The sequence below is a fragment of the Dermochelys coriacea genome, chromosome 2 (assembly GCF_009764565.3).
Source record: "Dermochelys coriacea isolate rDerCor1 chromosome 2, rDerCor1.pri.v4, whole genome shotgun sequence".
Lineage (NCBI taxonomy): Eukaryota > Metazoa > Chordata > Testudines > Dermochelyidae > Dermochelys > Dermochelys coriacea.
The window spans coordinates 135,544,737-135,616,825 of NC_050069.1; the positions used below are offsets into that span (position 1 = coordinate 135,544,737).

At 39.7% G+C, this 72,089-nt stretch overlaps 1 long non-coding RNA gene across 1 annotated transcript; it reads right to left on the reverse strand.

Moving 5' to 3' along the window:
* Positions 1–23,081: 23,081 nt before the first annotated feature.
* LOC122458506 lies at positions 23,082–45,375 on the reverse strand. Its single transcript, XR_006278547.1, has 3 exons — positions 45,144–45,375; positions 26,506–26,693; positions 23,082–23,463 (listed from the first exon to the last, which is right to left on the reverse strand). It is a non-coding gene; the product is annotated as an uncharacterized LOC122458506 (long non-coding RNA).
* Positions 45,376–72,089: the final 26,714 nt, after the last annotated feature.

A 72,089-nucleotide genomic window follows, 5' to 3' on the forward strand; every position in this document is an offset into this window, starting at 1 on the left:
GTTTCAGGAATGAGCCTTCACTCAGCTCTGGCACAGCTCAATACTCAAGTAGTTAGATATAGCTGCTTCTTACCACTGAACAAAAAAGGGGGAAATGAATGAAGGCGCCCTAAAACAGAAACAGTCAGTACACCAGGCTCATTAGGAATTGGGTAGAGCATAAGCAGTTTCCCAGCAGGGCAGACAAATGGTCAGACAAATAACTGTCTCCTAAACATGAGGGGGAAAGTCATTCTACAGGCACAAATCCTTTAGATCTAGCACCTTCCTTACTGATTACGGAGTAAAGGCCCAGCCAGCGCTGAGTTCAGTTTATTCAGTCAGTGGATCTGGAAAGGGTGCAGGAACTGACATGAAAATACTCATTCTAGATAAAGCATATACAGAGATGTGACAGAATACATCCCTGCATTCGCAGCCTACACACTAGTGTAATAATATTTGTACAAAAAAATGCCTTGTGAGGTATCATTTGAAAACTTAATTTGCTGGTCAGTACTGTCCTGATAAAATGTGTGGCAACATTGTATGTGAAATTATAAGAATTCCCTGTATGATGATGTTAACACATGTTCCAAATCCACAGCCCTATTGAAACAGAAGTCATGTCTGTCCTAAATAAAGGAATGAAGGAGTGCTTGCATTAATTTGCATTTAAGCGGTAAACAGAATCATGAAGCCCGAAAGGAATAAAAGAAATCTCAAACAGGTGAGGTAAAAAAACAGCACAGAATATCCTCCCTCATAGACTCTGTCTTCTGGGTCTCAACTGGAATTGTTTTTCAAGAGGGGGACTGAAACTATAAAAAGAGATACAAACACCTCCAGGGAACCTCTCTCTTTTCCTGCCCACCTCATTCTCTGCACCTGAGAACACAAAAGGAAACAGCCTTTGGACTCTGGGGGAGGAGTCATGATCTGAAATTTGATCAGTAATCTGCTGGAACATGTGGTGAGAAAGTTTGCATCACAACTAGTAAGTAGATACTAGTAACTGTTTTATCTTTATTTTTCTTGTAACCATTTCTGAGTTTTATGCCCCATTCCTTATATTCGCTTAAAATCTCTTTGTAATTAATACACGTGTTTTATCTAGTTCAGTGTCTTTAAAGTCAAGTGTCTGGGTAACTATTTAAGGTAATTAAATGGCATATTATTCCCTGAAAGGAATAACCAACTTAAATATATTTGTACTATCCAGGAGTGGGCTGAGCAGTACAGGACATACATTTCTGGGGGATAATCTGGGACTCGGGGTCTGTTGGGGTCACCCAACATGTAAACAAGGCTGAAAGCCAGGGTGTAGCTGGCAGGCTGCAGTTACACACAGACATTCATAATGTGGCTTGCATGCTGGAAGGCAGTTTGTGAGTGGCCCAGGTGGGAGCTACTACAGCAAGGCATGCAAATTACCCAAGGTTTCCAGGCAGAAGTGACACAGCCCCCCACCCCACTAGTTCGAATTGTATCCCTGGTATGTGTCACAATACTCCATAAAGGAACCAGAAAAATTCGGACAAGAAGGGCAGAAGGAGTACCACTGAGATGAGAGCTGGCTGGGAGCAGGTAGCAGGGATGGGGCTTGGATTGTAAGATCAGTCAAAATACACCAACCCTATTGGCTGGCAGTAGTTCAGAGAGGGTGACCTCTCTTAAGAAGCAGAGTTAGGAGTACAGGATCTGAAAGACCAAACCGCAGTCAGCCTTTCCATGGCAACAAATGTCCAAGGTGGCTGAGCTCAGATTGTTGCTCTGAGATCTCTTCACCCTGGGGTAACTCAAATATATATATAGGGAGACTCTCAGGCTCTCAAAATCCTCAGCTCTTCATAAGCTTATGGGAGGAATGCAGTCACCTATACTGCCTCCCCCAACAGGAGAGTAAGAGAGACACCTCATGCAGGGGTGTGCCATGCCTAGATGGTCAATTTACAGTAATCAGACTCCACAGTAAGGATGATGAACTGCCTCTGCTCTAATAATTAAAAAAAAGTGTGAATCAAGAACAGGGAGGACCATGCTTTCTCCCATAGTAGAGAGGTTGTCTTGCTTTTATTAATACACCATCTGCTATTCAGTATGTCACATGTAGGAATTAAAACATTTAAAATTATTTTGAGTTAGGGCACCAGAGATAGAGCATAAGCTAAAAATGCTATTCAGAAAAGGTCAGAAATGTCTCTCCCGTGGATTGGATAAAGCTGGGCACATGCACAAGCTAGGAGAGACTATTTCCTACAAATTTCTTGGGACGAGCGATTTGTTCCTGATACAGAGTGTTGGTGCCATTGGATAGGAGAGATAGATTTGATCTGTTCTCTTGAAATCATGCATAAAAGGCAGAGAAAGAGAGGGAGGGAGCTCCTAGCATTGCCTTCAAGGATCAGTCAGGCAAGGTCCTCATGCTTTGCTCTCCATCACACCCCTAGAGAGAAGCTAAGCTTCTCAGAAACATCCTCAAGAGCTAGGCAGAAGTGAGTGAACTCATAAGAGTCTCCTATCACATGCATGTCTCCTAAATATGAGAGGAAATGTTAGAGCTAAAGTATTTGTACTTTAGAATCACACCTTCCTTACTGATTATGGAATAATGGTTCAGCCAGCGTGGTTTAACTTATTTCCAAGTCAGTGGAGCTGGGTAAGTGCAGGGAGTGACATTAAAAGACTTATTCCAAGCAAAGCATCTAAATATTCCATAAAGAAACCAGAAGAATAGGGACTAAAAAGGCAGAATGAGCTCCATTGAAATGAGAGCTGGCTGGATGCAAGCAGCAGGGCGGAGATTGGACTACGATCAGATCGGTCAAAATACAGCAACCTGATTGGCCAGCTGAAGTTGAGAGAGGGTGGAGTCATCAATGGAGTGTCACTGTGCTGATGACCTCATCTCCCCAGTATGTTCTGTCAGGTCCCATCTCTGCCTCACAATATCAGAAAGACAGCTAACAGCCTGCTTCCCTACCTCTACCAGAGCTTTATCACTATTAGAGATGGGCCCAAACCAAAGAATTTGGATCCAGATCTGGGTCTCGGGCCTTCTCTCAAAGCTCTGATGTGCTGCGATGCAAGATTTGGTCTGTGCCTTTCTTTAATAGATAATATGGTGATAATGTTACAGCACACAAGAGACTCACACAAATACACCATTCTCCACCTGCATAGGTAAATCCAGTTTCTTGAATGCACTAAGATTAGGTTAGTACAAATGGCTGTCCTTGATGCTTGCTCTGTCTTTGAGTGTGAAGGAAAGAGAAGGCTTCAGGATTTTCTGAGATCACAACTGAGTGATGTGTGATCAGCATCGCAGATAGGGACAGAGCTGTAAATTTAAAATCCAGATTACAAACACTCTAGAATCTGAGTGCAAATGGATTCAGAGATTGGGTGGGATCAAGACTTGTACCACATTATTACAAGATTCCTTTCCAGTCTGTCTCTTTCCTTCTTGCTTTTTGCTTTGTGCACTTTTCCTTCTCTGATCTTCAAGTGGTTTTGCTAAAGAGTTTTTTAAAAAATTATGTTTATAATGGCTCAAATGGTCTTTTCTCACTCTGCTGAGTACAATTTTAGATAATGAATTCCCTTTAGGGAAACCAGAAACGTATGTGTGTGTGAGACAACTGGGATGTGGTTGGTGTGACCTAGTGGTTGGAGCAGGAGTTAGGAACTGTGAGATACTAGGAGATTAGTGTCTGAGACAGGCCAGAGGGCCAGCCAAGAGTCAGGCAGGATCAGCAGACCAGAGACAGGCAGTAGGAGCAGGTAGCACCAAGGAACCAATCCTTCACAGGTGAAATCCAATTACATGGGCAACTTCCTGTTCCTGTGCTTAATTTAAATAGAAGTGGGAAACCAATCAGGACCTGTCGATTTCCTCCAGTCAGATCCAAGGACAGAAGATTTATGACAGAGTTGAGCTTCTAGTTCTGACAATTCTTAAGCAGGTCACTGGTTGGTAGATTAGTATTTATTAGTGCCTCAGAACAAGGTGGACCAAGACTTGAGACCCACAGTCTCTGATCACATGTGAAAGGAAGAAAAAGGACTCAGCTGAGATATAACTGGTAGGGCACTGGACTAGCAACCCAAGACACCTGGGTCATATTCCCCTCCCGCACTGACCTGCTATCTCCAGAGACAAGTCCCTTTGCCTCTATTTCTCTCCATCATTTGTCATTTCTGTTTTGACTATTTAGATTTCGAGCTCTACAAGGAGACTGTCTCTTACTCTGTGTTTCTATAGTGCAGACACAAAATGGACCCCAAATTGGATTGGGGTCTCTAGGTACTCCTGTTATACAATTACCACCTAGAATTTGGATGGTGGATAGGTGGGAAAATAGCCCCATGTATTCTTTTGAGGAAGAAGTTTATAGGAAATGCATCAACTTAGTCAGTCATTGGCCATTCAAATGGAAGGTATCACCACGGTGTGACATCAGGGATGGTGCTATTTTTCCTCTCCTGCATGTCCATGGGACTCAGGATGGGAAAGGAAGAGGCTCTGGCACTATCAGTGTTATGCTTATAAGAAGCACAAAAAAAGTTATGCCTATAAGAAGCACCTGGAATCTTTTTCAAGGGGATAAGGCAATACGCTGTGTTTGAGAGTACAATTTAAGCATTAAAATCAGCATATGCTTCTGTATATACGCACACCAAAAGGTTCTGCAGCTGGATCTTATACTTACCAGTCCTTAGTGTTGCTCCGTCAGTTCCAGTGGCCAGCTGAAACTGTACATGAGGGAGGGGGAGGAGCTGGAGCTGGGTCTCTGTCGGATGCATCCGAAGCGCTGATGTTGATGAAGAATGAGCACTAAGTCCTATGACAATACACCCTTCTTTTATAGTAATATGTTCCCATAGAAGTCTATGGACCTTGCTGTGTCACACCGGAGCTCTTAATCACAAGGTCATCAAGGTTGCTCCCAATCAGTATTATTTTGGGTTGCTACTGGAAGTATCCACAGCTGTTTCTTATCTCGTCCCTCTGGCTCCACTCTTTATCTTGTCCTTGGGGCATATGCTTTGCTTTAGGATTGTCAGTCTGCCATCTGGGTGATTCTGATAATAAGGTTGGTGTCTCTCAACTTCTCCATGCCCCTCTCAACCATCTGGCCCATCAGTATTGGTGCCTCCTCTCTCTTCTCTGTTAGCATGCTGTACATTCTTCATTCACACACAAAACAGTAAATCATTTCAAAAGCAAGAATTACAGCCATAACGCTTCTATCCTTCTAAAAACAATCATTAACACATAAAGCAAAGAATAAAATGAAAACAATTTCTTCTTACTAATTCAAAGCTAACAAAATTAGCAACATGGTGTACAATTTACTTGAGACAAATCTCTCCCCATTAGGCTTTTGGCGTACATCAGCACTAAAGTACAGTAGAATGCTTTAGTTCCAATAACGAAGTTTCTTTTTCCCCACAGGTCCCAAAGACATAAATCATCCACAATTCATACAGAGAGTGAGATGGAGAGAGATAAAGAAAGAAAGATAGCCAGATAGTGCAAATTATCAGGGAAGCCCACAAAGCCCCATGTGGCAGGTCAGAGTTTCCTGGTACCCACATCTTGCAAAGAAGCAGAGACTGAGTGTCTTTTCTGATTCGGGGCAGATTGTGAACCCCTTATTCTCATGGCTGAGAAGTTACTCACACTGGTAAAATCACTGACTCCAGCAGGACTAGATGTGCAAAAAGAGCTCACCACAGTGAGTTATTTCTCGCAGGTTGGCCCTTTGTCCAGTGGGGAGGGACAGCACTTGGGCATACGTTCGTGCACATTTGCTGTGTTCTATAGAACTATTCTATAGTGTTCTATAGAAGCTATTATGTGCCACCTTTACTCAGGCTGAATACTGCCTTACTACAGAGCAGTTGCCATTGATATGAATGGTACTACTCTACTTGTGCTAAACGTGTGTTACAATCCCTCACTTCCACACCAGGGGAAGAAAACAAACTTCTCTCTCTGTAGCTGGGATAGGAACAGTCAAATGCTTATGCTTCAGGGCTTTGGCTGGTTGCCTGCACTGGGCTGGGAAGGAATTTTTTCCTCCCAGTTCAAAATTCGCCAAGTTATTTACCCAATAATCCTTTGTTTCTTGGAGAATCCAGTTTGAACTAGTATATACACAAACCTCTCTCCAGGAAGTGGTTTCTAAGAGTTAATAATAGAAGAAGTACATTAGCATCCCCCCATCCCTACTAAAGAAGGTACATATAATGCCACAACAACACATATACAGTTGCATTTTTTAGTACTTGTGGGATACATTGTACTAACATTAATCAATAAGATTTAACTTAATTCAGTAAAGTTTATCTTAGTTCTATAAAGTTGGTTCAGGATACAGCAGAATAGTCTGTCACAAGCACTACAAAGCTCTGGTTCTTTGCACCATAAACACATTACTAAATATAGTAACTGCTAAATAGCATGGACAAGCAACTTTTGGCCTGGAAAAAGACAAATTCTGCCATAAGTGACCTCACTGAATTGTTGACACCCACAGTTGCAGCATCTGTAGAAAGGGGTGACTGATACTTGCCCCCTCCCTTGGTAGATGCATTTCGACTGGTTTGAAAAAAAGCACTGTGAAATGCAGAGGCTTATCAATGCCAATTGTTAGAAGAGGTCAGACTCCCATACTTAGGGCAAGGAGTATTTTTATGGGGGTAAGTAGCACTGAAGTAGTGGGTAGGTGACCCTCTCTATTGTTTGGTCCACATAAGAAAATAAGAGCTGAATACTGCTACTAAATAAAGAAGATATGCCTTTATCTCAAATAATAGAGATCTGTTCTGTGGTACGGGCAGCCCTGGGTTGCAAACAATCATTTTGTTTGTTTTTCCCTTGTTTCATGAGAGGTCCAGAGGCACTGAAGATGTCAAGGCTGAAGCTACGGAGTCTGAACACTACTGCTGATCTATCTCCACTGTCGCCTTGTGGTTCCAAAAGGTGGTCTAATTTTCCATACTGCAAATTTTAAACTTCATCTTAGCAAGATGAGTCCAGTGAAATACATTTCATGTCTCTCCTATACACATGCATTGAAAAAGCATTAAAAGATTTCTGCAATTTTGAAAAGCATTCAATATTTATCGTGGAACTCCTTTTTCAGGTGCCTTCTCTCCCCCCCACCAACCACTTAGCACATTTCAGCTGTTAGCCTGACTGATGAATTTTCATACTGATCTGTCTTTTTTGGTTTCAGACTAGAAAGAATGCAAAATCCCATTTCAAATAGAAACTTAGCTACAACCATAACTATGGAGGGTCAACTGCCTCTCCTATCTAGAGCTTGCCATGGGAAAGACAAAGTCACACTGGAGTTATGATATGGCAAAATCTTATGTAGCTGTGGTACCACAATCTGTTGGCACTCTATGAAAGGTCTGATTCAAAGCATACCAAAATCAATGGAAGTCTTTAATTTTGAAAGAAAATTCAAAAGCCCTTTTTTGTACATTCCACTCTCTCTCTAATTAAATGGAATAAAAAGGCTGCATTAACATTAAATATCCGTGTTCTGATTTGGGCCAACAATAATTTCATTCTCAGTCTCTAGGAATAAATCCTAATAGTACACAAAAAGCAAACCAGGACCTTAACTAATGGCAAATAAAACATCAGAAGCATTTTTAATTTTTTAAAGTAACCTATTATATACATATATATATATATATTCAGTCAATTGGGATCTCAATGTGGTATAACCCAAAATCTGAGATTAAACTAACTCAGCAACCAATCGAATTGGTTTTAACATCCAATTTTCTTGGAAATTTTTCAACATGCTTATCTAAATCCAGGCAAAACCCAATCATTCTTACATATTCCCAAGAAAGTGTTTGAAAGCCATAGTTGCATTTACAATTTAATTTAAAAGTAAATATAATTCTCTTACAGCAAATTTATTTTTTCCAAAATGTTAATCTTTGAAACAATTGGACAGCAAAGATGACATCACATAGGTGCAAATAGAATTCTCCTCATTATTTCCAATTTAATCTAGCACAGGGTTGGATTATTAATGGCCTTAGGCTTTATCTTCATTGCTGAAAAGGTGCATTTTTAGCTCAGGATAACTAACAGATGTTAACTATGTCAAGATAAAAACTACAGCAAAGACAAGGCACTTCAGTTTTACCACAAGGTAAACTAGGTGAGGTGAATCCCAGTGCATTTACAGCATGGTGAATTTACCTCAGGGTACAACTAAATGTTGTCTTCTCTATGTTTTTACCTGAAGATAACTTGTGCATTAGTTACACCCTGGGAAAAAACATGCCTCTTTAAACCGTGAAGTCAAGGATTAAAACAGACTGGGAATTCTACCATTAACCATCACATTTAATTCTCTTTCTATTCTTACCTTCTTTTGGATTCAATTGGAACACAGATGCAAATTGCTCACTTTTACAATCAGGCTTTTTACAATTTTACAATTACAAAATTACAATTTTACAATTCTGTAAATGTCAGCTAAAAGTGCTAGTGCCATCATGATAGCATTGCCATGTGTGCTGTAGCACATTTCTTTGCAGGACATTATACCAGCAGAAATAGAAGCAAGTCTGCCCTTTATTCATAACAGGAAGAGGAGTATGTTATAGCTTTTGCCATCTACTTTATCATGTCATTGCAATATTTATTTATATTTATAAATAGATTTATATTTCTGCATTTAAAATGTGTAACTGCAAAAAGCTCTTCAGTAACTTATATATATGGAAGGATCGCTGAGGATAATCTGGAACCTCTGATTGCTACCACATGCTGCTCATCCATGTGGGCACTAATGACCCTGAATACATGAGAAGTGATGACAGGGTTCTGAGACTGAGGGTGAAGGAATTGGGATGCAGATAGTGTTCTGATCAGTCCTTCCAGTCAAGGATAGGGGCCTAGGCAGTAGATATGTCCTAGAGGTTAATGCATGGCTGTGCAAATGGTGTTGCCAGAAGGGCTCTGGCTTCCTCAACCACTGGATGCTGTTCCAAGAAGGACAGCTAAGCAGAGTTAGAGTCCACCTATCAAAGAAGGGGAAGACTAGTTTGGATACAGACTGGCTAACCTAATGATGCAGGCTTTAAACTATGTTGAATGGGGGCAGGAGATAAAAACCCATAGGAAGTCCAAAATGTGGAGACCTAGTTGCAGGGTTGGATTCTGGCAGAAAACACAGCAGGGGCAAAACAGATACAAGATGGAATATAGAGGGGAAATTAATGAAGATCTTAGATGTCTGTATACCAATGCAAGAAGTGTGGGGAATAATCAGGAAGAATTAGAAATACCAGTGAATAATTACAGTTACAACATAATAGGCATAACTGAGACTTGGTTGGATAATTCACATGACTGGAATATTGGTTTAGATGGATACAGCTTGTTCAAGGAGGATAGGCAGGGAAAAAAGGGAAGGTGGTGTTGCCTTGTATATCAAAAATCTATATACTTGCACTGAGGTTGAGCTAGAAGTGGGAGGCAGACCTGTTGAAAGTCTTTAGGTAAAGAATAAAATACAAGGGTGATGTCATGGTAGGGGTCTATTATAGACCAACTAATCAGGAAAAAGAGATGGATGGGGCTTAAAAAACAAAACAACAACAACAACAAAAAACACAAGATCAACCAAAGCACAGGGTTTGGTGGTAATGGGAGACTTCAACTACCCAGAAATCTGTTGGGAAAATAATTCAGCAGGGCACAAATTATCCAACATAATCCAAATATCTTGGAATGCATGGGAGACCATTTTTTTGTTGCAGAGGGTGGAGAAAGTGACTAGGGGAGAGGCTGTTCTAGATTTGATTTTGACAAACAGGGAGGAACTGGTGAGAACTTGAAGGTGGAAGTCATCTGGGATGAAAATGATTCTGAAATGATGAGTTCATGATTCTAAGGAATGGCGGGAGGGAAAAGAGAACAGAATAAAAAGACAACAGACTTTAAAAAAGCAGATTTTACCAAAAACTCAGAATACTGCAGGGTAAAATTCCATGAGAAGCAAATCTAAGGGAAGGAGGTGTTCAGGAGGGTAAGCAGTATTTTTTTTTAAGAGATAGTATTTAGGACACACAAACTGTCTCAATTTGTAGGAAAGATAGGAAGAACGGTAAGAGACCACTATGGTTTAACCAGGAGATGACCTAAAACTCAAAAGTCATACAAAAAGTGGAAACTAGATCAAATTATGAAGGATGAATATACAAAAAACTGAAGCACATATTTACTACAATTGCCATTTTTCAGTCCTCTTGGCTCTCTCCTGTCTTTCATGAGATTATTTTTAAAAACATTAATGGCTCAGAGATCACTTGAGCCAGTTCTTTAAGTATTCTAGGATGTATTTTTAGGCCCTGCTGACTTGAAGACATCTAACTTGTCCAAGTAATTTTAACTTGTTCATTCTATATTTTAGCTTCAGATCCTACCCCATTCATACTGATTTTCACTATGCTTGTTGTCCAATCACTGCTAACATTTTTGGTAAAAACTGAACAAAAAAAAAGTAAATTTAACACTTCATTGCTGCATTTTTTGTTATTGTCTTTCCCTCCTCATTGAGTAATGGGACTAAAATAAGCTGTCAGTTCTCCTCTTGCTTCTACTGTATTTGTAAAATATTTTCTTGTTACCATTTGTGTTCCTAGCTAGTTTAATACCCCCTCTTTGGTTATCTGCCTCTAGAGCCTCCAAACACTCTTCTCTTCTCCCAGGGAGTGACTGCAGACTTTCCAACTGCCCCCTCTGCTTCCGATTTCCTGTCATCTTACATCCAGCCCAGTTAGTTCCTCCTGAGCTGGGCTCCGTCACTGAATCTGGGGGTTGCTTAGCCACCTGATTCCTCTCACCTAGGGTCCATCAAGTTAATTAGACCCCTTCTCAATCTACATTAACCCTTTCACTGGCCAATGTGGGATGAACACCCCAGCACAATACTGTAGCATGCTCCCTGCTGTGCTGCTGGCCAGTTCTGCATGTTGGTGTAGAAGGGGGCATTGGGAGCATGGCACTGCTAGAAAGGAGCATGTCTTGTGCTTTCCCGAAGTAAGAGACAAATGGAAGGGAGAGATCCCATGCATCCCTACCCTCCTTCTCCCCTATACTATAGCCAGACAGAGTCTGGCCTTTAAAATTAAAAATGGTGAAAGTTACTGGTCATTTGCCAGATTTATAATTTCAGTGATGCCAATGCTTATATTAACATTTCTTAAAGCTCCCAGCTCCTGGAGTCTGAAGACCACATAAGCATCTCAGCTTTCAGTTAAAATAATGTTACTGGCCTTCACGGTTAGAGAAAGGCTTGACAATGTAGTTTAAGTGGCCCTACAAAAAAACGATGGCCAGGAAAAAATAATCTCACATCATCATCATTTTACTATTATGATTTCTAAACCAAACCCAGAGTTTTCTGGGACCTAACTTCTGATTTTTTGGGTTGGCAATGCTGCAATTCTAAGCGTCCCAGGCTGCCAGGAGGAGAACAACCAGGCCTTGAATTATTTCCCTGCCTTTCATTCTGCTGCTGAAGAGAGAGAGAGAGAGAGAGAGAGAGAGAGAGCATGTTTCCTAAGTTGTTTCTTCCCTGCTGGTCCTGATGACAAGAGAACAGTCTATGTATTATAGAATTTCAATGTGATGTAGAGTACAACTGGTCAAAATTTTTCATTCAGATTGTTATTTTGGACAAAGTGTTTCATCAAATTGAAAATGTACATAGGAAATGTCAAAAGTTGTTTGGTTTTTAAAAACCCTACACTGAAAAATTTCACCAGGAAGGTGAATTGTTTTCAATAAAGTTCAAAGAGTTAGCTGGATTTTTTTCAGTTTTGGATGGCTGAAATCAAAAACATTTTCATAAACTGCTGAAAATAAAATTTGTTTCTGTTTTTGTCAGTGGAAAGAAAACCATTTCTCGACTAATTCTAGTTCTCAGGCAGGTGCCTGCTTTGCTCTTGTTTAATTGGATTTGCTGTGTGCTGATACTTAAACAAACCAGTTACACCAAAAATGAATTGCAGTGGACCCATTGTAAGCAATAGCCACCATCGGTTACCTCAGGTAGAGCTCTGAAAGACAGGGTGCCTCATGGAGCACACTCCCAGGCCTACAATGGAGCATGCATGCTCCCCTGTCCCTTGGCTTGGTAAAGCCTATTTCCAGTAACACTCCCAGTTAGCAGTTCAGGAAGCAGTGGATCCATGCTTCCACCTCTTATTCCTCCTCTTTGGCTAATTTGCATCCTCTGAGGTGCCAGTTTCCATGCTCTCCTTAGTATAAGGATTGTCATTATACCCAAACCTTGTGCAGAAGGAGTGGGAGAAACAAGGGAATGGAGAATTTTTACTGACAGAGCCCTATCCCCATTCCTTGCCCCAGTGCTAGCGCCAAGCACAATCTGGCCCAATGCATGAATTATACAATTTTCAATGATTATTTTCATTAACTACATAGAAAAGGAAAATCTGAGTATACAAGCTATTCAATGCATCAAGAAATCTCACTAATTATATTTTTTGAGGGAAATGGGTGGTGAAATTACTTTAGTATTGATACTTTCCCAGATGCATTGTGACAGCAGATTTACAGTACTCTAGGCTGACGTGCCTATGTTTTAGTTCATAAAAGCCTGTGATCTCATATCACTGAATGCCTAGTTTTTGGGAACCAAAAACCATGGACCCTCTGAGAGAGAAATAGTGCAAATCCACATTAGGGTCACATAAGCCTTCCTCATTCTCTTGGATTGTATTCAGAAAGACAGGGATAACATTGTGGCACGGAAGCTTCTGTCTAAAGCAGGGAGTATGTTCTGGAGCCACATTGTCCCACTTGAAGCTCCCATATGCCTATTGCTAGGGACCTATCAAATTCAGGACCATGAAAAAACACATCACAAACCATGAAATCTGATTTCCCCAATGAAATCTGGCTATTGTTGGGAAAGGGCAGAGCTGGGGGTGCCCCAGCCAGGGGCTGCTACCTTGTGCTGGGCTCCAGCTGCTAATCCTGGCCCAGGCTGGGGAGAGATGGGACTTCCTCTTTACCTGCAGGTGCTGCTCCCAGAGCCATATCAGACTAACATCCAGGAACCTCCAATGGCTGCAGGAAGCTCTGTGACTGCTAGATGTGAGCCCAGCTCTGAAGACAGCATAGAAGTGAGGGTGAGTGTCAGCCAGGGGAGGCTGTGGCTCAAACTGTCAGCCCACTTGCATGGAGAGGCTGCAGCTCGAGCTGCCCCCTGCCCAGTGCGGAGAGGCTGTGGCTCCAGCCGTCAGCCCTTGACCAGGGTGGGAGACTGCCAGGAAAACCTGGACATATGGCCGCCCACCCCCATACCCTGCAACCCTCACTTTTGTGCTTCTGCTGGTGATGGTGCTGACTTTAAATCTGGGTGACCAGCCAGCAGCCACTGCTCTCCAGCTGCACAGCTCTGAAGGCAGTGCCCCTGCTGGCAACTGTGCAGAAGTAAGGGTTGCAATCCCACAACACCCCTTACAATAGCCTTGCAACCCACCCCAGGGATCCACATGGTTACAGCACTGAAATTTCGTATGTAAATATCTGAAACCATCAATCTGACTATTTTTAAAATCCCACAACCGTGATATTGATCAAAATGGACCTTAAATTTGGCAGGGCCCTACCCATTGCACATCCGACTCAATGAATTTAAGAGGAAGACAGAGCATGGACCATGAACCCACAATGCTGTACATGTGACCAACTCTGGGTTAGGACAGTTGTTTCCAAACTGTAATTTAAGAGATATCAGTGGTCTGCAAAGTTGATCACATGGTTGTGCCTCTCCTCCTCTTTCCAGCTAATGCATCCCATTAAAAGAAGCTAAAATAGGATAAGAGGTCCTACTGTGACATGTAATAGTGCTGGGTAGTAATTGGTGTAGTTCCCACAGATCTTTTATTTGATCAACACCAGGAGAGGAAATATCCACTTTTTTTTTTGAAATATCGTAGAATACAACTTAAGGATGCCTGGAGTGGACTGCAATGCCCAAAGTCACACAGATATAATTCCCATTGTCTAACTAGCACCATAGATTATGATGAACGTGATAAACCCAACAGAAGAAAAAAAATGTTTCTCAAGTGGAGGGTATAGCAGAGGCATTAATGATACTGTATAATATATTACAGTTTTCCCTTCTATAGCATCTTCCATACAAACCATCATATTATACAGTTAATGTCAATCATAAACTAGATTAAAAGCAACAATGTGAAGGTTTTAAAGGTCATATATATAGAAAGCTATTGACACAGTGGCCAGGGAGGAGATCTCCAGTCATATAAAAACCCAGCACAAATGAAAAAGTGACTTACTAACCCCTCAAGATTCATGGAGAAAGGTCAGAGAGGAGAACAACACTGGAAGAATCAAATGGTGGTTTGGAAGTAGGGGGATTACAGATCAGAGAGGGAATATGGAGAGATACCATGGAGTGTTTTGAAAAACACATGCAAAGTCAAACTAAACCCAGAGCTGGATAGGAAACCAATGAGGTGACTGAGCATGGATCTGATATAGCGTCTTGTTTACTTTATAATGGAAATTATGAAATGTCAGATGATTCATCTGCCTTGAGACCAGCAGCTAGGGAATGGTACATTTTGTTTCATTAATAATATGTTCATAAATCTAAAATTTCTTCAAGTGCTCTTACTGACTCCATCTTGATTCTATTAGCCACTTGTTTATATTTATTTCTCATGAATCCTGAGAGGCCTGCAAAGATATTGTCAGTGTAGAAAGGTCAAACGCCTTCTTGCTTCAGAAGAGACGTAGGCATTATTGATGAGGTGGATTGTATGAGTACAATAAAATTATTCAAAGGCAACACTTTAAAGTATGTGATGAATCATTATATTAACTCTTATATTCACTGAGTACCAATATCCTCATTTGAGATTAATTAATTTGCTATTAAGTGGATTCCATTATAATATTGTACTATATGTCCAGGGACTGTCAGTTGAAAATGTGTTGGGAAATATAAGAGGTCACCAGAGCTGAGCAAAATTTGGTTTTGTGGAAGAGAAATTCTGAAAATTTCAATTCAGAAATATGAAAAAAAAAGTCTGAAATCTGTTTGGCAACATGTGAATACACATGCCCAAAGAGTGAGGGCAAGGGCTTGGAGTAAGGGCATGTGGCACACGGATGAGCAGAAGAAATGTGCATAGCTATATGGGGAGCATCCAGAAAAATACTGAAAAGGCCAGGAAAGCAGTTTATTCTGACCATCCGAAGTTGTTGGGCTAAAGGAGTAATGATGAGAGCTTTATATGTTTTGGAAAAGCCAGATAAAAACATATTGGAAACGTACTGGGGAAGCCAGTGAAGTGGCTAGGGAAGATTGTGGGATTGCAGCATCACAGAGAGTAAAGGGTATTGGCTATGGATATGTTTGGGGCCAAGCATTCAAGATAATTTCAGTTTCGGAATTTGAGTTCAGTGTTTGCCTAGAGTGCTTCTGCTGCTTTTCTCCCTTTGCACTCCCAAGGTCAGGGACAAAGACACAAGTCTCACTGCAGCTGTGAAAACAGGTATGAAGAGATGGCAAGAATGTATCCTTTTCCTCTCCTTGGGGAGGTAGAGCTGGCCAGACTTTCTTCAGCAGTGGAAGTAAACCAGTCACTGTTCTACCAGCATTTCCTTCCCAACCACTAGAACACCAGCCAGTGCAATCAGCATTAGACACTGATGTCTGCTTAGGGTCTGGAGACCCTATGAGGATCCTTTTCTGCTTATATACAAGTTCATGGACTGTTTGACATACATATGTTAATACATAATAAGCAGATATTACATGTATGTATCCACATTCCTGATTCTGCAGTTTTGTCTGCTTCACTGCCATAAGAACAGCCATACTGGGTTAGACCAATGGTCCATCTAGCCCAGTATCCTGTCTTCCGACAGTGGCCAATGCCAGGTGCTTCAGAGATAATAAACAGAACAGGCAATCAAGTGATCCATTCCCTGTAGTCCACTTCCAGCATCTGGCAATCAGAGGCATAGCCAGAGCATAGAGTTGCATCCCTGACCATCTTGATTCATAGCCTCTGGTGGACCTATCCTCCCTGAAATTATTTAATTCTTCTGTGAACCCCATTATAGTTTTGGCCTTCACAACATTCCCTGTCAATGAGTTCCACAGGTTGACTCTGCATTGTGTGAACAAGTATTTCCTTTTGTTTGTTTTAAACCTGCTGCCTATTAATTTCATTGGGTGACCCTTGGTTCTTGTGTTAGGTGAAGGGGTAAACAATATTTCCTTATTCACTTTCTCCACACCATTCATGATTTTATAGACCTCTATTATATCCCCTCTTAGTCATCTCTTTTCTAAGCTAAAAAGTCCCAGTCTTTTAAATCTTTCCTAAGATGAAGCTGTTGCATACCCTTAATCATTTTTGTTGCCTTTCTCCATACCTTTTTCCATTTGTAATATATCAAAGATATAAAGATAAAAACCTGAGGTATTTTTAGTCTTCTCTGCATTTTCCTGTCTCTGCTTTTTGCAATACACCTTAAGAGGTTACCTCTGCCTGTGCCCCTCTGACTGAAGCCTTGAGTGGGGAGTCAGACGCCAGGAACCCAGGAGATCCTTCAGCACCTTTCTTTGGAGGCCTCATCTCTTTGGGATTGACTGTGTGAAATTACCCAAACCAGGTAATTACCCAAATCATTCGTCAAACCAAGATGTATTTAGAATAGAGAACAAATGGTAAGATACAGTTTGCCCAACATACCTCATCTGAATACTTTGCTAAGCGTAGTGAGGTTGGCTTCCCTTAATCTACATACAGAGAAAAGAAAGTCTTGCATCTCTAGAAATCAATCCCTCTGACCACTTCCTGGTCAACCTGATGACAGTACAGAGAGGTTAAGAGAAGGTCTCCCATATTATTTGCCTGTCCTGCTAACCAAGTCCTAGAGTTCATCATCATATCAGGTTGAGGTTATGTTAACATTTCCAAAAAGTAGTGTTTAATCAAGAATACTAACTGAAGGAAATGCATATTTTTTCCAGACCAACATAAGGACCACTGTTACCTCACTACCTATGGGAAATCCCCCACCTTCCTGTCTCCAAATCCAAAATATCAGAGACCCCTTTGATCTCCGCTTCCTCAGACACCTCACACCAGTCAAGCTGATTGATTTTTGAGTGTATATCCATTGTTCTTGGCTATAAGAGTTAGATCATGTTCTCGTGCTGCATGTATCCAGTTTCTAGCTTGACTGGTTGAAGGTAGCATGACTTTACCTCTTTTTAAATTCATATCAACTTTTCCTTGTCATGAAATATAAATTTGGCAAACCTAAGACCCTCTTTTACAGCAGTTATAGATGTGTGGAGCTCTATTGCAATCTGCACACGTAGATCTGACTGCAAAGTCAGGACATAAGTTTGTAGAGGAAAAAGATTCTCCCATGTTGACTCCAACTCCACACTTTTCCTGTAGAATCTAGTGTGTGATTCTATGAGAAAAAACATTAAACTGGTGTAAACATGAAAATAAAATCCCTTTCTGTGTCATAGTGGCAGATTCTTCAGGGCTTGTCTATACTACTAAAGTCGATGTAACTGACATTGCTCAAGGGTGTGAATCCCCCCCCAAAATGACATAAGTTACATCAATTTAAGCAATGTCCACACTGTGGTATGTCAATGGGAGATGCACTCCAGCTGACATAGCTTCCGCCTCTCATTGAGGTGGAGTAATCACATTGATGGGAGAGCACTTCTTGGTCGACATAGGTCTTCACCAGATGTGCTATGTCAGTGCAGCTGCATCAATATTTGATCATTTTTTGCAAAAGGATGTTAGCAATAAAATCCCAATGCAAACAGTTATCTGTAGAACACTACAAAACAAATCACATTAGATGCTTTCTTCTCCATTATATTTTGTTAATAATTTGTTATTTGAATGCATTTGAACATGTATTAAGAATTCTTCAGCAGAGTTATGTTTGATTTAGGCAGGTGTTTTGAAATATAAGTACTGAATCCCTAATGTTAACACATTTTATTATTCTCATAATAAAGACACCTTGGCAATTAGATCTATTCTGTAAGGATTATGTGTGGTTTTTTTTTGTTTGTTTGTTTGTTTGCTTTGGTTTTTTTTATAAAGTTATAAACATTTTTGCTTCTAAAAAATTGGACTAATATTCTGGAAAGCTTAGCAACTTTTCTCAGAATGTTTTTTTCCCTATATTATTGACACAAGTTCTCAAACTTCATACAGTTTCCCACATTTTACTAGAGATAATTTCATAGACCACTTATCATCCCATTCACAGTCACAAAACCTTTACATAGTCATAGCTTAAATGGAAAAGTAATATTATGAAAATATTCTATATGTTGTGCAGATGTCTTTTAATACCACTGAGCAGCTAGAAATAAGACAGTTTCCAGGAAGCAACCAGCATCCTGTGGATCAGTAGAAAGTTTCCTGGGGACCATGAACAGAGAGAAAAGGCAATAAGTAAATGCTCATCTTCAAATCAGCCTCAAACAAAAGTCAGTGATAACTGAAGGTGGTTTTAAAGTATAGATAAACCAGAGTGAGGGATGAAGAGAGTCACAAGCAATTTCAGGGACCCTGAAGCCTGCAGTTATCTAGGGTCCCTGAAGTCATTGCTGAAAGAAAAGGGGTAGGAGATGAGTGACAGTCAGAAGAAGAGGGAGGAAGAGTAGGGGTCTGGATTTGTATTTATGGTGGGGAGGGGAAAAGGGTATTTATGAGCATTTGACATAGATTGCTCATAAATAGAAAGGAAGCAATAGCAATTGGTGCTGTGAAGGGGATGAAGAGGCTATTCATGACTTCCCTCTTTCACCCAAATTGTTCTGGGACACCATCAGAACTGGCCCCGAAGCAGCAAATGGAAGTAGCAGTTGCTAGTCATCCCACAGGTACTGCACTGAGAGACTAGTGTTTCCTCACTATTGAGCCTCAAACGTGTGTTTTAAAAGTTATTTGGCAAAAACTAAGCATTAGGATTTTGACCAAAACTGACTCCTTGTTATGCAGAAAGTGAACAGGACATCGTGAATGTTGTCTACAAATAACATCAAAAACTATTCACGGAGTATGCTCAACACAACTTACTTCATATCAAAACATTCACTAATCTAAAAGTAAATGTTTTCATTCTCATTAAGATTTAAAGAAGTCTGTCAAACTCCTGTAGCATATTGCACGTGGTTTCTAACTGATGTACCCTTGCCCTGCGTTTATATGCAGAGGATCTGGCCAGTATTCTGCAATCATTTCATAGCTATCTGCAACTGTTCAGGAATCAGCATGTCAGATATTTGTAACAGAAATGGGATGAGACCCAAGTCCTGCACATGTCTGCAACCATATCATATATGAACTAATTCTATTAGATTCCAGTCTAAGCAGGTATGGGCTTAATTAGTCCTTGAATAAACACTTATGATAATATTTAGGTGCTAGAGGAAAATTATGTTGATTCAGCTGAAGACACTTTCCCCCTGCATCAGTACTAAACAAAGGATTCAGAATAGTATAATGGAGCACTGTTGAAGGTGTTGTTTTATATCAGAATTAAAACTGGCCACTTATAGTCATTAAAGGTTATTGTCATTCAGAAGTTTAGTATGCTTATAAAATTTGCAGGTGCCACCAAGCTGGGAAGGGATGCAAGTACTTTGGAGGACAGGATTAGAATTCAGAATGACCTTGAAAACTAGAGATTTGGTCAGAAATCTACAAGATAAAATTCAATAGAGACAAGTGCAAAGTATTACACTTAGGAAAGAAAAATCAAAATGTGTAACTACACAAAGGAGAGTAAATGGCTGGGCATTAGTACTGATTAGAAGAATCTGGGGTTATAGAGAATCATGAATTGAATATAAGCCAATAGTGTGATGCAGCTGCAAAAAAAAAGGCTATTACCATTCTGGGGTGTATCAACAGGAGTGTTAGATATAAAAGATGGGAGATAGTTGTTCCACTCTACTTCACACTTTGAGGCCTCAGCAGGAATATGGTCTCCAGTTTGGGTGCCATACTTTAGGAAAGATGTGGACAAATTAGAGTCCAGAGAAGAGCAACAAAAATGATAAAACGTTTAGAAAACTTGACCTAGGAGGATGGGTTTAAAAAAAAAAACAAAAAAACTGGCATGTTTAGTTTTGAGAAGAGAAGACTGAGTGGGAACCTGATAACAGTGTTCAATTATGATAAGTGTCCTCTTTCTCTAAAGAGGACAGAGATAAATTATTCTCAAAGTCCACTGAAGGTACCGCAAGAAATAATGGGCTTAACCTGCAGCAAGAGAGATTTAGGTTAGATATTAGGAAAAATCTAACTATAAGTGTTATTAAGATCTGGAATAGGCTTCCAAGGGAGATTATGGCAATCTCATAGGCCGTTTTTAAGAACAGGTTGACAAACACCTGTCAAGGATAGTCTAGGTGTACTCTGAGCTGTTTCAGTGTTGGGGGCTGTACTTGAGGACCTCTCAAAGTCCCTTTCAGCTCTGGATTTCTATGATTTGGTGTGTGAATTATTTGTCAAAGTCATGTACCCTAAAGGGAATAGAGGCAAAAGGAGATTCAGGAACATTACAAATACATGGAGGGGAGGGGGAAATATTTTTAAAAATATTTGCTCCTGTAGGAACTGAAATAGCAAAGGTTAAAAAAAATTGCCATAGGAAATTCTATATATAGTTTCCAGTTAAAGAAAAGAAAAAACAAACCACAACAAGAAAAGGAGTACTTGTGGCACCTTAGAGACTAACAAATTTATTAGAGCATAAGCTTTTGTGAGCTACAGCTCACTTCATCCGATGAAGTGAGCTGTAGCTCACAAAAGCTTATGCTCTAATAAATTTGTTAGTCTCTAAGGTGCCACAAGTACTCCTTTTCTTTTTGCGAATACAGACTAACACGGCTGCTACTCTCAAACCACAACAGTTACAGCAAATCTTTCCAGGCTAATAAAATCTTCAGACTTGTGCTGTCTCTGCCAGACTCTCAGGCTAGCCTCAGTCCATCCAGGCTGGAACACACTTCTGCCTAAGATAGGCTTCTAGGCTAACTTCAGTCACAGGGTAGACTAAGGGCTTGTCTACAGAGGGACACTGAGGAAAATTAATCTGAATTAACCACAGGTGTGAAGTAAAAGTGGATTAGTTAAACTACATTAAATCCCTGTGTGGGCACTCACATTCAGAATTAAAGAGGCCATAATTCAATTTAAGCTTATTCACTCTCCAAAGTAGGAGCAGGCCTCTGTCTAAGCTAAACTCTGACATTGACTGAATCTTTAAGGAGTGGAGCAGACTTATAGTGCCTTAGCTCCTTTCTCAGTACACTTTACCAAACCTTCCTTTCCACCAAACTCAAAATAGAGTCTCCCAACTAACAGCAAACACTACAGACTCCTACAGCTCCAGGAGAACTTTACCAGTACAGCTCCCTCAAGGTAAACCTATTGAGCTTGGAGGAAAGGAAACACCAGTTCTTCAGAGCACACATTGAAGCATGGTTACTACCTCCCCATTTCTCTTGGACCAAAATGAAACTAATACCAATGACCCATTTAACTTAAACCAACCAATCCCTGGTTGTCCACTCCCAGTCACAGACCACCCCATTACAGACACATGGCAATTTTTCTAAGAATCATGATGTTATTCCTGGTTTCCTTCTAGTCAAATCACAGTAACATTCTCCCTATTTTAATTCCCCGCCATTTCAACTGAATACAGTACTTTTCATCATCTTCTTTTGTTACATTATCTATATGTGATAAAACACTGTATTACACCATGTCAGTCCATGCTAGTGTCCCATGGCTAGGGAATGCCTCATCTATTTGGGGACAGTCCCTTAAATTTAACCAGTTACTGTACACCACCAAATGTAAAAGGATACAGTATTACTATACAGCTCATGAGGACTTATACCAGAGGAACCCAGTTAGTCGTTACTGTATTGTACTTGATATAAGTCAACAGTTTAAAAAATGAGAACACATTTCATATTTTAATAATTATTCACTGTTTTCTCTCTCTTCCTTTTGTATTTGACTGTTTATGCTACTCACATAGTACTGTTGACTGGGTATTTATTTGGGGTCATTAGCAGAGATCAAACAACAGAAGTGATTTACTGAATGGCAGTAAATTTATTATAAAATCCCCACAGAGTAAGATGTAGAATGAGCTCCTGGTGAAAACAGCATTTTAATTGGTCTTCTAGGGAATCATTTTAAAACAGATTATTGCATATTGACAGAAATCAACAACAGAAGAATAAGAGTATTAAAACCTCATTATGTAATTATATACTTTGTTGCTAATGACAGTAGTTTAATTTCTGGTTAAAGCAGCAGTTATTGCATGTGGTTAAGCTAAATAATGTTATTTGGCACTCTATATCGACATTAAATGGAAAAGCTAGAATATGCAAGCCCTGACTAGCATTATGTATGGATATTTTAAAGTCATCTGACATATCACAGCTTTGACTAGAGAAGTAAACATATGACATACAGCAGTATAAATACATTCTTCCTGGCACATGCAATATTTTAAGCCATAACAATAAGCCGTTTCATCTGGGGGCGAGAGAAGATATTTTGCATTCTTAAATATTGTACATCAAATAACTCATAGGAAAATGTCCATAGAGTTGAAAAGATTTACTACAATTACAGTATAAAATTAGGGCTGAAGGGACACAAATTATTGGTCCCAATACTGTTCACACACAATAGGGAAGAATAATTCCCTCCACTGCAGGAATTACTGGATCAAATTCTATAGCCTGTGTTGTACAGGAGGTCAGACTAAATGATCATAGCGGTCCCTTCTGGCCCCAAAAAAAAGTAGTAATCAATGAATGCTTTGGGTAAAATACCAAACATCCCTTAGGGTCTAGTTCTACAACTTTCATTTCATTTCAATTTATGCTTAGTAACACTTACTCAAACAATGAGTCTCATTGAATTAAATAAGGTTACTCATGTAAGGGTAACTCTGTGCAAAATAATGCAACTAGTTTAATATTGACTGTGTTCCTGTCCGCCAAAGCAAATATGTATTTTCAGCAGTACCACAGTCTGGCAAAAGTATAATATCCATAAGTGTATAAGCCAGAAGTATTGATAGAGGGGTAATTCCAAAGAACACTGCTCAGAAGAAGAAAGGCCCTCATTTCAATGAAATCATAAAAGACAGATAACATCCAGATTGAAATACAAGTGCTTCTGATATCAGCCTTCATGATGACACAGGTTAATTCAATTTATTAATCCTCCTGTATGTATTACATAGGCAATCCATATCCATAATGTTCTCTGATGTCACTCCATCCATTTCAATTGAGCAGCACCTGGGATGAATCTGTCCCACAATGTCTAAGAAATAAAATGTGATATATATCAAAGTGTATTTTATATTATTTTAATGGTTTTGTTTATTATTGTAATTAAAAGAGTCTGAATTTAGGTTCAGATTTTGCTCAAAATTCTACATTCTTCTAACTAGTTCAAAATACAAATGTCCAAGGATAATCTCTGAATTTACTACTAAAGTAGAAAGCAGAGTCAGACATTTAAATCTTACCTTCAGACACACAGGGCTCATTTTTCAATGTTCTCCTGAGGCATTTAACTGTACAATGCATAGGAGTTATTGAGCTATTATATATGCCCAACACCTTTTTACATATAGGGATAATAGTCAAGACCTTTCTTTATGCAAAAATTGTATAGGTAATTATGGTGGCAGGGATTAATTAAGAGGTCTAAACCTACTCTATTGTCTTATCTTTACTAGGAAAAAGATGTGCTTTTAAAACTAATTGACACATGTAAAAACCCTAGTGTAGTCTGAGTAATTTGTATTTTAACATGTATTAGCTGGGTATGGGTCAACCCTGACCCCTACCCAGATCATATGTATTAATATACAGATTGCTCAGATTACACTAGGGTTTTAATATTTTAGCATATTAGTTAACATTTTTTTTTAAAAAAAACAGACCTTTTTTTCTAATGTGGACACCACCTCTAAGGGTTAAATTATGTAAAAAAGCATACGAGTTGTTTTTACCATGTGGAAGAATAATTTTTGTGGAAACTGATAACTTTAATAATTTTTCTAATTAAATATATACACCATACTGGAGAAATAATAAATAATGAACAGTAGTAAGCAATGTAATACAAAAAATAAGTATTTCTAGAGCACCATTCATCTACTGTTCACAATGCACTTTACAAAAGTGTTATTACAGCTGGCCAAAAATGTAATTGTTTTGGGTGAGAAATATTTTTTAGCTATATTTGAAAGCTTGGAACTTTTCAAAAAAAAATTCTCATTAATACTTTTGAAATTTTGCAAATTATTTTCTACATTTTTAACCAGCTTTATTTTAGAGATGGGAAAACTGAGGCACAAAATGGCTAAGTGTCTTGCCCAAGTTAACGCAGTGAGTCAATAGAAAAAGGCATGGAAAACACCACGTCTCCCAGTCACTAGACCAGTAGTGGGCAACCTGCGGCGGACAACCTGCAGCGCATCAGGGTAATCCACTGGCGGGCCGCCAGACAGTTTGTTTACATTTGCACTGCCACCCACAGCTCCCATTGGCCAGGAACAGTGAACAAACTGTCTGGAAGCCCACCAGCGGATTACCCTAATGGCTGCGTGTGGCCCTCAGGTTACCCACCATGCACTAGGCCATGCTTATCAATAGCTAAAAGGAAAATAATGTATCTTATGAATTGATTTAAAACAAATTTGACTTATGCAAGAAAAATTAGGACCCTGACATAATTTGGCCCTTTTACTTTTAAGCAGAGCACTGCATCAGATCAAAACAAATGAAAAATTCTACTGTTGCTGACTTTGAATCATGCTGGCCAAATGTGAAGAATGTCTGACCTTTGTGCATGAGATCTGTCTGCCTAAGTACAATGCGTAAGATACTCTAGTATCAGTGATATTAACTAATTGAAAAGAGAGACACAGGAACTGTGCTGGATATACTACTTGATTGTGTATAGGATCAAAACAAACAGTAAAATAAGCCACTTTGTAATACCTCACTGATCATCATGCAGAGGGTAGCCAAGAGCCATTTAAAAGCCTTTGTTATACAACACCCTCAACAAATCTAATAGTCATTAATGTACTATTTAGTCTGCCTGTTAGCAAAGCAATCTAATGAAACTGTGCTGCTAACCCATCTCATGTGCACTTTAATGGTGACTGGAGATAATTATATTTGGCTCTCTCTCTAATATGTACACAGGTGTAGTCAGAACAAAACTAGCAATATCACATTGGGATTGTTTCCTCTCAAATTAAATTAGCACTAAACTCTTCAGAATAAAAGTAACATCTCGGTGGCAGGTGCAGTTCAGCTATAAAGATTATATACTATAGCAGATGCAGGTAGTGTCTGCTGTAGGAAGGATGAATGTCAACCTCAATTCCAATACCACTTTTTCATCTACTTGTACATTTCTCATACAAATTCCTTTTGGCTGATATTTGCTATGCTTGGTCTTGGCCCAAAGGCATGAAGAGGATGAGCAAAATCTGATGGGATGCCTTATGAGTTATTTGAATATGAGGGCTGGGAGGAGGAGATACACTTTGTAATTTCAAACCTGGCTTGTTTACGTACGTCATCAATACTTAAAAGTAAACCCCTCTTATAAGCCTAATAGGCAGTCTAGCGGGCCAAAGAGCTGTTTAAAAATATTTCCTTATATAGGACAAGTGGAGCAAAGCCCTTGTGCTAAATGTTTAAGGTGTTAGTGGCTTAACCCAGTAGGCTTTACATGGCCCACTCTGGAAAAAAGTAGAGAATTGTTCATTTTTCCATACACTGAAATTGCTGAAATCTCAGCTCCTGAAAGCATTTCAGAGGCTGTGGGAGCTTTTTGGCTTGTCAGGAGATGAACAACTTTCACAGATAATTTTGTGGGCTGGTGAACCAGTCGTTCACTAAATATCAATGCACTTCTCCAGTCTTTTGAGGCAGCAATATAAGTCTGGGTTCTTGTTTCACCAGGAGGATACAAAGCACTTGAGACACTTATTTAGTGTCAGGACTGCTGACCTGAGGAGAAATGCAGAACGAGACCCATTCCATACTGAATTGCTTGTGTTTTGTGATATAGTGTGTGTTAAAGGTCTTGAAGGAACACCAAAGTCATTGAAGTATATTTTCATGCTTAACTTTGGCTTAAACCTATTGCCTGTTATAACACGTTTAGGTGATATGCATATCTTTAATTGCAGAATGATGCCCATGATAAATTACACAAATTATACCCTTTTGACTGCCTCAGCTGTGCTGTGCCCACTAATCACCTTCCCAGGACTTTAATATTAAAACCTCCAAGTAGCTTCAAACAGCCACCATTTTAGAAGCAAAAATTTACCATAGCAATATTTCTCTTCCCATCAAATATGGAACTTCTCTTTCCTCGCCAAAATAATTTCACTGGCCTGATGTGCCAGGAAGGGTGCAATTTTGAGTCCACTTATGAGTAATGTGACCATCCCAAATTCATGCCACTAAAACTTTCATAGAATGCCATCATATATGCCTTTTATATAGTGAGAGTTTCTGAAAAAAAGTTTGATTTAATTAGCCTTTTTCTAATTCAACTATTTAAAACTTCATGCCTTAGAAAGCCCAGGTGTTTTAATTTTTCACATAGACTCATAGATATTAAGGTCAGAAGGGACCATTATGATCATCTAGTCTGACCTCCTGCACAATGCATGCCACAGAATCTCACCCACTCACTCCTGCAATAAACCTCTCACCTATGTCTGAGCTATTGAAGTCCTCAAATCATGGTTTAAAGACTTCAAGGTGCAGAGAATCTTCCAGCAAGTGACCCGTGCCCCATGCTACAGAGGAAGGCAAAAAACCTCCAAGGCCTATTCCAATCTACCCTGGAAGAAAATTCCTTCTCGACCCCAAATATGGCGATCTGCTGAACCCTGAGCATGTGGGCAAGATTCATCAGCCAGATACACAGGAAAGAATTTTCTGTAGTAACTCTGATCCCACCCCATCTAACATCCCATCACAGGCCATTGGGCCTATTTACCATGAATAAATAAAGATCAATTAATTGCCAAAATCATGTCCTTATTGTGTACATTAATTTCCACTTCGTAACATTTTCAACATACATAATTTATTAAACTGTCTCAGTGAGGAAAGTTTCATTTATATGCAGTACAAGACAGCAGAGAAGCAAAATCCCTTACCAGATTCAAAGGTGTTTCAAAGAAATACAACTTGGGTTGAAAAAGAAAGGAAAATTTCAGAGCACATGAAAATGCTGAAAATCCACTCAAGTGTTTCCCAACTGGCCAAAAATATCTTTGTGAAGGTCAGACTCTTTGTAGACCCATGATAACCTTAGACTGATTTCCTCATCTGCCATTCCCTGAAAATATCCTGGAATCAAGGAGTTAAACAAAGAGAGCCTTTGAAGGTATGTTTATACTGCAATCATGGTATGTGCCTGCAGCTCGTGTAGACGTACCCAAGCCAACGTTAATCTAGCTAGCTCAGGTACTAGAATACTGAAGCCAGGGCAGTATGGGCTTCATCATGGGCTGTAAGAGCCTGCTCAGAATGCTGGGTCATTACATGTGGGGTTAGCCAATGCTGAAGCACATGCTGCTGCAGCTTCACACCTCTAGTACCCAAGTAAGCTAGGTTAAAGTTAGGTTGGATATATAAACACTAAAGCTGCAACACCCCACGATTGCATACCCTATGTTTGCAAGGGAGAGGGAGCAATGAGGAGGGCGTAGTGGTGGAAGAAGAAGCAGGTTGGGGAGAAGTCAGCACAGCACGTGGTGAGCCATTAAAAATGGCTTCCATGATTCTAAGGTTTGGTCATAGACTATAGAGGCAGATTCCCAGCTGGTGTAAATTGTTAGAGCTTCACTGAGGCTATGACAATGTAGCCATTGGAGCTAACAGAAAGCAATGTAACACTAACTCCCTGTAAGAGTGTCAAAATCACTCTTGCTGACCTCTCAAAGGTGCTGGTTAAATTTAACAAATCAGAGGATCACAATCTGTACTACATAACCTGTCTTAATCAACACAGCTCAATATATTCAGAAATGCTCTGTGAAAAAAAAGTTAATGAAGAAGGGTTTGCACACAATTGATATGAAATTTTCACGTGGACAGAAAAATTCCACTCAAAGCACTGCATGTCTGTAGAAGCTCTGTGAAATCTGAAATTATCAGATTTCACAAGAGTTTTTAATTTCGCTGCAGATTTCGTGATAGGTTGCATACAGCCAAGCATTATATTTGCTTTGGAAATAGGTTCAACTGCAGTTGCCCATGCTAGTGTGTGTGTACATTACATGCTGCTAATGCTTAAGAACAGGGAAATAGCTTTAGTTCTTTGTCTTCAAATTGAATTATACTTGTCTACTGAATTACAAAAACTTGAATGACAGCCAATGTTAAATTACACTGATGCAGTTACGACACTCATTTCTTCAAGAAAGAAAATATGAATGACAAGGAGAAGATTAGATGGGAATATACAACATGAAATAACTTCACATTTTCTTTCAGAGTTTCAGAACTTCAGGGAAATTGGCTTTTCTAATGCATCTAATTTCTCAGGTTAGACTGTATGCCAGAATTCATCCCAGTCCCCAATCCTGTGCAGCATGGTATTTGGGGTTATGTACTCCACAATGCATGTCACTGTTTTGAACAAAAACAAATGCCTTTTTCTGTGGTTTGAAAATACAAAAGTGCTGCTAAAAAAAAAAGAGAGAGAAAATTCAAAACCAAACAACTTACCAGTTAGGTAGAAAATTATCCAGATAAGGCTACATTTGGGATAATACTAAACAGAAGTAGAAAACATTGATAGGGAAAAAAGGAGTGTGTGTTTTGGTTTTATAGCAATGACAAGGCAACAGATTCAATAATAGCATGGTGGAACTGCAGCACATTATATGCACTATACCTTCTTTCTCTTTATGTACACATAGGCAGGGATCCTAGTTTTCCCATGATAAAAAACACAATTCTGATTAAAAAACAACAAAAAACATAAAAATCTACATTTTTCCACAATTGAAATGAAATGCTCAACTTTAGTTTCCTTAGCCATATATAGGTATCAGTTGAACACAATTTTTATTGTTTCCCCCCATACACACATTTATCTGATCCTCCATTATCCGGCTCACTGTACTAACTGAACCACCAGCCACCCAGAGTTGATAATGGCAGGGCTCGGGTAGTCAGCTGGGGCTCACCGTTCTAGCCCTGCAGGGCTGACTGCCCGAGCCCCTGCCCCACATCTTAAAATAAGGGATAGAAAACTTTTTGCCAGTTCTCCTGATTATTCCAATTTTTGATTATCCCTCTGTCCCCAGTCCCAACTGGATCAGATAAATGGGGTTCTACTGTCAATTTAAAGCACAGTCAAAAACCAACCACAAGAGGGGAAGGTTGTGCACACTGAATAAGTGATACTGATACTTTCGGTACAATTTAGTTGTTAATATGTTTTTATTTTTTTCCACAAAATGTAAATACTAAAGATTCTCTGTAAAAAACACAAAATCCACATTTTTCTATGTTTTTTCCTATGGCAAATGGATTTCTAGGATCCCTGCACATAAATAAGCACGTACTATACAAATAAGATGTTCCTGTTTGTGTCTCAGGCAGAAACATTATCCTCCATGCTGAAGCTTGTTATTTATTTGGTTCATTTTTTTGTTATTACAAACAACAACAACAACAAAAACCTACACACACACCAACAGAACTCTTTTGGTTAGTTATATTTAGCAGCTTGTTGACCCAAAGCATGCATAACAGTGATGAGAGATATTTCAGAAAAAGAATTTTAAACACGAAGTACTTCATTAATTGAAATGTAAATGACTTCTGAGAGTCAATTTTGGGATTTGTTCTGTTCTATTAATGCAACCCCCTTATTCAGCTTCTCAAAAAAAAGCCTCAAAGTGCCTGATTCAGCCCTTGCTAAAATCAATAAGAGAAGAAGGATGGCAAACTCCCTGGTTAGGGCATTAGCCTGGGACTTGAAAGACTCAGGGCAAGTCTACACTACCACTTATGTGGATATAACTTGCTTCACTCCGAAGAGTGAAAAAGCCACACACTCCTGAGCGACACAAGTTACAGCTAGTTAGCAGTGGTGTAGACAGCAGTTATGTTGGCAGCAGATGCTCTCCCAACAACACAACTGTTGCCTCTCATGGAGGTGAAGTAATTATACCGATAGCATACAGCATCTTCACCAGATGCGCTGCATTGGTGCAGCTGCACCAATGCAGTGCTTCTAGTGTTGACTAGCCCTCAGAGTCAATGCCACAGTCTTGTATGTGACATTGGGAAGTCATTCAAGCCCAGATCCACAAAGTGACTTAAGTGTGTAACTCCCACTTCAGGCACCAAAGTCTTAATGTAGGCACCACAGATTCTCAAACCCCTGCTGCACTACCACATAACTTTGGAAGTACCTAAAAATCCTAGACACCTAAATTTCAACCATTAAAGAAGCTGAGGCACCCAAGTTCTGCCTCTGGGCATGCGCACTGTTGGATTTTGTGCTACGTGTAAGCACAGATTTTAGATACACTGGGCATTTATGGGTACAAACCCCACATTTATAAGTACAAATGGTGCATTTGATGCACAGTTGGCCAAATGGCCCACACAACTGAGCCTATGAACATGTAAATAATGTGCAATTGTATACAGACATTTGATAAGCCAGATGCAGAGGTAAAAATGGTGATTTAAATTACAGTCAGTCTTCATTGGTGTGAATAGTGTAAGTTAGTATGCTGAGGGGTCACAAGGGTGAAGCTGGGAAAAGAAAAGCAACGAATAGGATGTCTCAAGAAATCCTAAGAGAACTGACACCTCCTAGTTTATCTTTCAACTTCTTGGCCTGTCCTGTAGGTTATTTTTCTTGCTACAGATTCATCTGCTATTCCTAATCATTTGAGGTCACAAACAATAGCAGTCAGAATGCCACATGCTTTTGGAGAAAAATCCCCTTGTATAAAAAAAAAATCAGTTATTTGTGTAAGAGCAGCAACAGAGTTCGCTATCAGTCACACATAGTACTTGTGTGGCTCTGTTCTGAATACAAATACTGAATGCATTTAATGGAGTTGAAAATCTTGCCATATACTTAAAAAAATCAGTACGTCCATTTCAGTAGATAATTCTGAAGCAGATACAACAAATACCTATGGATCAGATGCTTCCGGGTTTTTATATGGGTGTGTACTGGGGTGGAGGAAGAAGGAGAAAAGGGACTCAAGTAGCTTTATCCCTCCTAGGACTTGTCTATACTTATAACTCTACAGTGGCACAGCTGCAGCACTTCAGTGTAGATGCTACCTATGCCAGCAAGAAGAAGCTAGGCTTATTGAGAGTTTTCTACATCATGGGTAGATCAGCTTAACTATATTGTTCTGGGACATAGACTCTTCACACCCATGAGCAACATATCTGGGTCAACCAAGCTGTCTAGTGTAGACCAGGCCCTAGTGCATACTGCATAAGGGTCAGGCCAAACTTCAGTCCCTGTACTTGGTGGAGTGCAAGGACCTCTCCATCCATACTCTGAGGGCACACAGCACCCCAAAGGAGAGCAGGAAGAGTTAGGGAAGAGGCAAAGCAATGATTCAGCTGCACGAGGGGAGTAAACTTCACCCCAAAAACCGGCATAAGCAGCAAATATGCTCCCTCCTCCCAATAAAAAGCATCAAAGGGCTGCTTCCCAAAGCAGAAGTCGTCCTCCCAGTATAATTCCTGAAGCAATACAACTCTGCACAACCCCTTACTATGGACTTTGTCTTAACGACAGTGTTGTCCCTTTTCGAACCAAAAGGCTCAAAGTTTGGGGCCCTGAGGGATGTTCCAACTGGAAGTAGAAATTGGTAGAGTCTGATATTTTCTTTGATGCAATCTTGTTTATTTACAAGGACTGCAGAAAGTTCTTGGTCTCTAAACACACAAGGAACCAAGAATGAAAGGAGCAGTTTCTTAGTGTACAGCCCCCAAGCCTCATTAGCCAACACCACGTACAAAACCACCCTCTCTAGATTTTTCCAGGGTCACAGTGTTTACAGGCTCCTGCTTGGCTTTGGCACTCTCTCTCTCTCCCCACACACCCCTCTGCCCAAAACAATACTCAGCCAAAAGTGCCTTCCTTCCTACACACACGCACCCCTTTTGTCTTAGGTGTGGGGGGGTTATGCTTACAGTCATATTAATTGAAGGGTGGGTTCACACCTATCAATTGCAATAGGGCTTTAACTCAATCCATTACAAGGGTTCACCCAGCACATAATAGGCACAATATAGCCCACAGACAGAAGCTAGAAATTCTCTAGATGAAGGCAGGCTTTTTGAGGCTGACTCTACTTCAGTGAGCCAGGGAAAAGGTTTAAAAAGGTGCATGGCTATTGTGCATTTCCTGATTTGTCCCTTAGTACTGGTGATGAGGAAGAAGGCAAGATTGGGTCCTAAATTGCACTACTGATCACAGAAATGAAGGCATCAGCTATCTAGAATTCTAAAGATGTCATGCTTTTTCTGACATTACTGTAACAGCTCTGCTTCCCTTCAAAAGGAAGTAAACAAGTGATCTAGACATGCTGAGCAAAATTACAACGAAAAGCATGAGACCTCATGATCACAAGTTAAAAAAAAAAATCAAACTCTAAGCATCAGAGAATGCTGCTGAGATCATCCACCTCTGACATCAAGGGAGATTTCAGCAAGGTGAGATCTCTGTTGTGCAATCCTGAGTGGGGGTATTTAAAAGAGAATGAGAATCCAGCACAGAGACCTATAGGACAATAAAAAGAATCTACAGGAGCTCTCCACATTTCCTCTCCCCAGAGCGCGCAAAACTGTTCAGCTGTGAAGCTATTTGATTTACTTTGTGTGGGAGATCCCTTCCAGGCTGACCTTTGTGCTGATCAGAGGAGCCAAGAGCTAATTCCATGACCTTCCCCAGCTTTTCAAGCAGCAGCTATTTTTAGCTGGATTCAGCCCTGGTGTAACACCAGGATGTTCAAAGCTTATATTGATATGCCTCTTTAATTTATATAGCAGTGCTTTCTTTAAGAGTAGTGTTTTAAATGTAGGTATGAATGTGTCAAGCTTCACTTTGAATACCTGAGCATTTGTTGTTTTGCATCATAATCTCGATGTTAAACAGAGTTTTTAACTAAAAAAGGAAAAGGAGGACTTGTGGCACCTTAGAGACTAACAAATTTATTTGAGCATAAGCTTTCGTGAGCTACAGCTCACTTTAGTGGATGCATCTGATGAAGTGAGCTGTAGCTCACGAAAGCTTATGCTCAAATAAATGTGTTAGTCTCTAAGGTGCCATAAGTCCTCCTTTTCTTTTTGCAGATACAGACTAACACGGCTGGTACTCTGAAACCAGAGTTTTTAACTGTTACTTTAGATCAGTATTTTAAAACATAATAGTCAAACTGGCTTAGTCTTTGTAGTCTCTTTTGCTGGAGAAAATTATGCCAAACATGACTTAAAAATCTCCTTTAATAGTACACACATCAGTGAACTCCACATGCCAGTGTCTGATACCAAGCTAATCAAGATTAATGGATTCATTTACCAGGTGGTTACAATGTTAGTAAAATGCAAATGGTTGATCTCTGTTAATTGTTTAATATCAGATACAATTAATCTGGGGAGCTTTACATTTTCAGTTCATCTGAGAAGCTTGAAATAAAAATAATAATAATTAAAAAAACAAAAAAAAGCTGTAAGAGAAGTCTTTTCCCCCTCACAGGGCTCTCAGCAAATAGAGCACAAAACAAAGTAGCTGTTGTAAACAAGAAAAGGAAGAGAACGTTTGGATACTTTGTGACGATTTCATGGTATTAGATTGAGGGGTGGAGGGAAGAAGGAAAAAAGATCAAATATTCTTAACTGAGCACAAATTTATTTGAAGTCCTGAAAAGCAACTAACATCTGATGGGAAACAATGAACTCAAAACAGCAGGACACTGAGCCCTCTGGCCCTAGCTCCACAAAGCACCCATTACAAAGATTAGAGTTAAGCACATGCTTAAATGCTTTGCAGGATTAGGTCCAGAGTGCTCTGCACCTGGCAAGATTAAACCCTACATGAGTCAATAAACTTCTTTCAGTCCAGTGTAGTAACTGAAGCAGGTAGCTGCATGCCAGTTGGCTCCTGAAATTTAACATTTGTTTTAATATTTTATCTGGATACCCAGAGGAGGCCTTTCATATTTTGATAGTAAGTAGACCATAACTGATCCAAATCCTGCATCGCAGTACCCTATATCATTTACCATTAGTATCCAGAGCATACTCTTTGCGATATAATGCCCTCATTTCACATGTGCGACTTGACCAACTTGAATCGGGTTTCCTTCATGAACGGATGGCTGCAGAGTAGATAACTCCCAAACCAGTATAGACCCTTTTGTGTCTCTCACTAAAGAGAGTCAGACCAAAAGATAATTATCTGTGAACATTAATTTTCTCTTTTATATTCTCCTCTCGCATATACTGATGTTTAGTGCAAGAAAAGGAAAATTGAATACATGCCCTTTACTTTAGGCTGATGTATCAGATATTAGTTCCTTACTTTTGAGCATCATGTTTTTGCCTAAAAATTGAAAAATTAGCACAATCACAGAAATGGATAAAAGAATAAGATCAGACATATCATTTAAGGATTTCTGAACACAGGTATTATGGTATGTTGAAAAAAATGAAAACTGAATTGTATGAGCAGATTCCCTGATTAACAGGTAAATTTAGATAAATGAAAGGGTCATTTAAGCCATAATTATGGAGAGGCAGAGAAATATATGAACCAGTAAAGCAGAATATTAAGCATTAATACTAGAAATCTTATGATTTTTTATAGGTAGAAGATTGAGCCTTATAAAGATCAACAACAAACATGCATTTGTATAATCCCATATATTTGGATCTTTGTGAAAGAAGGATGCTCTTGTGGGTAAAGCAATGTGGGTTGAGTTCCTGGCTCTACTGCAGACTAATCATGCAAACTGGACCGGTCTTTTATCTCTCCCTGGCTCCAGCCTACATCTGTAAGGGTTAATAATACTTCCATATTCAGAAGTGTTGTGGAGATAAATGTCTGAATGTTTTTGAGGTATTCTGATACCATGGGGAAGGGGCCATGTAAATATTTAGACAAAGGTAGATATATGTTGCCTGTTTTTATGGCGAATACTTCACCCTATAATTTTTATAGCAAATACTCTTATTTCAAACTGCATCGTGCAGATAGTACACTAGAAAGAACTAACTATTTTAGCTAATAGGGCATTTAACGGCCTGGAAAAACTGGCATTACTGGGTGTAATGCTTTTTACAGTGAGTAGTCACATTGTGAAGCCTTGGGGACAGGCCAGTGGCACAAATATTGCTTGCCATTTTCTAGGAATGAATCCTCACTCAGCCTGGAGTGTATCAAATCCTGTTGGCTCAAGGGGATTCAATTTGGACATCTCTGTATCAGCAGTGATTCTTGAAAGATCTAAGTAGATTCTGCAGCCGAAAAACAGGACCCTGTTAGGTTTTGGATGTGAACTGAACACCAAACCTACAGAAAGCAGTACATCTATAAGAGGCCAACTTTTAAACCCATCCATTCCCATCTTTGAAGTGGTTCATCTCTGTGTTTTGGCCCTTCACAACTTCTGTTTAATTTTGACTCAGATTTCTTGGCTTTTCAAACACTCAGGTTTGTATTCAGCTATAATCTTCTAATTATGGTGTTGTAAATTCACAGTCTATTCACTCTCTTAACGATCTTAAATTTCTTTGGTTGGCAGTCAAACTGTATTTGTCAGATGTATACTGACAAATAATCCGTCATTCTTGGTTTTCAGTGTATTTCTTATTTGGAGTTTTCTTCCAGACAGACTGATGTGGATTAAAAGTAGTTTGCTCCTTTGTGTGCATTTGGTTCTTTGAAATTCCAGGCAGTTGAATAAAGCAGTTTATCTTACCTGTTTAATTACTCATGGCTTGTTTGTCTCTATATAGCAGTCTTATCAAACAAAAGCCAATTTTGATTGTCAAGTGAATATTAAGAACTATGAATCATTGCTTCATGATGACTGACTGTCTTTCTTTGTGAGTTCCTTCTTTTCTATATGCATTTTAAGGATTTTTTTTCTTAAAATGAAGACACTTAATCTTTTTAAAGTTCATACATCAATGAATTTGAATGTACTGTGAAAGGAAATAGTAGAAATACATTTATGACTTAAGGTGAAATCAAATCAATGTTATATTGACTTACAATGGAAACATTCAGAATTTACTGAACTCATTCAAAACTTGAATTAAATTAAATTAAATTGAATTAAAGAAAATTTCTATTCTGAAAACTTCTGAAAACAAAGCAAGAAGGCTAAAAGGTTGTATTTAAGATTGTCGAACCCATGAAATATTATACCAGAATAAGGTCTTATTCATTGTTCTTTCCTCCCGTTTTATAACAGTGAAATTATTGAAATCAATGTTGATGCACCAATGTAAAGCATAGTGACTCCACAAAAGTGAATGAGACAAACAGTATATTAGATCCTATTATGTACATTGCTGTGAATTGCTATTTTGAATAGCTTTTATTTTTTGGCTGTTTTTATATCACTTTATTTCAAAGCATACATAACAGTCAGCATGGATTTGTCAAGAACAAATTATATCAAGCCATCTTAATATCTTTCTTTGACAGGGTAAAAAGCCTAGTGGATATGGGGGTGGGGGAGTAGCAGAGGTAGTATATCTTGACTTTAGTAAGGCTTCTTAAACTACACACCTTCTCACAAACCTTCTCATAAACTAGAGAATATAGCCAAGATGGAGCTAATATAAATTGGGTGCACAACTGGTTGGAAAATTGTTCCCAGAGTAGTTATCAGTGGTACAAAAAATCAAGCTGGAAGGGGATATCAAGTAGAATCCTGCAGGATCAGTCCTGGGTCCAGTTCTGTTCAATATCTTCATAAATGATTTAAATAATGGCACAAAGAGTACACTTATCAAGTCTGAGGATGATATCAAGCTGGGAGGGATTGCAAGTTCTTTGGAGGATAGGATTAAAATTCAAAATTATCTGGAAAAACTGGAGAAATGGTCTGAAGTAAATAGGATGAAATTCAATAAAGACAAATGCACAGTACTGCATTTAGGAAGGAACAAACAGTTGTACACACACAAAATGGGAAATGACTGCCTAGGAAGGAGTATTATGGAAGGGATCTGGGGGGTTGTAGTGGACCACAAGATAAATATGAGTGAACAGTGTAACACTGTTTCAAAACAAAAACAAAACAAAACAAAAAAGAGCAAACCTCACTCCTCACTCTTGAATGTATTAGCTGGAGTGTTGTAAGCAAGACATGAGAAGTACTTCCTCCACTCTATTCCTCGCTGATTAGCCCTCAATGGGAGTATTTTGTCCAGTTCTAGGTGCCACATTTCAGGAAAGATATGGCTAAATTGAAGAAAGTCCAGAGAAGAGCAACAAAAATGATTAAAGGTCTAGAAAAACATGATGTATGAGAGAAGATTGAAAAAATTGGGTTTGTTTAGTCTGAAGAAGAGAAGATTGAGAGGGGACCTAACAGTTTTCAAGTACATGAAAAGTTGTTACAAGGAGGAGGGAGAAAAATTGTTCTTCTTAACCTCTGAGAATAGAACAAGAAAAGCAATGGGTTTAAATTAGAGCAAGGGCGGTTTATCTTGGACATTAGGAAAAACTTCCTGTCAGGGTGGTTAAGCATTGAAATAGATTGCTTAAGCAGGCTGTGGAATCTTCATTGTTGGAGGATTTTAAAAACAGGTTAAACAAACATCTGTCAGGAATATTCTAGATAATACTTAGTCCTGCCTTGAATGCAGGGGACTGGACTAGATGACCTTTTGAGATCCTTTCCAGACCTACACTTCTATGATTAGTTCAGATCTTCAAAAACATCTTTGAACTATCTTTCATGTTCTCTAGAAAAACTGTTATAAAAATAAAAGGAGTACTTGTGGCACCTTAGAGACTCACAAATTTATTAGAGCATAAGCTTTCGTGAGCTACAGCTCACTTGCTGTAGCTCACGAAAGCTTATGCTCTAATAAATTTGTGAGTCTCTAAGGTGCCACAAGTACTCCTTTTCTTTTTGCGAATACAGACTAACACGGCTGCTACTCTGAAACCTGTTATAAAAATATTACTCATAGCTTAAAAAAAAAGAGAGCAGAGTTTGCACACAAGGAAACTAGCAGTTAAACAATTTCTATTTACACTGATCTGGAGGCCATAAGCCAATCTCTTGTGTTTCTGTCCTCAAAACTGTTCCATTTCTTCATCATCTATTTTTTGTCTCCAGAAGGAATGGTTCAACAAGTTTTATTAACTGAATAGTATTATTCCTATGTTCATTCCATCACTGTTCTATTGTTTTGTTGATTTTCTAGCTCGACTGCTTCAAAAATCGTTTGATCTCCCATTGCTGATTCCCTCTTCATCTGGTATCAAAAATGTGAGATAGGTGAAGACAAAGATCAAAAGAATGTGTGATCACAGAACAATGGGGAAGGAAAGGAACAGTTTCTCCAATGAGACCTCACTCACAAATGTGATATGTAGAAAGTGTCTGACACAGCAGATGCACTGCAAGAACTCAAAGGGAAACCATCACTTACTAGGAAATCATATGACCTGAACAATATATCAAAGAAGATGCTGAAGCATAGCAGTGAACATATCCAGAATGGTCTTCTAGAACTATATAACCTTACCCTCAAATCTGAATAGTCCCATGAGACATGGTCAAATGGACTAATTACCTCAATATACAAAAGCGGAGATGCCCTCTACGCAAAACTACAGAACTACCTGTGTTAGCAACAATATGGATAAACTATTATGTAGCATCTTCAATACAAGAATATAGGATTGTGACCAGCCACAATATAATCCAGGAAAACCAAACTGGGTTCCTCCCCGAGATATGTGCCATTGAACCCATCTTTACCTTACAGCGGGCTAAGAAACCTAAGGCACGTGTGAAAAAGGCGGCGCACGAGCTAATTCAGTGGCACTCTCACTGCCTGGGTGGCTCTGCATTTTAATTTAATTTTAAATGAAGATTCTTAAACATTTTAAAAACTTTATTTACTTTACATACAATAATAGTTTAGTTATATATTATGGACCTATAGAAAGACCTTCTAAAGAAGTTAAAATGTATTCCTGGCACACAAGATCTTAAATTTGAGTGAATAAATGAAGGCTCGGCACACCACTTTTGAAAGGTTGCTGACCCCTGCCCTACAGGTTCTCATTAACCTATCTGTAGTTGGGGGAGGGCGGGGGGAGGGAAAGTGAAAAAACCCTGTTTCGTAGGTCTCAGTTAAGTTTTTGACTCAGATACCCAGGATAGAACCTCCAATTGTTAACAATATTAACTTGGTGGGAAAACATATTAAACAACTCTCATAAAATGCCGGCTGATGACCCTGGTCATTAAAGCTGATCAAAAATTGTCTGTCAAAAAACTTGATGGATGGGTTCTCAATTTTTAAAAAAGCCATGGGAAGTATTTGCTTTTCTTGAAGAATTTTTCCTTGGAAAACACTCGTAAACCAAAAGTTTTCATCCAAGCATGTTTTTTTTCTCCTTTCATTTTCAACTAAAAAATTCTCTGTTGAAACTTATCTTCAACATTTTCTGAATCAGAAAATATATATATTTATTTTCCAGTTTCTCTACAGTGCAAGGAAGAACATGGGAACCAAAATAATATCCATTATCGTTCCCAAGAATTAATACCTGGAGACTTGCCCTAAGTCTAGGCTACCTAGCGAGGCCCTAATGAACCAGGGTCCCTGTAGCTTCACTGATTCATTATGAACAATGTGTATCACACTCCAGGATTTGTATTAGAAAAGGGAGTGCCTGATCTTTAACCCAAAACTAGTAAAATTGGTTTTCTGCACCCTGAACTCTGGTGCTTAGCACTTCATAGGACCAGGGTGTCACCAAGAAAAAAAAGAAGTGCTATGGGGACATGTAGAAGTGAAGCAAGCAGTAACAACATTTAAGAGAATGAAAACTCCAGAGTTTCCATCTCTTACATCAGTACCCAATAGAGAAGGAGATACAGACAGAGAGGAGCTCATATAACTTCAGTTAGCTACTGTGGAAAATTTTATTGTTCATGCTGCAAAATGGACATGAACACAAAACTGACGCTTTTCACAGGGGATGGGGAGAGCACTCAAAAATTTGAAGGGACAGGTCAACACACCATCCTCCTAATCTAAGTAAGTCACCTTGTGACTATATATGCATGTCTACACTCAAATTAGTCTCCAGCTGACATAAATGTCCCAATTACATTGAGGCAGTAAAACCACCTCCCCGAACAGAGTAAAGCTGTGGTTGACCTACAGACAACACAGTGTGAGATTAGACAATGAATGACCTGTGTCAATCCTAACAGTCCTCCAGCAGCTGTCCCAAATACCAATGCCCTGTTACAAGTGTTCATTTTGGTCACAATTTTATACTCCACTTCCCAGAGGTTATGGAGACCAGAAGCCACCATCCCTTATGTTAATCCCACCCCTGCATTTCAAAAAATGATTTTTCTTGATTGCCCACCATAACGAGCACACCTAATAGCTCACTCTTGTGTGCAACTGCTCGTGCCAGTTCGTAAACACTTTGGCTCCTACGTCCCAAGTGCCAGCTGTGCAGCTCCCATTGGCCAGGAACCGTGGCCAATGGGAGCTGTGGGGTGGTGCCTGTGGATGGGGCAGGGCCCAGAGCTTCAGTGGTGGAGCCTGCAGATGGGGCAGGGCACAGAGCTGCCTAGCCATGGCTCTACATAGGAACCATGGGGGGGACATACCACTGTTTCTGGGAGCTGCTTGATAAGTGCTGACGGGAGCTTGAACCCCTGCTCCCCATACCCCAACCCCATGCCCAGCCCTGATCCCCCTCCTGCCCTCCAAATCCCTCAGTCCCAGTATGGAGCACCCTCCTACACCCCAAACCCCTCATCCCTGGCTCCATACCAGAGCCCACACCCCCAGCTGGAGCTCTCACTCCCTGCTCCAGCCCAGAGCTCCCTCCCATACCCCGAGCCCATCATTTCTGGCCCCACCCCAGAACCCACACACCCCTGTCCAGAGCCCATACTCCCTTCTACACCCCAAACCCCTGCCTCAGCCCAGAGCCCCCTCCCATACTCTGAACCCCGCAGTCCAGAGGCCCCTCCTCCACACAAAACCCCTCATCCCTGGCCCCACCCAGAGTCCACATCCCCAGCTGGAACCATTACCCCATCCTACATCTCAACTCCCTGCCCCAGGTCGGTGAAAATGAGCAAGTGAGTGAGTGAGGGTGGGGAGAGCGAGAGACAGAGGGAGGGAGGGAGGATGGAGTGAGTGGGGTGATGGGGCCACAGAGGAAGAGCAGGGCAGGGCAGGGATGTTAAATTTTGTGCAAATAGAAAGTTGGCAACCTTAGTTTTGTGTCATGATGTGCAACCAATGTTTTTCCACAAATCAAATCTTTGCTGTGCTTTAAATATATATATATATATATATATAATATGCATCTATAGTGACTGATTAGGAGAGCTGGCATTGTTCAAAACAATTTCAGACAGAACTAGTTATCTTTAATTCTCTCTATTTGTTAAGTGTGATCAGAAAATGAAATGTTTGCTGCTTGGACTATCTATCCATTGGTGTTCTCCTTGAAGAGTGGGAATTGTGAAGATGTAAAAAGACGACCTGGACTTACGCTGCATTCAGAAAACTCTCCAAGATGTTGAAGGCTAAAGAAATGTAGATAAAAGTGAAAATCAGTGTATATGAGACAATTGTCATGCCGATACTGTGGTATGGTCAGAAATGTTGAAGTCTAGGGAAAGCTGACAAATATAAGATTTTGACTGCAGAAATTAACTGATTGATGAGAATACTGAGAGTTTGAGGACTGCAGAAACTAAAAATAATGAAGTGATAAGAAAACGGCTAGGACAAGAAATAAATGCTGCTACAGAAGATTCAAGAAAGATGACTGCAATGATTTGGACATCTGTCAAGAATGGACCCAGAAAGTTTACTATACATGGCAATATACACAAAGTGCAAGGAACTAGAAATAGAAGACGACTAAGGATGTGTTGGACAGACATTGTGAAGAATGACAAAACAAAAAGGTTTAAAGATGAACTATTAAGCTGGTACAAGATAAAAAGTGAAAGAAAGATCTCATTTGGCCCCCATCATCGCAGCTGAGCTGAAAGGTGGGAATCAAAGAAACAAAAAAAAGTTTGGCTTGGATTCTTGGTGCTGTGGGAAATAAAGTTTGTGGGAAGAAGACTTCCTCCAGACAACTCAAACGCTCTTACAGGTGTAAGGCTGACAAAAAATGTAAAATTATCTTATCTCAGTGCAAGGGTACTATATCTACAAAGTGTATAAGATTTACTACATTCTTACCTTTTAAATATTTCAGACAATACGATAACTTTTTATGGAAATCATAACATTTTGGTGAAACACAGTTTCCTCATACTTTGTTTTAGAACCCCGGCTGCTTCCTCTATACATTTCAGCTGGTTAGTTGCTACTTTTTCTAATGGAAAAACAAACATCTTTACAAAAGATAGGAATTAATTCTCTGATGCATCTTTTATCCTGACATAGGTATCAGATAAAGATAAAATACAACTGCAATTGGTGGAAGATTTATTAAAGGAAGAGAGATTTGGCTGAGACAGCACAGTGACATGGAAATTAAATATAGTTTGAGAAAGGTAGTTTAGGCCCGGTCAAAAACAGACAGACACTTGCAGGATACTGAACTTTTTACTTCAATAGCTATTTTATTTTAAAAGAGAATATTGTATTTCAAAGGCCAGATGTTATTAAAATGATTTTTGACTTTTCTTTGAGTCTGTGTTTAATCTCAGTGCCTCTGTGCTGACCTGTGGTGAGAATGATAGGAAAAATACAATTTAACTTCAGATCAAATGTCTTTAATTCCCGCCCCCTCTAAGCATCCTACGAGTCCATTTTTAAAAGTTCTTTTCACAGCAAAAGCCTCTGAGGAAGGGCTTGACTAAGAAAATTCCAATTCCAGGCTATTTTTTCTCACCCTGACTTGCTTGCTGGTGGGATAGATGGGATGAAAGCTGCATGCACAAAATACATGAGTTAGTATGAATAGGCAGTCATATATGCAAAATGTACAGCTTCATGTACAAAATGGATAATTACACATCAGCACCCATTTTCACGGACAATTATTCATTTTGCATATACATTCTATGTATGAAGGCATTATCTCTGTGTGCCCACATATACTTATTTTGTATGCCCAAATTAGGTATCTATTTTTGATAGTTTGGGTCTGATGGGTTTTCAAGTCTGGGATTATGGGAATTCAAACTAAGAGGTCTCAAGGGCACAGGGATGCAGCCTCTCTTCAGTTCCATATGGATTACTGTAATTTGCATTCACATATCCCATTGTCTGGTGTGGAGGAGAACATTATGCCTGTTGAGAATTGGGGCCTAATTCCATTTGCCCAACTCAAACATAAATATTAGTGTGACACTGCACCTGTGTGACGAGGTCAAGACTCACCACCGCTGACGCCTCCCACTGGTCGTTCCAGGAATTAGCTCTTGACTGCTGCAGGGTGTCCTCAATATGTGGTAGCTCGCCCATTCTCTCCTATTGCCTCCGCTCCTCTGTCCTGGGACCCGCGTTGCTCCCTTCTCCATGGCATCCTCTGCAGGACACTCTGTATCCACTTCAGGACACTGCCCTCCAGCAGTGCCCATCATTCTGGTCTCACCCCCTTCTGGGGCGGGGCATTGTTAAGAGCAGTTCTTCTGTTTGTCCCTGCCTCAGTGGCCAACCACCACCCTAGAGTCTAGCCCCTTGTATCAGGTGCAGGTTGCAGTCTGTCTTAGCCTCTCTCCTCAATGGCCAGGGACAGTGCAAGGGGGCGGGGACTGAGGCCCACCTGCTACTCTGGGTCCTGACCCAGGGACCCTCTAGCGACAGCCTCCTTCTGCCCTATCATAAAAATAAAGTGCTGTATACAGCGCTATAAAATCCCTCCTGGCCAGAGGCAAAACCCTTTCACCTGTAAAGGGTTAAGAAGCTAAGGTAACCTCGCTGGCACCTGACCAAAATGACCAATGAGGAGACAAGATACTTTCAAAGCTGGAGTGGGGGGAAATAAAGGGTCTGTCTGTCTGTGTGATGCTTTTGCCGGGAACAAATCAGGAATGCAGTCTCAGAAACACTATTAAATTAGTAAGTAATCTAGCTAGAAATGCTTTAGATTTCATTTTGCTTAATGGCTGGTAAAATAGGATGTCCTGAATGGAATGTATACTACTATTTTGTGTCTTTTTGTAACTTAGGGTTTTGCCTAGAGGGATTCTCTATGTTTCGACTCTGATTACCCTGTAAGGTGTTTACCATCCTGATTTTACTGAGGTGATTCTTTTATCTTTTCTTTAATTAAAATTCTTCTTTTAAGAACCTGATTAATTTTTCATTGTTCTTAAGATCCAAGGGTTTGGGTCTGTGTTCACCTGTACAAATTGGTGAGGATTTTTAATCAAGCCTTCTCCAGGAAAGGGGGTGTAGGGTTTGGGGGGGATATTTTGGGGGAAGACATCTCCAAGTGGGCTCGTTCCCTGTTCTTTGTTTAACACGCTTGGTGATGGCAGCATAGGGTTCAAGGACAAGGCACAATTTGTACCTTGGGGAAGTTTTTAATCTAAACTGATAAGAATAAGCTTAAGGGGTCTTTCATGCAGGTCCCCACATCTCTACCCTAGAGTTCAGAGTGGGGAAGGAACCTTGACATGCCCTCCTTCTCTCCCCTCTGGCCTGCCTATTTCCCTGGGCCACTTCCCCTTTGGCCCTACGCACCTTCTCAACGCCTCTTAGCGAGGGCCACAGCCTGGCAAGTATCTGGGCCAAAGTCCTGCTCTGCTTCCTCAAGCTTGCCCAGCACTGCTCTGTCCAAGGTGCTACTCCTTAGCTCAGGATCCAATTCTTCTCCCTCACTACTCAGGGAGTGACTGCCTTCTCCTCTGCTAGGCAGCCTTTTTATAGGACCTAGCCCGACCCTGATTGGCTGCCTCTTTCCCTGCTCTGATTGGCTCTCCCCACGCCTTCTCTGATTGGCTGCTGGTCTGTGCAGCCTGTCAGGCCTGGTTCAGCCCTTTTTCTCAGGGGGTGGGGCACAGCCCCATCACAACCCCATACTCTTCATAGTGATATTATGATGATATGATTATGGCATATTTATGATGCATTTAGTACATACAGGGCATGTAAGATGTCATTGGAAAAGTTATGATTTGCTGAATTTGAATATCCTATTTGTGTGCATGTATCATTTTTGAATCTGAAGTTATGAATATTGACTATATATCTGTATTTCACGTGTAGTCACACCTGAGTGACACCCACTAAGCAAGGTGCCTCCAGTCTAAATAGCTGGTTGTGAAGAGTCCATTCAGGGTAATGGGCCATTTGGGGAAATAATAGTCTTTGGAAGAAGCGTATCCCCCTGGTGAGCCTTCCTGCAGACATATTGGTCAACCTGTAAATAATGGCTTCTATGACTCTGCAAGGGCATATGACCATCCCACATGACTCTGAACTCCATTTTGGGAGCCTGTATTTTTCCACAAACTTATCCTGGAACTATTTTTAAAACAAAGGTTTCCCACCCTATGCTAAAAGCTATATAAGGCAGGGAGTGCCATCATCTGTTGTTCTTTACTCCCCCACAACAGAACACCTAAGAGAAGCTCTGAAAGAAAAGGACTTGGAATGGAAGTAGGGAATCCCAAGCTGCAAAGCAAGTGCAGCTTGTGCCTGGAGAATCTGCAGGCTTGTTTGTATCGTCAGTCAGGGTGAGAAATGCTAATTCATATTCAATCTATCTAGTATGTTAAGTTTAATTTGTGTTTTTGTTGATTTGCTAGGTAATCTGCTTTGATCTGTTTGCTATCCCTTATATTCACTTAAAATCTTTTTTTTAGTTAATAAACTTTATATTTAAACCTAAACCAGTGTGCCTTTAAGTGAAGTGTCTAGGAGAAAATCCAAGCTTGGTTACAAGTGTGCATATTCCTCTCCACATTGAGGGAGGGGTGGACATATTAATGAGCATACACTGTACAGATCCCTGTGCAGTGCAAGATGATATAGTTTTGGGTTTCAGAGTAGCAGCCGTGTTAGTCTGTATTCGCAAAAAGAAAAGGAGTACTTGTGGCACCTTAGAGACTAACAAATTTATTAGAGCATAAGCTTTCGTGTAGCTCACGAAAGCTTATGCTCTAATAAATTTGTTAGTCTCTAAGGTGCCACAAGTACTCCTTTAGTTTTGGGTTTATACTCTAGAGGGCAGTGTGTGCCTGGGGTACTGGGAAACTGGTGGGGTCTGTTGTTTACACTCAGGTAGCCCAGTTTGGATGAGTGACGCCACCTGCTGTCGTGTTGGATGATAACAGAGCCTGGGTGTGGCTAGCTGTGTCTCCAATCAGCGTGGGCAGGGCCAGTCCAATTGAGTGGTCCGAGGGGCACAGCGGCTTCTCATGGCTCCCAGACTGCACCCCAGGGATGACAACCCATTACAACTAGCTTCAGTGATGTCAGCAGTGCATGTGGCCCTTGGAATACAAATGTGCAGTATGTTTTTGTTCCTCCTGAGCAGCATCTGCTCCATATGACTCTGACCATCTTACCTCCTTTCATCCAAGAGGTAGTTCTGTTACCCCAGAATTTGACGTTCTGTGTGTACCCCAGAACTTGACAGTACTAGAGTCAACCATTTTGTATGTTCCGCCACTGCGGGCTGAACACCAAACATCACATAGCGAGGAATAATCTTAGGCCTTTGTGAGACAAGGTCAGACAACTGCATACTTGCAGTTTGTTAATTAGAATGGGAGGATGGGACAGAAAATGATGGAAGAGAGTGAGTATTTATGCGCCCCTGACATATTGTTGTTTTGGCTAGAAATACTTTGAGATGAGTAGTTTGTTGAAATTAAGAAAATTAGTGATGCAATAGAAGTTATTATGCTGACCCACTAGGAATGACTCTAGGTTAGGTACTTTGTTAGAGTTAGCTATAAAAGTTTAGGTAAAAGAAAATACCTCGGAGCTTTTCCTCAGGCAAGAAACTGACGTCAAAACTCCCCATCAGCTGGACAGAAAGAGGGCCCCAAGAAGCCCAGCTGGTGATCTCTTGAAACCATCTCAGACTGTGGGTAACTATATCTGGGATGTCTTAAATCATGTTTGTGTGTGTGTGTGTGTGTGTGTGTGTTCGTTCCCATTAATTTATTCCTGCCACTGTGCCACTGCCTGGAATGAAACAGTTAAGTTACCATTGCTTTGGGCTCTGAAAACCCCAGGCAACAGTTTGGGTATCAGTGTTAGACATGCATATAGCTGACTTCTTGATATTTCACTGTTGGACAATTAAATCTAAACAGAAAAAAAATCATTGGAAATAATTTTAACCCATTTTATTTTTTTTAATGTTTAGTTTCCTGCACATGTTTTAAAAATCCCAATAATAGTTTTTATGATGAGCATAAGCAGTTTTCCATTGGTTAAAATAGCTTTTTCTCTTGTGTTCCTCATTGGTTAAAGTAGCTTTTCAAAAACAGCTAGAAGAAAAAATTAAAGGAAATTTTTTCAAATGTGAGTGCCTGAAATTAGACACTTAGTCATATTACTTACCTAAGTAAGAGGCCTGATTTTCAGATGAGAGCGAGCAGCACAATTCTGACAATTTGATTTCCGGTATTGTTGTCTTAGTTTCAGTCTTTTCATCATAGCAAATAAAGACTATTATCTATATAAACAACAAGAGGAGGAACTGACACTGATCAACACTAAATTGCTTTTATCTTTGTGTGTGCTCAAAACCCTGCTGGGTCATACAAAGAATAGCTGTAAGGGATAGACATGAGAGTTGTGTGAAAAAGTAATTTAGACCTTGTCTAAATTGCCACTATAAAACCCCATCAGGGAACCTTGTTACTAAACTATTCTCCCTTAACTGGTTACAAACATTATTCTGAACTGTAGTGAAGATTGGAACTTGAGGATGTTTTATAAGTAAGATTAAAATCTAGCCTCCCCTACAAATTGAAACAATGTTTATAACCAGTTCAGGGAAAACTGCTGTAATATGGGTCTTTGATAAGGACATATTTGAAGTGCTGACTGAGATTTATCTATAAATTCCATTGTGAGAGTTAAGCTGTTAGAAGATATTTCTTACTTTGCTTAAGATTTAACTTTCCTATCGTATCACTTTTCACTTTCAGACACGGGAAGTCAGGAATTTCCCAAAACAAAAGACAATTACCAAAAAAAAAAGTGGTAAGAGGGAACAGAGTGTTTTCTTTCATTCACACTGCCAGTGATACTCAGTTTAAGAAAATCAATTTACTGCTGTTACATTTTCATACTAAACTTCTTTCCCCACAATATACCAAATATTTTTCATTTGGAACTTCTAATTCTCTGTCCCTCTCTAAACTTTCTGGCACAAGTTGTGTCCCTGTAGCTATCATTCATTACTTACATCTTGTGTTATACAAATTTGGCCATTGTGACCTAAAAGAAATTTGGCATTGCTCTTTGCCAACTCATCTCTGCCTCCTTTAATAACATCCTGTATAAATGTCTTTCTATAATAAGTTAAAGGCACTTTCTCCATCAAACCTAGATACATGTTGCTTAAAATAAAGTGACAAACTCTGCAGTCAGGCACAAAATCTCTATGGGGTCTTTGTTGAACTATCCTGTCTTTTTTGTCTTCAACCGTGTTTTAATCTCTATTGTCTTTCTAAGGTGACTGGATGTAGGTCAAGAGCTTTCAGCATTCTTCTGTAAAATGGATGGCATTCTCTACAACCGTTTGGTGCTGAAGTATTAGAAACTGTTTCTAGTATGTGTTAAAGGTGAGATGATCATGGCACCTATAGATATAGATATATAAACCTAAATGTCTGGATTATATAACTACTCCATATCTTGCCAATGGCCTCTGTATATCAAGAAAATAAAAATAGCTTTATGGCTACAGACTACACCTTTATTACTTTAGTAATTAACTTTGTGCTAACCTGGCATTTTTCACCCCAAAAGTCCTTAATAATAAATAAATAAATAAATAATAAGAAATAACACCCTACTGTGACAGCATTCTTATTCATGTCTCAGCTCCCTAGCATAGACTGGCAACTCTACAAGATCTTGAAGACTGTTGATTCCAAAGGGACATAGTAGAGCATGCTTTGCGACCCCATGTCATTGCAGTAGGATGGAAAGGAAGTCAGCCTCTAGTGCTGGTTGAAAGCATGCCATCCACTTTTAGTTCAACTGCTGTCTTTGTAACCTTTCAGTCAGCTCCTGATTGAACAGGTGGTGAAGCTCCCAAAACCAGTCAGTATAATGATTTTAAAAATGATCGGACAGGAGGATTCAGGTAAGTACAAGAATTTCCATGCATCATTCCTAGGAGATACTCGCAGCCTAAATTATAGTTGCTTGTTATTCTCACAGAGCCAGGAAAGTGGCACAACTCTTATAAATTACATTTTTAAAAAAAAATCAGACTCCAGTGCTGAGAAATATTCTTACCATAGGTTCTCCCTGCTGTTTCTGAAGCCTTTCAATTTTTTATTTTTATTTTTTAAAATTCTGATTTAAAAAAAACATTCTAGGCTCTAGGCAATTTTAATGGATATTAAAAACACACACAAACAAGAATCTAGAAACCTAGCCTCAAAAATATAAGCCATAATAAAAGTACAAATAGGAATTACTAGCCTACCTCCCACAAACATCCACTGTAACTGGACTTCAGCTATTTTCCCAGAGTATGTGGGAAAGGGGAACAGTGTAAGGTGCCCAAAGTCAACAGATTCAGGCTCCTTCCTCCCATAGGGAGAGAGAAACTTCCATAGCTGGATATGGATCAAAAACCTTTTAGATAATCCATCTGGTCTACTAGAGTAAAAAGTCCAACTCCCACTAGTTGAGGACAGTCATATACCCTGATATTCAGCTACTCAACACTTCATAGATTCAGAGATACTAAGGTCAGAAGGGACCATTCTGATCATCTAGTCTGACCTCCTCCACAATGCAGGCCACAAAATCTCACCCACCCACTCCTACGAAAACCTCACCTATGTCTGAGCTATTGAAGTCCTCAAATCGTGGTTCAAAGGCTTCAAGGAGCAAAGAATCCTCCCTCAAGTGACCCATGCCCCATGCTACAGAGGAAGGCAAAAACTTCCAGGGCCTCTTCAAATCTGCCCTGGAGGAAAATTCCTTCCTGACCCCAAATATGGTGATCAGCTAAACCCTGAGTATATGGGCAAGATTCACCAGCCAGATGCTACAGAAAATTATTTCCTGGGTAACCCACCTATCTAATATCCCATCTCAGGGAATTAGGCCTATTTACCATGAATATTTAAAGATCAATTAATTACCAAAATCATGTTATCCCATAATACCATCTCCTCCATAAACTTATCGAATTTAATCTTAAAGCCAGATAGATCTTTTGCCCCCATTGCTTCCCTTGGAAGGCTATTCCAAAACTTCACTCTTCTGATGGTTAGAAACCTTCATCTAATTTCAAGTCTAAACTTCCTGGTGGCCAGTTTATACCCATTTGTTCTTGTTTCCACATTGGTACTGAGCTTAAATAGTTCTTCTCCCTCTCCGGTATTTAACCCTCTGATATGTTTATAGAGAGCAATCATATCTCCCCTCGACCTTCTTTTAGTTAGGCTAGACAAGCCAAGCTCCTTGAGTCTCCTTTCATAAGACAAGTTTTCCATTCCTCGGATCATTCTAGTAGCCCTTCTCTGTACCTGTTCCAGTTTGAATTCATCCTTTTTAAACATGGGAGACCAGAATTGCACACAGTATTCCAGGTGAGTCCTCACTAGTGCCTTGTATAACGGTACTAAAACCTCCTTATCCCTACTGGAAATACCTCTCCTGATGCATCCCAAAACTGCATTAGCTTTTTTCACAGTCATATCACATTGGCAGCTCATAGTCATCCTATAATCAACCAATACTCCAAGGTCCTTCTCCTCCTCCGTTACTTCTAATTGATGCGTCCCCAATTTATAACTAAAATTCTTGTTATTAATCCCTAAATGCATAACCTTACACTTCTCACTATTAAATTTCATCCTATTATTATTACTCCAGTTTACAAGGTCATCCAGATCCTCCTGTATGATATCCCGATCCTTCTCTGAATTGGCAATACCTCTCAGGTTTGTATCATCTGCAAACTTTATTAGCACACTCCCACTTTTTGTGCCAAGGTCAGTAATAAAAAGATTAAATAAGATTGGTCCCAAAACTGATCCCTGAGGAACTCCACTAGTAACCTCCCTCCAGCCTGACAGTTCACCTTTCTGTAGGACCTGTTGTAGTCTCCCCTTTAACCAATTCCTTATCCACCTTTCGGTGTTCATATTGATCCCCATCTTTTCCAATTTAACTAATAATTCCCCATGTGGCACAGTATCAAACGCCTTATTGAAATCTAGGTAAATTAGATCCACTGTGTTTCCTTTGTCTAAAAAATCTGTTACTTTCTGAAAAAAGGAGATCAGGTTGGTTTGGCACGATCTACATTTTGTAAAACCATGTTGTATTTTGTCCCATTTACCATTGACTTCAATGTCCTTAACTGTTTTCTCCTTCAAAATTTTTTCCAAGACCTTGCATACTACAGATGTCAAACTAACAGATGTCAAACTAACAGATCACTTCTTTTTCCTTTCTTAAAAATAGGAACTATATTAACAATTCTCCAATCATATGGTACAACTCCTGAGTTTACAGATTTATTAAAAATTCTTGCTAATGGGCTTACAATTTCAGGTGCCAATTCCTTTAATATTCTTGGATGAAGATTATCTGGGCCTCCCGATTTAGTCCCATTAAGCTGTTTCAGTTTCACTTCTACCTCAGATATGGTAATATCTACCTCCATATCCTCATTGCCATTTGTCATGCTACCATTATCCCTAAGATCCTCTTTAGCCTTATTAAAGACTGAGGCAAAGTATTTGTTTAGATATTGGGCCATGCCTAGATTATCCTTAACTTCCACTCCATTCTCAGTGTTTAGCAGCCTCACTTCTTCTTTCTTAGTTTTCTTCTTATTTATATGGCTATAGAACCTTTTACTATGGGTTTTAATTCCCTTTGCAAGGTCCAACTCTACTTGATTTTTAGCCTGTCTCACTTTATCTCTACATGCTCTAACCTCAATAAGGTATCTTTCCTTGCTGATCCCTCCCATTTTCCACTCCCTGTATGCTTTCTGCTTCTTCTTAATCACTTCTCTAAGATGCTTGGTCTACAACTCCTGCCTATGATTTTTTCCCCTTTCTTGGGATACAGGCTTTCGATAACTTCTGCAGCTTTGATTTAAAGTAATCCCAGGCCTTCTCTACCTTTAGATCCATAAGTTCTTCAGTCCAATCCACTTCCCTAACTAATTTCCTTAATTTTTGAAAGTCAGCCCTTTTGAAATCAAAAACCCTAGTTGCAGATTTATTTTAGTTAATTCTACCATTCAGTTTGAACTGAATTAGCTCCTGATCACTTGAGCCAAGATTATCCCCTACAACCATTTCTTCTCTGAGGTCCTCACTACTCCCCAAAACCAAATCTAAAATGGCATCCCCTCTAGTTGGTTCAGCAACTACTTGATGAAGGAATCCATCAGCTATCGCATCTAGGAAAATCTGAGCCCTATTATTATTACTAGCACTGGTCCTCCAGTCTATATCTGGGAAGTTAAAGTCTCCCATGATCACGCAGTTTCCATTAGTACTTACTTTATTAAAAACATTAAAAAGGGCGCTATCCATATCCATATTAGATCCCGGTTGTCTATAGCACACCCCAAGCACTATCGTAGGGGAGGCTCTACTAGTTTTCTCCCCCAGTGTAATTTTTGCCCAGATGGACTCTGTCTTATCCATTGCAACGCTTCTTATTTCTTTACATTCTACCTCATCTTTGATATACAATGCTACTCCACCACCTTTACCTTTATTTCTGTCTTTCCTAAACAGCACATACCCTTCAATATCCATAATCCAGTCATGACTACTATTCCACCATGTTTCAGTTATCCCTATAATATCAGGTTTCACTTCCTGCACCAGTAGCTCTAGTTCCTCCATTTTGTTGCCTAGACTCCTCGCATTGGTGTACAAACATCTTAATTTTTGCTGTTTGGCCTCGTTCACATTTTGTACCCAATTAGGCACAGTCATTCTACAGCCAGTATAACCTATTAGACTGGTATCCACATTGCCCTTCCTCCTTATATACGTTCTCCTACCCACGGCTATATCCTTTCTTACTTCATCTTCTTCCCTCTCAATGCTAAAATCTGACGTGGAGATTACCTGGACATCTCCCAACCATCTCCCCAAAATTCCTAGTTTAAAGCTCTCTTAATCAATTGTGCCAGCCTCCATCCTAGAAGTCTATTTCCTTCCCTACTCAGATGAAGTCCATCCCGAGAGAACTGTCCTCTGTCCATGAATGCCTCCCAGTGGCCATACATCCCAAAGCCCTCCTTATAGTACCACTGCCTAAGCCATCTGTTGATAGTCATAATCTTGTCACACCTTTGTTGCCCTTCTCTAGGAACAGGCAGAATCCCACTAAAGATCACCTGAGCCTCGATTTCCTTAAGCGTCTTCCCCAGCCTAGCATAGTCTCCCTTAATACTTTCCAGCGAGAATCTAGCCGTATCATTTGTTCACACATGAAGGATAATTAGGGGATTCTTTCCCGCTCCCTTTAGAATCCTTTTCAACCTCAGGTTTACATCCTGTATCTTAGCACCTGGAAGACAGCACACCCTTTCTATTCTCTGGATCAGCTCTGGTTACAGACCTGTCCATTCTTCTCAATAAAGAGTCCCTGATCACATAGACCTGCCATTTCCTGGTGACAGTGCTATTCTCCAGTCTCTCCCCTGTTCCCTCTGGCTGCAAGTTCTTTCCATTCCTATTCTCCCTTATAATCCTCTTCAACCCATCCTGTATCCTCCTGGGGCTCATATTTGGTGTAGTCTGCATTGACTCCCCTTTTCCTATAGGACAAGCCACTCTTCTCTTCTTCCTTGCCCTTCCACCTTCAGCGACTACCTGCTGAGCCCCTTCTTCATTTTCCAACTTTGCAAACCTGTTCCTAAGCTCTATTTCTCCTTCACTAACCCGTCTTTTCCTCTGCCTGGTTCTTTTAATCACATTCTTCCACTGACCACTTTCCTCACCCAGTCTCCCCTCAAAATTTCCCAGCCCTGCTTCCATCTGTAAGTCTTAGCTTTTCCCTTCAAATACCTCATGTCTTTGCTCCATCATCTGCTCAAACCCCTTCCTAAATTCAACCAGACTTTCCATCTGCATCTCCAAACCTCAGATCTTTTCCTCCATCAGCTCTATCAGACGGCATTTCATGCAGAAAAGACTCTTACCAGGTCCCCCCTCCAGGATCATGTACATACCGCAGATTCCACATCCAGTCATCCTCATTGTGTCTTCTGCTACAGGAGTCACTCCCACAGCTGCCTCCGTATCTGTCATAGTCTTCCCACTTAAATCCTGTTAATCTGGGAAACACAAGCCACACCAAAAGACCACCCCCCACAGCAAAAATACCTTTTTTAAAGCTCTCTTTAAACCCCAAACAAGTACCACAATACAAACTCCCACTCAAACTCCCCTATTTACAGCTCTGTTTGCTATCTCCTGTGTCACTGCAGCTGTCTGTCATCCACTAGGCCCTATACTCCCCACTACCCAAATCAGATCCAGCCCACCACGAGCCTAACTACCAGTGGAGAATCATACCCCACAGCATTCCATGCTGCTAAGCCTTTCCCCATAATGAAACCTTGTGGCCAAATATATATTTCATGGTACCTGCAAGAATGATCCTTACTCATTTTCAAAGCTAAATGTTTACAAATATATTAAAGGTATTACACCTCATGAAGGATTACTGGTATTTGGTGTGAGATCTGCACAAAACCATTTTTAGTTCTTCAGAAGCAGAAACGGCTTTTCAAAAGTTTCTTAACTGATAGGGAAAATGGTGGTGGTTTTGGATACCCAGGAAATGTAAAAATGGTAAATGCATTTGTCTGAAACTTTCATATACCTTTATGAACTTAAACTAATTTCATGGCTGAGACCAAGCATGAGAAATTTCAGCCCAAGAGATAATTTATTGAGACAATTATTTTACTGAAAATAGGGGTTGATAATGGAAGTGTCACCTCCATCTTAAAATACAGCTTTTGTACCAGTGCTCTTATAATGGACATGTAGGTTACATAAGAACATATTAATTATTTTATATTTGTGTGTCATAAAGACAAATTTCCCTCTCTAAAGAGATAACAGGCTTCTCTCACATATATAGTCTATTTTTTCAATCTTCCTTACCATTTTAGATAAAATCTTTTTTTCTGTCATACATGCCTCAAAGCACTTTGACTCTCATCTCAGAGGGTTTTTCATATACATATATTAATCCTGAACAGTGCATTCTGAAAAGAAGATTCCAGGCCTGTCCAGCACATAAAATTATTTTATGACAATATTCAGCTTCTGTCTTTTTCATATATTTTGGTCTTTTATTCTTTGATCATCATCACAGGTTCAAGACTAGGGATCACTTTTCTATAATAAGATACCAGCATAATGTATTCATTTTTATTAGCTATCCTGAAGAACAAAACATGCCATATTTTTCATATAAACATATTTTTCTGATTTCTTTCCCTCTCCTGTATTTTGCCATTTTGTAGAAATTACTGCAAAATTTTGTTCAGAGTGCTGTGCAGACTTGTTAGATACAAAGTTTAAAATGAAAAGCAGAACTATCACAGAAAAATTAAAATGATAGAGATAGCATCCTTTTAAATACCATCTAGTATCTGAGCGAAGACCATTTCAGCTACTGAGACTGGTTATTTGTGCCTTCATCTACGATACAAATTATTTATTTTAGGAGCCCGCAGAGAATGAGCTTGTACGGTAAGGGGGAGCAAGAATAATTTTTAAAATCCATCTCTAGCCCTTAGTACAATAGTATAAATTGCAAGGCGAAAATGCTAACATTAAATATACATGCTAAACTGATGTAAATCTTGCAGATTCTGGTCAAAGAGGAGTAGCAGTTATGGGAACGGGTGTCAGGGTGTCTTTCTGCTCTCTCCTGACAGAAGTACATGCTACTATTTAATCCTCAGAATTCGCAGAAAGGCAAAGAGGACTCACTAGACATCAGGTCACTCTGCCTGATATTTCAAATTGATAAAGTACCCCACTGGTTCCGCGTATGAGTTTGCTGCTCTTTCTTTTCTTAGAACAGACTCCCTGGAACAACAGAACTTAACTAATCTAGTCAGATGGGTCTGATGAATCTTTAAGATAGGAAACAACTGGCTTCAATATTAGCACCTCAAAAGGTAAAATAAGCTGCTGCTGCTTACATTTCTTTCCTAAATGTATGATCAGTGGGCTAAGGCTTGCCATACACCATGTGTTCCTTCTCTGTAGGTATAGTGACAGCTGCACGATTCTTTACAACATCCATGTTGGCAAGAAAGATCCCAGAGTACTGAATCCCAACAGCTGTAATTAGCACCAATCAATAATGTTTTCCTGCTGCCTTCTCCATCTGGTGACTAATGTTCCCTCTAATTTTTGACAGGACATGTGCGCAAAAAATTTCTTCTGTGCAAATTGTTGTGCTTCTGTGCACATTTTTGTGCGCGCGGTGTTTTGCCATATGTGCAGCGTTTAGGATCTGTGTACGCGTGCACACGCGCACAGCTTAGAGGGAACAGTGCTGGTGACTATGGTATTGCCCTCCTGCTGTCGTCCACAATTGTGTTGAACTATTTACATTTACTTTCAAATGGCATCATTTTCCAGTGGACAATATTATTAATATTTTATATTGCAGTAGTGTTCAAGGGGTTGCAGGAATAGAGTTCAAAACAACCTTGACAGATTGGAGAATTGGTCTGAATTCAACAAGATGAACTTCAATAAAGACAAGTGTAAATTACTTCACTGAGGAAGGCACAATCAATGTACAAAACGGGGAATAACCGGCTATGCAGTAGTCCTACAGAAAAAGAACTGGGGGTTATAATGGATGACAAGTTGATTATGAGTTAACAATGTGATGCAGTTGCAAAAAAGGCTAACAACATTCTGGGGTGCATTAACAGAAGTGCTGTATGAAAGACATGGGAGATAAATTCTCCCACTGTACTTGGCACTAGCGAGGCCTCAGCTTGAGTACTGTGTCCAATTTTGGGCCCCACATTTTCGGAAAGATATGAACAAATTGGAGAGTGTCCAGAGGAGAGCAATAAAAATTATAAGTTTAGAAAACCTGACCTATGAAGAAATATTAAAAGAAAATGGGCATGTTTGGTCTTGAGATATGAAGACTGAAGGGGGACCTAATTAAAAGTCTTCAAATATTGTAAGGGCGGTTGTAAATATGACTGTGATCAATTGTTCTCCATATCCAATGAAGGTAGGACAAGCAACAAGGGGAATAATCTGCAGCAAGGGAAATTTAGTTAGATATTAGATATCTGGCAGAGGCTTCCAAGGGAGATTGTGGAATCCCCAACACTGAAGGTTTTTAAAAACAGGTTCAACAAACACCTGTCAGGGATCCTTCCTTAGTGTAGGATGATGGATGTCTTGATGACATCACTGCTTCTTCAAACCTTACATTTCTACGATTTCACCAGGACCAAATAGTGCTTGCTGCTGTACCCTGTTCAACTTCATTTCTAAACTACGGCATGAGATACCGTTATTAATTTTAAGGGGATTAGACCTTATTGAGAATGTGTACAGCAAATCCATATTCTTATCTGTAGAAGAATAGAGAATAAAATGGAGCAGAGGGGAAAAGTAAGGATACACAAAGATTATCTAAATATCCATCTACCAGTTTTATTATTTACATTTTAATAGTCCCCTAAAATATGCACTAAATAAACATAGATGAAGGCTGAGGCTCTGAACAGCCAAATGTCTAAAGAGAAAACCAAAAACAACAAGGGGAAGGAGAATGCAACAACTTGCAAGTAAGATAGTTTATTTTTTTTAGATGATCTCATTAACAGATTCTCTTTTTCAAGCAAAGACAGAAAAAAGAATTGGGATGAAAAATTCACTTGGAAGTAAATTCTGACCTTTGGCTATTATTCTATCCTGCAACAGGAACAGAACAGTAAATAGAATAATAATCACTAATTATACTTTTATGTTTTTACCAACAAATACAGTGGCTCAGAATACAGCATTTTGCTCTGAAAGAGAATTGCATCTCTCACTCCCCAGAGATTCAGCCTTCTCTTTACTAAGAAAAAGTTATATTTAAAATATAATTGCACAAGTTCTGCCATATATTTCAAATGCCAAAGTATGAGTAAACCACAGGACATAGAATTAGGTCTAAGAGAAAGGGAATTGAATTCCACAGCTGCTACAAATTTACTTTCCAATGTTTTCATTGCAGTTCTATTTGTAAGACTCTTTGTTGCAGTGATGTATTGCCCCTAGCTTTACTGAAATGGAAACTTAACAATTAACACTAGGTACATTATCAATAAAAAGACAGGCTTATTTAAAGGTGAACTACATGAAGCAATTCATGATATTCTTGAATAAGATCCTCTGATAAATACACAAATGATCAATGTTCAAAGTATAATTATAAAGCACACTGGTTTGTATTCAGCATTATTTAGCATCGGTATTTTTCCAGTAATTTTGTAGCTGGCTAAGAGATGTTTTTTGATAACTGCAATATGAGGGATACTATTAGAAATTGGATGATATTTTGACCAAATACTTCCTTTTCCCAGAAATGGCTTTGAATCAAGTCAATGTAAGCATTGCTATTTAAAACAATGGGATTTTTTCTTTTGACTTAAATAGGACAAAATGAACTTTACATTCTTTCTCATAGTGCTAAAGGCCCCATTACCTTGGCTTTTAAGTACTGAATATATATGTTTTTACCCACTGTATTTAAATTATCATTTTTTTAAAAATAAAATGTTAGGCTTAAACACAAAGCTACCCCTAATCATACAAAGCAGGTAGTAATCACAGAAAATGTAAAATCTGGATCTTCTTTAGCATATTAAAAGCATTATTACTGAAGTCGTCCCAGAAAAAAAGCCTTAACAGCAGCAATAGGCTGACATCATTATCTATCTCAAGGTCTGGACTTCTGCCCATCACTTTAGTAGCTGAGCCCCTTTACCATAAAATCAATGGCAAAGTCCCCAATGGATTACACGAGTATATGGCACTTCTCCCTTTTAGGGGACAAAATCTCTGCTTGGGATAGGGGTTTTGGTTTTGCTAGTTTAGATTATTTATTTATTTTTGTTTTTAAATCATAAGAACATAAGAACAGCCATAGTGGGTCAAGCCAATGGTTCTTCTAGCCTGAATCCCGTCTTCCAACAGTGGCAGACAGTTCAGAGAGAATGAATAGAACAGGGCAATTATTGAGCTAGCCATCCCCTGTTGTCCAGTTCTGTCTTCTGGCAGTCAGAGGTTTAGGGACATCTAAAGCTTGCAGTTACATCCCTGACCATCTTGGCTAATAGCCATTGATGGACTTATCTTCCATGAACTTATCTATTCTTTTTTGAAACCAGTTACACAATTGTCCTTCACAACATCCCCTGACAACGAGTTCAACAGATTGACAGTACATTATGTGAAGTAATACTTTCTTATGTTTGTTTTAAACCTGCTGACTATTAATTTCACTAGGTGACTCCTGGGTTTTTTTTGTTATGAGAAGAAGTGAATAACACTTCCTTATTTACTTCCTCCGCACTATTCACAATTTTATAGACCTCCATCAGATCCCCCCTTAGTAATCTCTTTTACAAACTGAACTATCCCTGTCTTTTTAGTCTCTCCTCATATGGAAGCTGTTGTCATGGCCGGGTCATGGGTGGCCAAACCTAGTAGTCAGAGCAAGATTCCACGGTCGCAAGACAGGAGTCAGCTAGGTCAGGCTACCAGGAGGTCAGAGTCAGGATACAAACTGGAGGTCAGAACCACAAATCAGATGCCAGGAGTTACGCCAGGTCAGGATGCCAGGAAATCAATCCATGGGATCAGGAAGCACAAGGCACACAGTCCAAAACAGGATGGAGCCCCATTGTTTGGATAGCTTCCTATTCCTGCTGCTGGCTGACAGTCAGCTGCTCTGGAACTCTGCCAATAGGACTGCAGGGATGGAGACTCAACCTGGGTCTGGGCTTCATGGACCCCAGGTGTGCAAGTGTCAGTGAGCTGCCAGATGGAGGGCTGGACCATGGATGTTCCTCAAAACCCTGTAGAGCCAGGTTTGAGACCTGTGGGTCATGATATCACGCCTTCTCCTGGGCAACTTAGGTCCATGTTTCTCAGCATGGCTCCTATGGAAGACTGAACCAGACTCCCGAGTGTGTTCTTCTGGACCATAACTTTCCCAAATAATCAGGTACCATAATTTTCCTAATTTGATCTTAGAATGTTTTCCTCTTGACCCTGTACTGGTGGGACAGGTGATTGGGCTCTATGGGGAAATGTGTTCTCAGTGTATGGTTTCAGAAGTGAGATGTGGAACACAGGGTGGACTCTAAGGGATTGAGGGAGCTGAAGCTTGAAGATGATTGGGCTGGTTGTTGCTGAATGCAGTATAGGCCAAGGAATCAACAGTCTAATTTCTGGGAGGGTCTGTGTGTGCAAAGGTGTTCTGTTGAAAACCATACCTTTTGTCCTACAGAGTAGGCAGTTCCCTGTTGTCTGTTTATCCATATGCCTTTTGTAGTCCTCTTTGTCCTTTTCGAGGTGTCTCTTCCCCTCCTCTTGGATGTGATGGATGTGTTCTACTAGGTACAAGGCAGATGGGTTGGGGAGGATGTGGGTACTTGTGGATGAAATCAGGAGTGGTGCCCAGAGTTGATAAAGAAGGGGTTGTGGCCTGGAGCTGTGTGAGATGAGAATCATATGGTACCAGTGAAGACTAGTCCATCCTGGTGATGGTTGATGTAGCAGTATAAGTATTGTTAAAGGATCTGATTGATTCTTTCCAATTGGCTGACTGCAGATGGTAGGCAAAGGATGGTGCATGTGGACTCCTAATAAACATAGGGCCTCTGTCAGAAGTGGTCAGTAAGATGTGGTTCCCAGTTGGAGGTGATATGATGCAAGAGGCCACAAAGGTACATGACATTATTTATCCAAAGTTGGATGATTTCCTCCACAGAGGATAAACCTGTGCAGGGAATAAAGTGTGCCATTTTAGAAAAGTGATTTACCACTATCAGGATGCTGGTGAAACCACTGGATTCTGGTAGTTCCACCACAAAGTTCAAGGAAATGACTTCCCAGGGCTGCGATGGGGTGTCCAGAGGCTGGAGGAGACTTCAGGGTTTCTGATGAGGGATCTTGGTGTGGGCACACACCTGGCAGGAAGCTATAAAGGTCTATATTGTGGAGCACATTCGGTGTCAACAGAAGAAATGGGACATTAATGGATGGGTTTTATATCACCCTAAGTGTCCTGCCAAGGTGGAGTCATGGCACAGTTGGAGAAGCACCACTTCCACAGGTCTGGGGGGAACTTAGATGTGGTCCTTCACAATGTTATCCTCTCCCAGATGTCATGTGGTTCTTGGTTTACAATGGCCAACTCATTGGATAAAATTCTGGAGATAGAGTGCAAGTAGGTCCTGGTTGTTAGTGGTGTGAAGAAAATTATGGGATTTAAGAATGTGGGCTGGTTCCTAACTGAGGCCTCATGGGTAAAGGCCATATCTTCAGGACGAGACATGAGTCTTGCTGTCCCTTGCCCAGGAAAGTATATATTTGTTCAAACAGTATTTTCACCCTGGCTGAGTTCTATGGGGTAGTCATAGTCCCAGTGTTGGGAGAGATTTTCTGCATTCTTCTTTTCAAAGACATCTCTGTAGTCATGGTACTTTGGAGGAAGTTCTGTAGTTCCCCCAGTAGGTGTTTCAATGTGGGCAACTATCCTACTTGAGCCCTTTTTTTGGTCTGTGAGCAATGTTAGCTGGTCCTTGGCCTTTCTGTCATCAGAGAGCTGATGGGAAGGTGCTTTCTGTTCTTGCCAGTGAATAAGGGGGTCATGAAGGCTCAGCCAGGAGATGCCAAAGATCAGAGGAAAATGTGGGGAATGGATCACACTGAAATTAGAATTATCAAGGGTTTAAAGTCTGAACCTCAATTTTGCATTGAAAATTATTTATGGGGAACTATATCATTTATAGGAGAGCTTTGGCACTCCTAAAATATATTCTGTACTCAGTGTTTATACCGTGGAACACAAAATATTAAAGCCACCAACTCCCTTTGCAACATGGAACATGTGATCTATCAGCAGCCATGGGTTGGTCAGTTACATAGCTCACATGGTACTTTTTCTCTTCTCTGATTGGGTAACATAGCTAAACAGATAAATGCAGATTGAGGTGCATATTCAGGTGTAAAATCGCTATTTCAAATTTTGCTTTTGGAAATACTGAGTTAAAAGATGTTTGTGCAACAATTCACACTAGCAAAGCTCACTGTCTAGAATATTCATAGAAAGTGACACAAAGAGCATGAACATGGGTAAGCCAAATCAATTAGACAATTCAGAAGAATACTCAGATTTTTCTGTCCAACTCTTCTTACAAAGCAAATACTCAAGAGTCTCTTCATCTTATTGGTGTTCCAGCCAGTGGTAGTCATGAATCCAAGCAACATGGACTCTTCAACCAGAGATATCCTCAGCCACAGAGGTTTGGGTGAATGGCATTATCCAGTTAGAAAAGGAAAGGGGAATATTCAAGAATATCTGTGAGATGTATCAGAAGCAAGACCTTGAAATCCACAGTGACCAGCCTCCAAAATAATTAAGGGCATATCTCTTCTCCAGGCTCGGCTATTGAAACATAAGATTCATAAGGCAAAAGAAATGGAAGATGACATACCACTCATTAAACTTGCTCTTCTAGTCAGACAAGGCTGATGTATCTCTTGCTTCTCCAAAAGTCGAAACTGGAGCAGAAAGGCAGGGATAGCAACTCATTGAAAGATAATTATATTTTCGGGGGATAAAATCAGGCATCCAGTGCAACACAAAATGGTTGTTAATGCAAACTATCCACTGTTATCTCTCAAACACTGAAAAGTTACTATTTGGGAAACAGTCAAGTCTTGTTGGAGTGGACAAGAGGAGGAAGAGGCAGATGCTCTATTTGGCACATTACTAAAGCATACTGTGTGTTGACAAAATATGATGAGAGCAACAAGAAAAATGCAACTATGAATGAGAGATTAAACAAACTCCTGAAAAATAATTCAGTTAGTCTGAAGACAAGAATCTGTCCCGTTACACAATACTGTATGAATTTACTACACACAATGTTTGTGGATTTAGAAATAAAACTGGACCTGGTACTTGCTATTTGAACTTATAGTGAGAACAGAAACTTGAATGTCATTAATTTGCCATCTCAAGCCATGGGAGTTTTCCTTGTGCATTGCATGACTAGGCTCCATGGCTCCAAATTTGAAGTGATATGTCTAATATTAAGACATTTGCCACAAATTTACAACACAATCATGCATACTCATTTATACAGGGCCAGATTCTGATACCTTTACCCATACTTCCTATGTATGTACTTCATACTACAGTAGTTTTTTAAACGATTTTTCTTGGGATTTATTTTAAAGGGGAAAAAAGATTCCAAAATGTACAATTGTGGAATGTCCCTCTCCATGTTCCTTGTGGGTTCTACAGGAAGGAGACACTATCCTGCAAACCTTAGTATATGGATAACTTTTACCTTACAAGATGCACAATGACTGAGGCATCGATTCCTGCTTAATTTACTGTGAACTTTATAATGAAGGAAGAAAGAAGTCAAGCCCTTGCTTTATTCGCTGCATGCCTTCACAGTAGGAAGAAACGTTTCCATTAAAAATAAACTCCCAAGTTCAGACCCTTATTCCCCAGCCTGGCAGAGGCTGTGTGCGCCCTGGAGGCAGCTTCTCTACTCCTAGCAGAGGGGTGGGGGGAAATAAATGTCTGTTTTGCTTTCTAGTTATTTCCTTGGACTAGGTGGAAGAATAGGTACTGATGTCCTGTCATGGGACCGTATGAAGTCTTGCATGGATGAGGCTGTAGGTAGGAAGTGAAGAAACAAAAATTGGAGAATCCTAGAGGAACTATGACACATACTGCTCCAAGGCTAAAATCCCAAGCTTCATTCTCAATGATGTTTTATGTTAGATTCATAGACCCTGAAAGAAAATATTAATTTAGTTCTATGTGAAGATTTGAACCTTTCAGACCTTATATTTTGCAGTATTTGAATTAAATATTAACGTGTCAATAATTAAAAATGTTGAAATTTTAAACACTCACACTATTAAATATTAATCTCACCAAAAAGTTTTATGACACTGCAGATATTAAGATACATTGCCTTTTTTAGGATTTCTAATTGTAAAACAATACAACTATGGTTAATCATACCTAGTAGAAAGAAGAGCTTTAGCATTATAGAATTTAAAGACTATAAATAAAGGAAAGATTTGGTGAAAAATGCCCAGGATATTCTGAAGAGCAGTGGGCATTTTAAACTTTTATGTCACACTTCTTAAATTTGGTGTTAAAAGTATCACTATAATGCAGAATGAAACATATACCAGTTTACTGGGCCAAAAAATCCCTAACACATTTCCACTGACCTGATTCACTTCAAGAAAGTCACAAACAGCATTATTCAGCTGGATTCGGACATATACCCTGGCACTAAACCCAACCCTGGCTCCTCTCAGTGCTCAGTATTCTTTTACATGACTGATTTTTTTAGCCCGCTTCTAGCCCAGACTTCTTCCATGGAACTACTTAGAGTGGGTAAGTTTGGTCTATGCTTTCCAAGAGGAAATGCATTTTGACTTCTCTTTCCTGCAAGTGTTCTTGTTTGGTTTGCTTTATAAATATGTAATCATACACAGACATCTACAGAACCTGGGAAGGAAATAAGTCACCTTGTCCTCGCCCCACCTCAACCGTCTTCAGGTATCAAACTTTCTTCCTTAGGCCTTTATGATATCCCTGTCTGACTGTTCTGTTAATAGATTTCATTTGTCCCATACAAAAAGCTCCAAGTGCATTGCCAATCATTCAAATTATAATTACCACACCGCAACAAACAAATAAATTAAATCCCAACAAGGAGGGAGCATTCAAGAATCAAATAGAGGTACCAGTTTACCTCAGCAAACAATAAAAATGAAAAGATTCAAGGAAAGCCCCATACCTCCGAATCTTACCCTCATCCTTCCCCAAAATCCCAAACAAATGACTTTTGCAAATTCTAAGCTTCTCTCCAAAATAAAATGATTTTGTTATGTATTTACATGATCCCGATTTGTCACAACAGAGCTTCTTCCATTAGAACAAAGTAAAGTACACTTTCACCTGTGCGTCTTCCATATTTAAGCCAAGGGCATAACCAGAAGGCCTCAGGTACACAGTCCTGTTTTGGGAAGGTAGGGACAACAGTAAAGTAAATAATTTTTTTCTTTGTCATCTTTAATTTCTACAACTCTGTATAATGCTATATTAGGGTGGGAGTTTGCTTTCATTTGCCATTAACCTCAATATGAACCGGACATAATCAGAGGCTAAGATTTTCAGCACTACCTAGAGGATTCCCATTTAATGCAATGGGCAAATAAATTCCCTAAATGACAGAGTTTCAGCTGGATTGTACAAATGAATGGTTCTGTTTTGCATTTTGAGAGATTAGGTGTGTGTTGTGAGTATTTATGTGTAGGTGTGTGTGTGTGTGTGTGTGTGTGTGTGTGTGTAGGAGAAAACTTGGAAGGGTGTGAAGTGAATCAAATTGTCCATCCATACATATTACATTTTAGGGATTTTGAGAGAAGTCATGGATTTACAGCACACGTTAACACACACCTTTTGAAGATTTGACTAACAAATACCTAGTTACCAGAGTAGTTATAAAAGAGTGCACTGCAAAGATTCTGCCATGACTTCACACACTGCTATGTTCTTCACTTGTATACCAATGTTGATGTTTTTTATCTATATTGTATTTTAACAGAATATTGAATTAAAATGCACTGAATCCAGTGGCAGCACATTTCTCATTTTCACAGAACATTGTATAATTTCACAGTGGCCAAAAATGTTATTTATGCTATCAGAAGAAAGACAACTTCATCTGTAACTGTTCATCTCCAAATCCCAAATGTATTGCTTCTGCAAATCCCTACAAATGGAGTTCTATGCCCTGTCATACAAAATCAGCAGTAGTGATGATAATAAAGTATGTAGTTCTTATATAATAAACTACCTATGCCACAGGAAATGTGAAAATGATTAAGTGACACAAACATCTTCCTTGGATCCACTATGAATCAACTGAGGGTATAAAAGTCCCTGCACCCTAACTATCCATGAATTTTTCTCTGACTTGGACATATCCTTTAAATCTCCCAAGTACACTGGGAGGATGCAGGGTCAGGTTCAATCTGGATTTGCAAAGACAACATTATAGATTCAGAGAACCATAATTACTGGAGAAAAACCTTTGCCTTGCAATTTGTTGCCTCTGAATATTTCTTGTGTGGAAAGCTATCTAGTAGCATGTGTCCTTAGAAAGAGTACTACTGGTTAAAACCTATAGCACTACTCTCCCTTATTAGCTCTCCATATGTATGAGACATGTTTTATCCATTCTTCTGTGTGGCTCAGAAACATGGACAATTTATGCCAAATGTACCAAAAAACTAAACAGCTTTCATATGAGCTTCTTGCATACAATTATTCGGATAAGATGGTAAGACAGGGTGACAAATGTGGAAATGTTATATTGGACTGTTATGTCATTCAGGGGAACGTTGATTAGTAAGAAAAGACTCAGGTGACATGGACATGTCAAGCGAATGCCAGATTACAGGATCCCAAAGGTTTCAGAGTAGCAACCGTGTTAGTCTGTATTTGCAAAAAGAAAAGGAGGACTTGTGGCACCTTAGAGACTAACAAATTTATTAGAGCATAAGCTTTCGTGAGCTACAGCTCACTTCATCGGATCCCAAAGAATGTGCTGTACTCAGAAGCTCGCAAAGGTCAAGAAAGAGAGGCAGACTGCTGTGCAGATTTCGATATGCTTGCAAAGATGACTTAGTATCCTTTGACATCTCTGTGGATGATTGGGAAAGGAATGCAGAATGCTGCTTTGGTTGGTGGAGTCAGTTTATGGAGCAAGGTGTTGCAAGGCAGACTGGATTTTTGATGACTGCTGTCAGAGGAGGGAATAATGTGCTGCTCGGATTCAGAGCATTGCTAGTGCATGGGTGTGCCCTACCTGTGAATAGGACTGTCACTTGTGCATCGGACTTGGCAGCCATCAAAAAACTCATTGACACAATGCTTTGTAAAGAGCGACAGTCCCATTGACTACTCTCCCGAACTGAGCATTCAGTCTAGCCTAAGTAACAGAAGAATAATTCTTCTTAATATAAGTACAATGATCAGAAGCAGACATATTGTTGGGGCAAGAGGAGCTTTTCTTAAATGCCACTTTCTCTTAACATCTATCATAATGGGCTAATCCTGGGATGAAAAAGCCCTAACAAGCTATTGAGAAAGCAGCAAATTTTAAAACAACATTGACAACTACTAACATTTTTAAAAAATTGAGCCAAACTCCAAAACCCTAACATTGCCCTACAAAAGGGGAGAGTTGCATTCTGTGACTGTACCACCCAGTGGAGAGGAACTGAGAGACAATGAGGAGATGGGGATGTTTGTAGAAAACTGTTACAGAACACTTGTGCTGAGGAACATGAGAGGTTTGCATGGCACATGACAGGGTATGAGACTCTAAGAGTGAGACCGGAAGAGGCAATGTCATGAAAGAAAGCTCATAGCGATATGGGAGACTACATAGTGGTACTGGAATGTTTGACTGATAGTTTAAGATTTGTTCAGTTTATAAAGGTCTATTGCACATATAAGCCAGACATCAATAAGCTACCTCCTTATCTTTGATTACTACCAGTGTGTTTACCAATTAAACAACAAACTCATAAATCTTTGGGATTTTTGCATACCAAGCAGTCAAATTAATGTAGTTTTTGATTATTATTTGAAGAGATCTTGCAGACATACGTAATCAGCCATATCATTAATTTGCCACAGAAATGATAGATTTTGTTGTGACTGAAAGCTGGAAGTGTCAGGTGATAACTCGCTAGTATTATGACTAGCAGAAACCAGTATTTCGGTAGCTCCTGGGCTGATTTTTTTTATCAGTATCAAAGGTTGTCAGCAGGTATACTGTTTATTTAGTAACTGGTTGACATGTAGCATCAAAATGACAAAACATCAACAAGACTTTCTTAAAAGTCATTTTCAGAGCAACGTTTAATGTGTTGGTGTCATGGTTACAGAGCAAGCTGTGCTTTAGATCCCGCTTTTGTGCCTCTCCAGTGCTTCCTTCAGGTGATAAGACTTCACTCCTTCACTTCTCCCTAGGGTGGAACCTACCACTCCCAGACTGGGTCTCAGGGCTGCAGCTCCCAACATACCAACCATGTTAACATAATAAGCACAAATGGGTTTGGCACCTTTTCCTCCGGGAACCTGTGACAGCAGCTGAGTAAAGTGACTGAAAAACAGGATCTTCAAAACAAATTATTTAACTGAAGAGAGACAGTATGCAAAGGCAAGGAAAAAACAACAAAGACTTACATGCTGGGTCTTACCTACACTTCATTCTTTCCTTGCAGTGTTGAGTAAGTTCCTCAGTCCAGGCATCCTTACTCCTGAGCTGGGAATGACAGTCTGCTTATTGAAAAGGAGTACTTGTGGCACCTTAGAGACTAACAGACTAACACGGCTGCTACTCTGAAGTCTGCTTATTGTAGCTTCTCCCTCTATGTGTCTGTGAGAGTTTCCTCCTTGGGCAGCTGCTGACCGACCACTCAGCCCTTTCCTCTGCTCCCTTCCTGCCTATGCCTGAGATCTTTAAGATTTTCCCATTCCTTTTGATCCTAGGTTCAGGCCTGGGAAGAATAAACCTTGCTAGCCTGGCTGGAGCCAGTCAGGGACATTCCCCAGCTAATAATTCCTCTCATTGTTCCCTTAAGGTGCTTCATCTCTCTCATTGTTTCATTTCCTGCTGGCTTCCTCCCTTTTCCATTTAACTCTATGCAGTCAGGCAGGAGAATATCGAACAGGTAAACTGAGGTGCACATAATATTCATTAAAATGATACACATAGCTCCTTCATTCTTCACAATGCTAACAGAGATGTTCATTTTACATTTACAGACAGTAAGAGCTTGCAAATATAAAGCATTTATTTAGACTGTGATATATCAGTATATTTACAATACGGAATGTTGCTGTTAAAATTGTAAAAAACAGTGGCCAGATTATGTTCTCATTTACACTGGTGTATACCTGGAATAATTAAATTGGTCATATATTTTAATAATATATCCCCTATCATAAAGATATTACTGACTCTATTCAGCTAGTAGGGTGGCTTCATTGATATGTCTTGAGTGTGGTTACAAATAAAATTGTTATTAGTCTTGTCAGCCCTGGGTACTTCCTACAGATTTAAACCATATTATTTAAACAAGTTTCAAGCATACTAAAAAGACTGGGTTTTACAAAATAGGCACAATACTGTTTGGTGGAACATGACAGCCTAAAAGAGAATCTGTATATTTTTGTGACTAGCTATAGATATTTGTGTTCACGTATCTGAGAGCTTGTACAAGTGAGTAGGATGGAAATATCACAATTGGAAAGATCACAGAATGAATATCAACCTTTATAAAAAGCAAAAATCTGTAGGTTTCTTTCATATTAATTTGTGAAGTGAAATCTAAGGATTTCATAGACCTCTAGGGTCCATTTCTTTTTTTCCCTCTTAATTAAGTGGAAGCTGACTTGTACCCATGAAACTGGGTGTAAATGCATGTAATCACACCTGTGCATGCAACGCCCACATTCTTTATAAATTGCAACTTCACTTATCTGGGAAAAGTAGGTGAGTCCTTCAGTGCAACTTATTGGAGGAAGGCTGAGATGACAATCATTAGCTACCCTTCAGAGAGGACCCTGGCAACCAACAACAGTCTCCAGAGTGTTCTGCTTCCACAGGAAAAACAATTTAACAGTGTGCTCACATTTTTTTTTATTTTTAAGAACCTCTATAGCAATGAACACACACACAGACACATATACACAGATATCCAGAGTTTTTCTTTAAGTCACAATTTCTCAGTCAGTAAGATTATTACTACTTAGAAAGTTAATGTTAATTTGGGATCGAGATGAACAACCTATTACAGACATGGAACAGTCCATTAGACATTCAAAGGTATGTATGGTCTCCATAACTAATTTATCTAATCTCCAGTGTCACCGGATATCTTATTTATTAAATGATAAGACATAACTATTGCAGAATCCATTGTAAGAAACTGTCTTAGATACATATATCTTTTGATGCCGTACTAGTGAATCTCCATCCCATAGCTCTGAGAAGTTTGATTCATAACAGCCCAGGGCATGATAAGTCCCAATAGCCACCACTTTCCTGAAGTTACTGTCAGGAAATCCTTTGAGCTTTCTGATAACGGAGGTTTCTTTTCAAATATAAATTGGGTATATAGAAAAATAATTGCCTTATTCTACAGACTTCCAACAACCTTACCTCCTCTCGGTCCGAACACATTAACACTTTGCCCTTTCTGAATCACTAATAAAGTTTCCTGTTTTTACAGAAATCATAAACTCAGTGCCTATTCTGTTTTCCAGGAAAGTCTTTGATAGTTCAAAAGTTATTCCTTTAGTCCTAAAAGACACATGGTTCCATTTTTTCCTGCTCTTGCAAATTTCCTAAGTGCAGACAAAACTATAGGGGCCACTAAAGGTAGTTGAAGTTTTCCTGCTTCTGTTGTTGTTTATTAAAACTTTCTCACTGCCAACATCTTAAAGAAGGGATCCCTCAAATTTTCTACTTTGGTCAGTGATGCCAAGGACATTCCCTGGGTAAGACATTCTTCACCCCCACATAAAAAATAATTAATTCCATACTGTTTCATCACACTAATTCCATCTGTTCTTCCATTCTTGCTTTTCTCTTTTCACACTATTTCCCCTTCCTGCAGAGCATTAGGGAGATTTCTTAAGGCAGCTCCCCTACTTCATGACTGTTCCTCACATCCAGAGTGATGGTGGTAGACTAGTGTTCTATGACTTTTGATTGTGGCAGAGGTGAGAGCCAGGTTAACCTGTGACCTTTTGCTGTTGGCTGGTTGCTCAATTAAAGAAGAGAGAACCTCTTGTGGTGGGCTGGGTGATTGTTTGGGAACATACCCACTTTTGTTCTTGAAATGGGCATGCTTCCCCTAGCTGAGGTAGGGGTTGGGGTGGGGGTGAGAGAGAGAGAGAGAGAGAGAGAGAGAAGATCCCTGCTGTGTGATTGTGGAAGAGAGAGTCTCCAGGCTCCAGCTTGGGGTTGGGTATTTAGCCATCCACTGGTGGGAGCTGCAGAAGCAGGTTGGTCTTACACCGTGTTCTCCTAACATACCAGGGGAGACTACACTGTGGCATCCATGTACTCCTATGGATGCAGGAGAG